The 64,784-nt window shown below is 51.6% G+C and overlaps 4 protein-coding genes across 5 annotated transcripts; 1 reads left to right on the top strand and 3 right to left on the bottom strand.

Moving 5' to 3' along the window:
• Positions 1-7,427: 7,427 nt before the first annotated feature.
• PLD6 (phospholipase D family member 6) lies at positions 7,428-8,619 on the bottom strand (the record flags this gene model as incomplete). Its single annotated transcript, XM_084270932.1, has 2 exons — positions 7,428-7,666; positions 8,211-8,619. 2 exons carry the CDS (start codon positions 8,617-8,619, stop codon positions 7,428-7,430), a joined length of 648 nt encoding a protein of 215 aa, XP_084127058.1.
• Positions 8,620-10,183: 1,564 nt separating this feature from the next.
• Positions 10,184-20,922, bottom strand: FLCN (folliculin; the record flags this gene model as incomplete). Its single annotated transcript, XM_084271182.1, has 11 exons — positions 10,184-11,630; positions 12,413-12,518; positions 14,125-14,256; positions 14,608-14,731; positions 15,101-15,214; positions 16,498-16,688; positions 17,448-17,539; positions 18,198-18,358; positions 18,836-19,057; positions 19,729-19,875; positions 20,674-20,922. 11 exons carry the CDS (start codon positions 20,920-20,922, stop codon positions 11,429-11,431), a joined length of 1,740 nt encoding a protein of 579 aa, XP_084127308.1. The 3' UTR covers positions 10,184-11,428.
• A 4,922-nt stretch (positions 20,923-25,844) lies between these two features.
• Positions 25,845-37,515, bottom strand: COPS3 (COP9 signalosome subunit 3; the record flags this gene model as incomplete). Of its 2 annotated transcripts, XM_084270884.1 has the most annotated exons (12): positions 25,845-26,316; positions 26,577-26,657; positions 27,264-27,377; positions 27,674-27,760; positions 28,468-28,641; positions 29,777-29,917; positions 31,134-31,313; positions 32,031-32,123; positions 32,993-33,042; positions 33,145-33,257; positions 34,846-34,975; positions 37,461-37,515. In XM_084270884.1, the coding sequence occupies 12 exons, from the start codon at positions 37,513-37,515 to the stop codon at positions 26,263-26,265; spliced, it is 1,272 nt and encodes a 423-aa protein (XP_084127010.1). In that variant the 3' UTR covers positions 25,845-26,262. The 2 variants fall into 2 exon arrangements, with proteins under 2 accessions (XP_084127010.1, XP_084127011.1); XM_084270885.1 differs by lacking the exon at positions 37,461-37,515 and having other exon boundaries at positions 33,145-33,202; positions 34,846-34,901.
• A 2,009-nt stretch (positions 37,516-39,524) lies between these two features.
• Positions 39,525-44,975, top strand: NT5M (5',3'-nucleotidase, mitochondrial; the record flags this gene model as incomplete). The annotated part of the gene is made up of 5 exons (XM_084270823.1): positions 39,525-39,788; positions 43,082-43,182; positions 43,659-43,719; positions 44,123-44,237; positions 44,446-44,975. 5 exons carry the CDS (start codon positions 39,525-39,527, stop codon positions 44,601-44,603), a joined length of 699 nt encoding a protein of 232 aa, XP_084126949.1. The 3' UTR covers positions 44,604-44,975.
• Positions 44,976-64,784: the final 19,809 nt, after the last annotated feature.

Genomic DNA, 64,784 nt, shown 5'->3' with positions numbered 1-64,784 from the left:
TCCCAGGAGCCCCACTTGTGCCGAGCCAGGATGCCAGCGCTGTGCAGCAGGCAGAGCACACGGAGGGAAGCTGTCCTGCTGCGTTGCTCTCTGATGTGTGCCTGGGTGTACATGGAAAGCCTGGAGATAGGAGCAGGGTAGGAAAGATGCCCAACCACTGGATACAAAGGCTTTTCCCTTGTCAACAGGCACGTGCTTGCTGAGATATTTTGGATGTGCAGCTGCTCACCCTAACCTGAATTTATCACAGTGCTTTCCATCATCTGAACACTGGAGGACCCAGGAGCCTTCCCAGCCATGACCCACCTGGATCACCTCTCTGATCAGCCATCAGCCACTCCCAGAAGTCTCAGTCCTGCTACTTGGATTGTGTTTGCTCTCAGCCATCAGTCAGCAGCCACCTTAGTCCTCCTGCCATCCCACTGTGGAGGACCATGGCCTGTGCACCCGAAGCTGCTCAACATCAGCTTCTCACCGGTATGATGGGACTCCAAACTGGGGAGCCCCAAAGTGGAAACGGGCACCTCAGTGCTGTCCTGGGGCTGTGGAAATAACTGGTCTGACCGTGCTGAGCCAGTTAATGGCGATCTAAAGCAGACTGTTGTTGATAAACCCATGTATGTCAGTGATGCTTAGCAGTGGCTTTTTATAGCTTATGTATGGCATGGGGTCCTGCTTCCCTTCCAGCTGAGGAGATCCAGATGCAGCTCTCCCTGCTTGTAGCCCTTCCCAGATTCATCCTTATCCAAGTGCACTTCGTGCTGTGCTTAGAAATCTGCTTCTGGAAGAAGAGGGCCCTTTGTCACTAGTTGTGCACATGGTTTCTCTCTCTCTCTCCCTGGAGGCATCTTGTCCTTGACTGAAGTGAGAGGTGTCTTGCATAACCTCACAGTTGGGTGAAGGGTGTGTGTTTGGGTCCCCATGCTCACAGCAGCGGGGAACATGACACTTTGGTGGCACTTACAAGGAGCTAAAGGCAATCTTTGAGTTAAAGCAGGGACACAGACACCAGCCAAGCAGAGTAGAATGCAGGACCAGCAGAGATGCTGGTGCTGGGGCCCAGGTTCATCTAAATGTGGGCTATTACCTGGGTGGGAAGGTGGCTGTTTATTGTATGTGCCTTTCTGACCATGGCAGGACATTGTCACCTGGCCCAGGTGCCTGGCTTGGTCCCATCCAAAGTCATCTCAGCAGGGATAACTTTTAGATTTCATCCCTAGCTGCTCTAGGTTCATGCATGGTGAGCTCTGCTCTCCAGCAGCTTCATGTCCTGTGATCTGGCAGAAGCCTTGGGATGCAGAATCAGGGTGGCATGTTGCTCTTCTCTGTGTCAATGCTCTTTCCTTACAAGACATTTCTGGCTCCAGGGTGATGGTCTCCTCCTCCTCCTCTTCTCCAAACACTTGGTGGGACTTTGTCCTTCTACCCAACCGAGCAGAACATGTGCTGGTCTCCATCTGACCTTTCCTACAGCAAATCCTGCTGTATCTTTGCATACTTTGTCTGGCTTGGGACGCTTGATTTAAGCATGAAGACTTCAAGTTATGTACTTTGCTATTTGCCTTGGCATGGTGGTGATGCAGAGGACACAAGCTGGACCCTTCCTGGTATAGGAACATGCCACTGAGCATCTTGAGGTGCCCCATGGAGGGCTATAGTCTGCTCTGTGCTGGCTCATACCAAGAAGTCCTCTCTGGCAGCTTAGTGTCCTGTCTGGGACTCGGGGTGAATAAGAGCACTTGGTTTCTTTGTTGGGGCTCCTGTTTGGAGCTTTATTTCCTCATGTAGAGCACAGCTGGGTAAGGAGAGGGCACGTGCGGCGTGATGATGTGCAGTCATCCCAAACCTTGGACTGGGCACATGCAGAGACACACAGTTTTTAAAAAAAGGGGTGAGGGTGGGTGGGCAGAGAGGCTCTGCAGTGTGTTGGCAAAGGTGGCAGCGCTTGGGTGGTGGATAGTGCAGGAAGGCAGAAGAAGGTGCAGTGAAACAGGGCACAGGGAGCTGTGTGAGGCAGGCGGGTGCTGAGGATGGGGAGGGGGCCTGGAGATGCACTTTCTGTGGCTGCTTGGGCCCTCAATTGCCCTGTGGAGAGGGGGTGGAGGAAGGAGATGTTCTTGCTTGTAGGCATATAAAAATGCACCGGTGGTTGGCAGGGGGAAATGTCACCCAGGAACACTTGTACAGCTCTTCCTTCCCTGTACATGTGTCCATAGGCCACGCAAGGGATCATACGTGACTTCTGGGCTGCTCGTGTGAATTCTTAACACACGTAATGTTTTGCATCTCTCCAGTGCCAGCAGATTTGGCATCAGCAGGAACAAAGTTGGGATTTCTCTTCTCTCTTCCTCTTCTCTTCCTCTAGTTTGTGTTTGCCATATTGTGCAGAGACATCAGTCCCTGCATCACACCCACCCTTAATGAGCTGGAATGTCTGAGAGAGGATTTGCACTGAGGTTTGTGTGGGCAGGCTGAGACCCAGGCTCAGAGGTTTGCTGTCAGGGAACATCCATTCCATACACATTGCCCAGCTCCTGCAGACCCTCACGTAGCAGATGATAAAACCAAACCAGGTTTGCTGGGAAGAACTGGTGCCAACTTACAGGCACAGCTGGAAGGCAGCGTGTTCGCTGGTGGGACAGCCCCAGGGAACACGGGGTGTGGAGGGACGGGCACAACTGGCCACTGTCCTGCTGAACTTGGGGCTGAAGCATTTACTGCTAAGTGAAGGGCCTTTGTGACCGTGGTGGTCTCATGCTGTAGCTTTTAGGTGCAGAGGTCTTCCCCTGGGGAGAGTGAAAGCTGAGGCTGCTCAGAAGGTGCATCAGGGGCTGAGCCAGGGCCTCAGCATCGTCAGGGTGGGCTCCAGCCTTTGGGACAGCCTGTCAGGTGGGAATGCTGCTTGTGAGTTCATAGGGCCATAGCTCAGAGCTACGGAGGTCACAAGGAAAAGGAGAGGAGGAGGAGGGGAGGAGGAGGAGGGAAGGTGCAGCAGCATGAGACAGCTGTTCGGAACTACTGCTGCAGGCTGTGCTCCAGGCTCTGGGCTCTGCTCTGCCTGCAGTCTGGCAACTATCTCAGCATCACACAAGAGGTGGTATGTTACCTGTCAGTGCAGCACCGATAAACAGCCAAACACAGAACCACTTCTGCAGAGAGCCATGCATTAAAGCAAAAAGGAAGGGGGAAAAAAAAGCCCCCAGACATCTGGAAAGCTTTTTCTGGATCACAGTGGGCCTTTGCTACCCTGTTGCTTCTTCCTGCTCCAGGTTTCGTCTTTTGCAATAGATCTGTAGATGTTTAAACTAGAAAGTGGGGGGGGGGGGGCAGGGGAGGTATGAGGAGGTGGGGTGAGTGAGAGGGCAAGCTCCCCGCTTGCATTGGAGGCTCCCAAAGTCCATCTGCCCAGTGTGGCAGCGTGGCACAGCTCTGGCTGTGCTCCGGGTGCTGGAGGCTGTGCACACTGGGGTGAGGCCCCTCATGCACCCTGCTCCAGGGCTCTGTATATCCATGGCATAACCCATGCCATGCCAGCTGTTGCATCGTGCGCAGCTGTACGCTATGGACAGTACCGGAATGTGAGGTGTAGGACAAGTCAGGTGCACCAAGGGGGCAGGCACAGGCACCTTCTAATTGGCTCCAAGTATTTTTTTTTCCCTGTGTAAAGTTTTCCTGTTGTTTCCACCATCTCCCTGGACTCAGACTGAATCCCTCTTTCAATAGCACCTTTTCTTCCCCCCCATATTAAAAAGAAACCCCAGCAAATTGTGTCACTTTTTGCTTCAAAAACCAGAACCATGTGCCTGCTGGCAACCCAGGGAAGCACCTTCTTTTCTTCCCTCCCCTCTGACAGAGGACAGGACTGCACGACCTGTACCGGTAACCTGGGTCTCTGCGGCACCAGCCCGGCACACGGTTGAACTTCCACTAGGCCTTGGTGTCTCCCTGTGGTTCGGCTGCAGCAGTGGGTTTGGTGGGACACCCCAGCACACGCGTGCTCCCTCTACTTCCCTTTCTGCTGGAGTTGTTTTCTTTTTAAGGGGAGGGGGAACCCCCCAAGCTTTGTTACTCTCCTCTTTTAAAAACATAATTTAAAACCTGTATAGTATTGGTAGTGCAATGTAAATATTTGTTACCTGGAGCTGAGCAGAGGGGCCTCTTGTGTCACTAACTTGCAGTTTTGGTTTTTAAATCCTGGTCTAACGCAGCCATCCCACCCAGGGCTGGGAGAGGAGCACCAAGCATAACGTGCCCACCCCACCCCGGCTGCCCTGCCAAACTCTTTGGTTGGGTTTGATGACTGGTACCAACACCTTTTCAAGCCTTTTCTGCTGACCTACACCCTTAGGTTTGATGTTACCTGTCCAAAGACTGCGTACAGTCTGTCTGAGAGCCGTACCCTTCCTGCACGATGAACTTGGGGGTGGGTTGGGATGGGTTGTTTTGGTGGGCTCAGTCAGTGTGTATGTACCGTGCGCCTGGCGTGACACGGAGCAGCAGCACCTCCTCGGTGCCACAGCGCACACAGCTGCGGGAGGCAGCGGCGTGACGCCACAACGCGCTGCCGCAGCGCGTCCAAGATGCTCACGGACTTTCCAAGGGACCGACAGACCCCGCTGTACAGACACACGTCCTGCAGCAGCGTGGCCATGAGCTGTCAGGACAGTCCCTAACTGTTTGTAGCTACTACCAAGTTGCACTTGGGTGCAAAGCATTCCCTGTGAGAGGAGCCGACGTGCAGGAGCGCCAGGCTGGGAACAACGCTGGGGTTCGCCCAGGCTCAGCTCGGGATGGCTGGAGAAACAGAGGACGTGGGATTCCCCAGCAGAAACCTGATGAGCCAGACGAGTTGGTACCACCTGAGCCAAGCCAGCGGGCTGTGAGCTCCTAAATAACGCCTGCAAGTACCATGAGCTCCTCTGTGCTTTCCTCCCACGCTGCCCGTGTGCAGGGCTGAGAAGACCACTCACTCTGTTGGGAACTGGAGACTGCTGAAGGCTGTGGTAAGTAGAACACAGACACAGTGTGGAGCCTTTGTCCACCCTCCTGGGACCTGGAGTTCTGGCTGCCTTGAGATGTTCCAGAATCGTTTATTTGAAAGGATGAAGTTGTTGGGGAGAGAGGAGGAAGCTCAGCGGGTCTGTGGGTGGTGTCTGAAGTGGCGCTGGCCACGGTGGCACTCAGGGCCAGCCTCCCTCCGCCACCCTAGTGAGAACAGGCAGCTTGTCTTCGCTCCCAGTGCAGCTGTAACCGACGACTGACCTGTCACCAAAGGGGACTTGTTCTGGATTAAACCCCCACACACACCCCCCACGCTGCACCACTTGTACTCCAGAAACAACCTGAAGGAATCGTGAGTAATGAGAAGAGAATCTCCCCAGTTTCTGTGACGATGCCACACGGCCGCCAGCCCTTCACTTCCAACCTGCGACGTGGCTGAGCAGCAGAGCAGCAGCAGAGCAGGGCTGGTGGTACCTGGGCAGCACCAGGATGCTGCAGCCTCACAGCTATTGGGAATCCCTGCAAATCCCTCGAACCCAGGGCTGTCACCAAGTTCAGTGGGGTCGTGGAGAGAGGAGGAAGCCCGGGTGGCCCCGAGCCCTGCCCATCCACAAGGCAGAACAGCCTCTTTTTCCACAGGCTGGTCGGGAAATAACGTCTCAGATGGGGTATTTTCCCTGTGCGAAGGGAAATGGGTGTTGGAGGCTCCTGTTTCTTGGTTTCTCCGTGCTCACAAGTTCCTCTCTCCTTCCCTTCTCCCTTCCACTCCAGTTTATTTCAGTGCTGTTTTTAAGAGCCACCGTTCCCCCTCAGCCGCTCACTGTAACAGAAACACCACTTTTTCTCACAGTGTTTATTCCTTAGGAAATCTTGTGTGACATGCTAGGTTCCCATGGATGTAGCTGATCATTTTTATTTTGTAAATATAATTACCTAACTTTGCATTAATTATATCGTAATAAACTATTTTTGCACCACCCTTGGCAGGCTGTGCAGTGAGAGGTTTCTTTCAAGGGGGGAGGAAGAGGCCAGAGCCTGGAAACGAGTGAACTGTTTGCCTTTAGTCACACTTCACAACAAAGATGCAACAGGTAGCATTTTAATGGCAGTAGCACACTCAGGGTAGTGTAAATCTAATGCTGCTGAGTGGGATTTACTGGAGAATGACCTTCTTGCCTAGTTGCTGCACCACAGGTGGCAACTTTTTCCCCTCAGTCCCACACCAACTTCCCCAAACTGAACAGAACAGAGCTCCCACCTGTTGATGTTACTCCGTGTATCCCAAATAACACCTGGGGAGCTACAGGGATTTTTAATGCTTTGGATTTGTGGAACAACCCACCCACAAGGTCCAGAGTGCAGAAACGAGAAGACAACGCTGAGCTTTTCTGTGCAAACTGTTTATTTAGCAGTGCTGATCACAGCACTGCCCTGGCAAGCAAAGCTGGTAACAAAATGTTAAGACATTTAGAGTGAATAAAAGTGCTACAAAATGATAAAGGAATTTGCATGCAGAGGCTATTCAGAGTTTCAAACTTCCTGAGTTTACACCCACCACTGTGCCACCCTGAACCATGGGGACAGAGCTCTCCCTGCTTTCTTATTCTCTGGAGCTCGCTGCGTGTCCCCCACGCTGCTGCTGCCCACATGGGCGGCCGGTCACTGAACCAGAGCGGGATGGGATGTCCCCACACCAATGAACTGGGGCTTCCTCCCACTGCTCTACTCTGGAGTGGGTGACCCAACTCCAGCCATCTCTTCCCTCAAGACCAACTGATCCCAAAGAACAGTTTCTCTTGTTTTTCCCGGAGTTCCCAACACTTGCTGTCACTGTATTTGTTCTCGTGCCTTCACATTGAACTCTGCTCATCTTAAACCATGGGAAACGTGCAAACCATCAAAACCTACTTCTTATGTCAAGTATTTCCTAAAACTTTCCCCTTACAAATTTTCAACAGTTAATGCCAACAAAAAAAAGTAACCAAGGTACTTTATCTCCCCAGCTTCACTGTAGCCTCTCAACTCTTCTTTAGAGTTGCCACTGGGCTACAACTCCATTCTGGAGTATCACAAATTGGAAGATGCCCCTTTCACCACTGAAACACCTGCTCACCACGGTATGAGAACACCTCAGCCACACCAGGGCATGGCAAAAGCCAGCCTGTAGTGTTAATTATGCTCAAGGAGTCACTTCTATCCCAGCTACTTACCCAACAGCTGGGTTATTCTCTCTAGCAGGGGAACAACCCACAGTAAAGGACCTGTGACACCTCAGGGTGGACAGCACTGTGCTTCTCCAGAGGAACTTACTTAAATTACACCCAGCCAGACCATAGGATGCTGGCTATACGTACTAATTAACCAAGTCAATGAACAGGAGCTGTTACTAACAGCACTCTGCAAGCCCTGAGAGGCACTTCGAGCGCTTAATTCTTTTTGGGAAAAAATCTGTAGTGGATGGGATTGTACTCTTCCCAAATCCTTTCAAACTCATCCAGAAAAGGCTTCACATACTCAGCGTCTTCCATGACCAGCACGTTCTCCCGGTTGTTCTGGATAGCCTCGGCGGTCCAGTTGAGGGAGCCGGTGATGAGCATCCTCTGGTCCACGATAGCGAACTTGTGGTGCATGTAACCGTTCTCCTGGTCGTGGCGCACCTGGATCCCTGCGAAGGCACAACCAGCTCTTCAGCCGTGACCCACGGCCCCGGCTGCGGCCGGCCCCATGCCCCGCACAGCCCCCGCCCCGCACAGCCCCCGCCCCGCACAGCCCCATGCCCCGCACAGCCCCTGCCCCGCACAGCCCCATGCCCCGCACACCCACACAGCCCCATGCCCCGCAAAGCCCCATGCCCCGCACAGCCCCCGCCCCGCACAGCCCCCTGCCCCGCACAGCCCCCTGCCCCGCACAGCCCCCGCCCCGCACAGCCCCATGCCCCGCACAGCCCCTGCCCCGCACAGCCCCATGCCCCGCACAGCCCCATGCCCCGCACAGCCCCTGCCCCGCACAGCCACACAGCCCCCGCCCTGCACAGCCCCATGCCCCGCACAGCCCCCGCCCCGCACAGCCCCCGCCCCGCACAGCCCCCTGCCCCGCACAGCCCTCACCCCGCACAGCCCTATGCCCTGCACGGCCCCCGCCCCGCACAGTCCCCTGCCCCGCACAGCCCTCACCCCGCACGGCCCCCGCCCCAGAGGCGGCCGCCGCACCCGCGTGCCGGAGGAGGCCGATCTGGGAGCCCTGGAGCCCCATGTACTGCGCGTCGGTGACGACACGGACGCGGACGCCGCGGCGGTGGAGCAGCTGGACGGCGCGTCCCAGCTGCGGGCTGGAGAAGGCGAAGAGGCAGAGCTCCAGCGAGCGGCGGGCGGACAGGAGGCGCCGCAGGAGGCGGCTGAAGGAGCAGTCCCCCCGCGGCAACGGGCAGCTGCAGGGTCGGGCCGCCGTCCCGAGCCCAGCCGCCTCGGCCAGCAGCTCCTCGGTGCAGCTGGGCGCCGAGGGGAAGAAGAGCACCTCCCGCACGGGCCGGGGCCGCCGCCGCCATGCCGCCAGCGCCAGGGCCAAGGCCGCCGCCGCAAGCGCCAGGCCCGCCCGCCGCTGCGCGCCCACTGCCCACATGCCCCCGCCGCTTCTCCCGCTCCCTCCCGGCGCATGCGCGGTGGCGCCGAGCAGGCGACCGCGGTCAGGGCGGGAAAGCGTCTCCGAGGAGCGTCCCGTCGGCCCCGGGCCGCAGCTGCCTCCCGGAGCCCCGACCCGGCCGCCTTCTCGGCCCGCGGTGGCTGCTCTGGGGAGGGGCGGGGGGGCGGGCTCTGGCGAATAGCCGCTCCAGTCCCCTGGGCGATCCCCGTCTGAAAACGGTCCACGCCTCACGGAGCGGCAGCCCCACCGCTCCCCTCAAACGGCCGCCTGCCCAGCCGGGGGTCAGGGGGCGGCGGTAACCGCAGCCCAAGCAGCCGGTCTCTCGGGCTCCCTCCCGCTCAGCCACGCAGGAGAGGAAATCAGGCTGGAATAAAGAGACGCCCGGCTTTGATCAGCCTGTCTTTAAGGCGCATCGTTCAGAGGGGTGGAGGGCGGTGAAAGATGGCCGCAGCCGTGATGTTTCGGTCATCAAGTCGTGCCCAGAGGAACGCGGGCATTCCGGCTGTCGCTGCCGGCAACGCCAGCAGCCGCGGCCCGAACTGTGGGAACTTGCCCCGGCCACGGCTCGGGAATCCTGCGAACGGCAGGCAGGCAAGCACAGCAGGCTTTGTGTTAAGCCAGAGCCCCAGGTTCACAGACTTCGGGGACTCTTCCCCTTCTTTGCTGTGGTTACTTTATACAGGTTAAGTTAGTGATTTCCTTGCCCTAGCTCAGAAATGATACGTTATCCAGTCTGGATGTCCCTGCTTCTGGTGAGGATGGAGACCCATCTATGTGTTATCAACAAGCACAAGGATGCAGCAGCATCACACCTGACTTGGTGATCACCTCTGTGCCCTTTCCAAAGAAACCACACCTGTGCTCAGAACCTTTGCTAACCATGGGGTACACAGAAGAGGTTTTAACATGGGATCACTCAGGAAAGCTGCTCTTTAAAAGAGAAAACCAGCTTGGCAGTCGAGAAGGTCTAACAGCCAAATGATGTCTGAGTGGTTGTGTTACACTCAGCTCTGAACTGGAGCAGAACAGCTTTCAAGTAGAAAACAGTACTGCATCACTGAGAAGGCAGTGAGGAGAGTGAGCACCCAGCCAGTCCCAGTGACTCTGACTCACTAGTGCACATTTTTCTAATTACTTCTGGCCCTTGTATCCCACTACCAGCTGGCTTTGTTCCTCCCTCATGAGTAGCACCTCGCACAGAGGAAGCAAGACACATACACCATGCAAAGCTCCCTTTCCTGTGGATGGAGCTTGATCACCTCTTTTGTGGTCTGTTTCCTTCCTGACCACGGGCAAACACAAGCCCTTCTGCAACCCCTGCAATTAAATAAGCAGTTAGTTTTTGAAGTGACAGAATAATGCCTCTCTTTTTAAGCATCTGTTTGCTGTTTGGATATCCTGCAGCTGTTTTATGTCCAGTCAAGCAGTTTTAATAATATACCTGAGCACGTCTTGCTCTGTATGTAGAAGGAGCTGATAATCCACACAAAGTTAAGGGGAAAGGACACACACAGAGCGAATCAGCACAAAACTGGGCTTTGCCTTTTTATAAAAATAGCTCTTAATGAGATTTAATGCCTGTCTCCATTTTACAGATGTTCCAGACAAAAATCAACCTGCATATTTTATACATAAGAACAGAACTCGTGACAAGTTGGAACATCCCCTCTGAGCTTGAATCTCATTTGAATGAGTGTAGAAGGTCACCTGGGTAAAACCTGCCTCTGGATTGTTAAAAATGTCGGCGGTAATGTCAAGTTTTCCCAACAATGATCCAGAAAAACAACCCCCAAACAAACAAACAAAAGACTTCACAACAGAAACAGCAATTCCTTACAATACAGATAAGGAATATCTGTTTAGGTAATTAAAAAATGCACCACTGTTTCCATGAACTATTAAGCATTCAAAATGGCTACTATAGAGTGATATAAGAAGGGAGCACCTACGAGTTAGATCTTTTCTGCTTAACTTAATCAGGAAGTTAGAAAACTCTTTCTGAAGACAGAAGAACATGAGCAACCTCACCCTTGTGAGGTTATCTTCAATACCTGGAAGTTTTGCAACCACCGGCAAAACAAGGCGAGTAGTTTACCCTGGAGAGAGGCGAGCAGGCTGCATTCTCAGCTGCTTCTGTTACAATTCTCCCTCCCAGACAAGATTTACAAAGCAAATGCTGAAACTGTCTCAAGTTAAGATATAAATAAATAAAGTGGAGTGACAGGACTCCCAACAGGATATCCCGACTTATGCTACAGCAGAAAATAGTCTCTCCTTAAATCCGAGCATGAAGTGGTTTGAAATCATTTACACGTGATCCATACCCTGTGACGTGTCACTTATTTTTGGTTCTGGTTCTCCCAGGAATTTAGGGGATTTCTGTGGGATTCAGAGAGATTAACTGTATCCACTCCCAGGAGTCCTCAGGGTTGTCACAGGCATCCAAGTCTCGCCAATGTAATCTAAAACTGAGGTCTGGCACCGCACCGTAACGCTTAATGAGGGTAGGACAGGATTTTAATTACTTCACACTGAGTGTTGCTGTATTTTTAGGCTTGAGTGTGGAGGTCTAGATGTAGAGCTGAGTTTCAGGACAGACAGCAGCACTATTTATCAGCACTTATTAGTCCAGTCTCCCAGCAATTAGAAAAGACTCAAGTCACTCTTCAAGTTAGCTTGAGGACCAGAAGAACAGCGGTGGAGTCTCACCATCCGCCTAACGCACATGCTGCGGGCTCAGCGGTTCCACATCATTATCTTGAAGGCAGCAAGTGAGGTTGGGCACCCTTTAGTTGCGGGACTCTGAGGATGTTGGGCTGCGAACCGTTGACATCAGGTGGGACTTGTACGTCTTGCTCAGGCCAGTCATCCAGAACTTGAGGAGCTTGACGTTGTCCTCCTCTGCAGCTCCCAGAATGCTCAGCAGTTTTTGGGTATCTTCCTTGGGTCTGCTGTCCACTTTAGTGAATTTAAAGAGGACCTTCACTTTACTGCCAAAACAAGAAACTCCTGTCACTACAACACTGAAATCACACACATTGAATGGGGAGCAAGCAGTAAGTGTAGCCTCTCTCATTACCTACTGCAACTAAATGTTAATAAAAGCTTCAAGCAATATCCCATGGAAACTATTCTCGTGCTTGGAACAAAGAAGAGCACAAGAAAAGGGGGTATTACTTAAAGGGATTATTCATTTTCAGTGGTAATATGCATAAATCTGGTTTGTTTATTCATTCTAGCGGAAAGTAAAACAATTAATTGTGACAACTGGGAGTCTCCCTGGCAGACACATCCAGTGCCTGCCTGGCCTTCAGGTAAATTCACAAAATCACAGCGTTCCATGAATGATTTCACATGACTGTCTGGTCTTCCTTTGTAACTGGTTGCACCTTTGAGATGTAGTTGCCCCAAGGCGCAGTCATGACATCTGTTTGGCATGTTACCTGCACTGGAATATAGTGCACACTGACAGGTACCTGTGTGTTTGCATACCGAGGCCTCGTAATGTACGTAAGGCAGACAAGTATTGTCATGTAGGTAATCCACAGACAATGTGAGCTGAAGCATAAAGGTTAAGAACTGCTGTAAGCCAAAAAGGGAGTTAGGGCTAGAGTAGAACAGCTCTGGTATTCGTAGCTCCCAACAATGAAGCCAATCACTCTCAAGACTAAAGCTAAAGTTACCTGACTACCAGTCTGTCCTGTACTCTGCTGTAACCGTTCCAGGATTAGTGCTGAAGCTGCTTCTCTGGAAGCAATGTAGTCATACTTACTTCATCCACTCCTCCTTCAGGCAAACAAGGCACTGATCCACAACATCTACAGAAAGGTTCTGGTTGGTCAGGGCAGCTTCGATCTTGTTCAGGATTGTAGGGCCAACTGCAGAATCAGGAAGAGGGGGAAGAGGGTGAAAAGAAAGAGGACACACAAGCTCTAGGTTACCCACTTATACCTTTGCTAGGAATTGTTAGCAAGTACCAGTCTGTTACTTCCATGACCTGGGCCTGAACAGCTGCTGGGATTACAGACACGACTATGCATTTCTTCCACCTCTTGCTGTGCTGCAGAGCACTGGCCTTTAAGGTACTGTTCACCAGCTCTTCGGTCTGGTGCACTACTGCAGTGCTCTCTGTATGTAGAAAGCTACACCATTAGTAACAGCACAGCCAACCCCAACATAGAACTTGGCTCGATTAGCTTGCAGAGAACAACCTTCCCCCAGTTAGGAGGAAACCGACTTACTCTGCAGGGTGGCAAGCTATACACCCAGTGGCCTGCCTTGATTTCACTCCCACAGAGAAGGAGCTACCAATCACCCCACTGGGAAAACATCTGATCCAAGTAGCAACATGGAATTTGGTGAAGGATCCTGGGATGTGCACACAGGTTCAGGGACCTTTCTTTTCTTCAGACCCAGTTCCAAACCAAAGTGGTTTAAATTTCATTTCTAGTCCAATATCAAAAGCTCATTAAAAATTAAAAGTTATAAATAATTTTCATGCTTTGTTCAACACACATACCTATATAAACATATAAACTCTCAATTTTGAAGTCTCCACTTACTCTTGATTTAACATTCCTCTTGTTAGGGGCAGCTGCAGAATACTTAGTTAAAAAAACAATTGGACAACCAACCCAAGACATTCCCTTCCCAGACCACCTTTTGGAATTCCCTAGGAAGCTATTTTCCCAGCCGCCTGTGGCCTCATTAAGTTTGATGCTGTGGCAGAGAAAAGACCTTTGAGTGGCTATTTTTGTGCAGATTCTGGACCTGCCACTGGTAGGATGGAAAGCAGGCTACTGTGACTGTACATGTGGGACCTACAACAGCTGCTGGAGCACAGGAAAAATACTAAAGAGAGTAAGTCTCTGCTTTGTATTGCACCTGTACCTTCAGGGGATGGAGGAGGAAGGATTAGCAATCTGTCAAGTCTTCTGAGACATTCAGTGAGGCAAATTAATCTAAATTAAGACTTCCTAGAAAACACAAGGCTGATGGACCTGACTCAAATCACATGTAGGTGCCAGTGTTCAAGCCCTTGAACAAGAGGGAGGCAGAAAAAAAAGTCTGGGGGTTTCTGTATCAGTCATACTTGTTTAGCAAGTGGAACATGGGGGATGAGTAATGTCATGGTCCTTGTAAGCCAGACTTACTCAAAATACACACACAAGCATTCCAGGGTAGAAAACGTTCGTTGTGGGTTACAGAAGAATTTCCCTGTAATACTGTACTCATGCACAGAATTTCGTTTCTCCTTTCTGAAAACTAACAAGCAGAATGCTGATCAGGTAAAGCCAACCCTCTGGAATTAATCATTGACTGTGGGAAATCTCACCTGAAATAGCAGCACCCCTGTTGAATATTGCCCTGCCTTTCTACTCAGGCAGGCTGCCTTAAGAGTCAGTACACTTAAAAGCCAGATGAAGATCAAGATGCTCTTTTAACCTCAGTGATACAAGTTCTTTCTCCTTTCAAATCACCCACCTCGATCTGCAGCGACAGGGCTGCCGCTGGTGACAACAAACTCGTACTTGTTGAGGGACTGATCATCATCAAACAGCGTTGGGTAGAGGCTGGACCGAGTAGCAGCGCGAACTTCCACAAGGACTGCAAACTCTAGAGCAACAAGACCCCAGAAGAACGTTAACTGTACTAGCCCAGATTAAAAAAATACAGCTCCATACTCTGCTCCAAGAAGGCACAGCTCTCTCAGCTTATAATATTTGGCCCAGCATTAACTTTTATCCTCAGTAGCAAGCAGGACTGCCAGCTATAGCAAGATCAGTGCTTAAAGCAGGTGCCCAGATCAAGCAGGGGTATGGGGAAGACAAACTGCTGTAGTAGGGTGTTCAGTTCATGCAGCACTGATCATCTGCTGGTAGTTATTAAAAAAAAAAAGTTAAAAAATAAAATCTTGTGTCCTTTAACATGACAGGGAAAAGAGATGGTTCTGCACCAGGTTCTTACCAGATGACAGTATGTGGGATGGGATTTGGACATGTGGGCTAAGCCCTAGGAAGTTGCACCGATACGCCTCCTCGTACTGGTCACTGTAGGGGATGATCCGCACACAACCGACAGGCAACATGGTCTAAAGAAGGAAGGAAACATGTCAAGAGAAACACTGGAGATAAACCAGTGAAATACAATTTTCTCCCTGACTCCCGGGGTCAGCCAAGACTCAGAGCACTGCTCATGCAGATGCTCCTGCTTTCGGGGATCAGAAGCATCTTCCTCTGCTTGAGAGGCTATGCAGCTGCTGAGGACAGCCAAGATACCTGAATGAAGGGGGTGTGTTTTTTCCTTGGTGGGTATTTGGGGGCCCCCCCGTTTTTTCAAAACCATGCAGAACACATCTTCTACAAGCTGACGTGTCAGAGACAGGTCATTCTGAAAGCTGGACTACTAAAGAAATACATGGAAAAATACACAGCCAGGAAACACAGGAAAAAGTTTCTACCCGTAGCACGTCAAAAGCAGACTGGACAAGGTCCGAATCTCGGGCTTTCCAGATGACCTGGTTCCCCATCAGAACATGCCAAGCCAGCATGCGGAATGCTGACGCTCCAAGGACCTGAAAGAAACCCCAAACCGTTATGCTTTGGTCATTTCATTCATTTTCATAACCAGTTTGCTCTGTCAAACACAACCATCAAATAAAGAAGTGGTTAGAGCAGAAACAAACATGAAAATTTAGTGGGTCTCCTGCAGAGAGCAACAGCTCTAAACCACAGCACCAACGGGCCCTGGCACAGGGTGCCCAGAGAGCATGTGGAAGCCCCACCCCTGGCAGGGTTCAAGGCCAGGTTGGATGGTGCTTTGGGCACCCTGGGCTAGTGAAGGTGTCCCTGTCCATGGCAGGGGGTGGAACTAGATGGGCTTTGAGGTCCTGTCGCACCCAAAGCACCCTGTGATTCTGTGATCTGACACGTGCTAAAGGCATCGACTGTCATACAAAACAATATTCGCCTCATCTATGGTTTCAAGAACAAACAGCAGCAAAGTACCACTTTGCCAACACACCTCATCAATGATCTGATTCAGTATGGAGCACATGAACAAGTTTCATTTCTAAGTTGCTCCAAATTCTTCAGTGCTCTGGCTACAAAGCATCAGCCAGCCCACTCGTTGGCCAAATGAGCAGTTGTAAGATGGACACAGGCCCATCTGGAATTGGACTGAACAACTTCTATAACACAATAACAACTTTCAGGCATTTCTCTGCTCTGGGTTATGTTCCCAACAGCAATTCAGGCATGAAAAGTGAAACACTATTCCTGGACAAGCCTCTGAAGGCTTGCAGTGCAGTGCAGCTTCAAGCATTCTAAATTAGGAGACTGTAGAACAAAAGGAAGTTAGACACAAAGCAGGTTATTTGTCAGGAGTGTCCAAGAAAAGCAGCTGGTATGAAAGAGGCTGCAGGTCAAGTGCACTGAACCCTCCCCTTCAGCCAGGTAACCAGCAGCACTGGATAAAAGCTCCATCTGTCCAGAACCATTTGTTTGATTCCCCCCCCCCCCTCTGAAACACTTTTGTTTTAAGCAAATAAAGCTTGGCTTTGAAGATGCTGCGTGACCTCTGCATCAAATTACTGTCACTGCTCTTGGGAAGAAGAAAAGCGCAGAATTTATGAGAAATCATATGATCCTGTCCCACATGACTGATGATCACCAGAGGCCCACGTGATCTCAGAGGTCCCCAGAGGTGGAGTTAACACTGTGCTACCAGCTGCACAGGCACCAGGAAAGAAGTACAGACTGCAGGAAATAAATATATCTTTAAAAAAAAAACATATCAGGAGAAAAGAAGTTATTAGCTTGTGAATCCAGCCTCAGAGTAACTGTGCTCCTCTCCTACCTGTCTCATGTGCCTGAGGGAGCGGAAGATCGACAACCTTCTGTGAGCTACATTCCAGCTGTTGCAGTCTGGCATCAGGGATGTTTCAGGTGAGCATTTAGATAGCTCCTGCCCTTCCACAACATCTGGCTGGGAAGAAGGCTTCTCCTCTTCCTCAGAGCCATCCCAGCCCTCCGACTCTTCCTTCAGGTCTAGCAAAAAAAAATGGTAGAGCAGTCAGAAAAAGCACTGCTGTCTGGGCATGGGAACTGCCTTGGAAGTGGCTGCACACACTGTGGGCAGCTGATTTGGGCTGTATGTGGGAAGAGTGAGTTCTGAACACACTGACTGAAAGTACCAGAGTCACAGACACACCTGAGGTGTTAAGAGAATGTCATTCGGATACACAATAACCACTGCAGGGTCAGGAAGGAATTTTCATCTTCTCTGGGACACAAAGTCACATCTTTTGACCAGCTATTATGTTCTCTATTCTTTTTTTAAAGGTTACAGCCAAGGCTTTGAGGCAAATTTTGTGGATTCTAGCCTAAATGGATTAATAAAACTAATTCAGTGCAAGAAAAAAAAAATTATGATCCTTCCACTTCAGAAATTTTGTAGAAAAAAGAGCATGAAACCCATATGCTGTGACTGAAAATTCTTCTGGCTGTAGCAATTCATTGGAAGGGCCAACCCAGCCAGTGAGAACAATTATCATGATGATGCAACGCTCCCACACAGTTCACAAACCCCACATGTGCATGCAGAGCGCCTACGAGGCCAAGGGCCTTGATGTCACATCCCTGTCACAGCCATCTCCATACAGGAGAGCACATCAGCTACCACACAGGCTACCACCAAGGTAAACTTGATGAGAGATGGCTGCACTACGGTGCTGACAAAAAGACTTGGTGCTTCACCATCCAAAGTCTTCTCTGAAGGCCGCCTGGCTCTGGAAACTCTGATCTCACCTGCAAGTTTTTCCATCTGAACAAGAGTGTCTTCTGTTGGGGCTCCCTCCAGCAGCTTCTCTGTCAGTCGGCTGCCACAAGCTTTCAAAAGCCTGGAGACATTGAAAGGAACAGAAGCAGTGTTCACTGAAGCCTGCTTGCTGGTTGCAAAGAAGAAATAAACTTGCTGTAGTGAGCTGAACATCTCTGTGCTTCCCTCAGCGCAGTTACTATCAACACATCTTACAACTGCTGCCCCTCAGAGTCACTGAAAGGCTGACCATTTTGCAATTACTCTGTGCAACACACTTATCCCCCACCCAAGTCACATGCCAGTGTTGCAACCCTCTCTGTGGCACCTTTCCAGGGAAGCCTGACCAGCCTGTCAGGCGCTGGAGCAACTGGACTCCCACAGACATGCTACTGTGGTGTGAAGGCACAACAAGCTGGGGGTAGGAGTATCTTTTCTTGCTTTCTTCCATACTTGCTTCTATACTTCAAGGCCTTTCCATCTAGAGACATGGCCTTCATTATCAGCCACATCAGTAAGTTGACTTCACAGCAACAGGCCACTTTTTTGTCCTAAAGGCATCAGGAGCTGCTGTCTTTCTGTGCCTGGCTCCTTCCAACTGAGAGACTACTTAGCAAAGTCCAACTTACTACATCAAGAAGCTAAATACCCAAACACTCAAACCACATTTGCAGCCTTTCAGAATATGGCAATATTCTCCTCCTGGAGGACTTGTAGAAGCTAGAGACAAGTGGCATTACCAAGCAAAGGATGTATGCAAACACGCCCAGAGGTTGTCGTCGTTGGTCAGGGACGTTAGGGAGCGGGCTGCGTTGCCGTTGCGCTGGTGCAGGAAGGGGGTGAAGGCCGTGTTCATCCGCTGGGCGCGCTGAGGGCACCCGTACTGCTCCGCTTCGAACACCTACACCACAGAGGAAGGGCAGAGTAAGAGGCTGATGAAGAGAAAAGGCTTACGTGAAGCTGAGCCAAAAAACCCCAAGGAAAATGCAGAGTGAAAAGGGAGCGTCACACACAGTCATCTAGAACACTAAGTTATGGAAAAAGAGAGGAAAGGGAGATCTTATGCTGAGATTGACTGAAATTATCATTAACATTTGTGCTCCAAAACCACTGTCCTTCACAACTTTTGTTACTTAAATTCCTAACAGAGCCCCTGTCTGCCTAGCAGTTCAGTTTCTGACAAGTGTTACAACTGGCTTAAAGGAAGAGACACCCCGTTCCTTCCCTCCTGCATCCTCACATACATACACACCATCCTCTTGTCCCTCGTGTCAACCTTAATGACCACTCTGCCACAATGAGCTGGATCAGCTTTTTGACTCAGCTATAAATCAACTGTCATAATCTTAAGTCAAATGGGCTCTCAGCACTGACCTACCTTAAGTGCTTTGCCCTGAAGCTCATCAATGATGCCTCTGATTTTTCCCAACAAGAAAGGCCAGGAGTTGATGAGGTAAATCCGGTCCATCATGATAGTGATGATGCTGTACCAGCGCTGGAAACCTCGGGCCAGGCTGTCTTTGATAAAGAAGGTGTGGCTGAACACAAAACCATGCTGTTCATCTCCAAAAAAAATAGGGCCTTCACGTCCTGGGCAGACCTGAAGAGGAGGGACACATACATCAAAGCAGCTAAGCACACTGCACTGCTGCAACAGTAATAAACTGAACAAAGTGTCCTGCTCTCTAACAGTGAATAAAACACGCCTTTTTTTAGGCATGTCCTAAACCCAGGGTCAGAGATATGTCCAGAGGTATCCAACAAACACTATGAAACCTTCAACTTAAGTGTATGTTAAGAATTCTGATCTATTCAAATATGACACATTTGAGAATCCACAAGGGATTTTGCTGATCCTGACACACACATGCTCATTAAGGTTCTCCCTTCATGTCTATGAGATACTGAAAGTTAATGGTTTACCCAGATCAAATATTTCCTGACACTAAACAACAGATGCCAACTTTTTAAAAAAAAAAATCCCACATTTATCTTACATATGAAACAAATAAACATGTAGGAGCAAAAACAAGAAAGGGAGGCTTCTGGTCTCACAATGTGACTGGAAGGAACCCTCAAGGTTATCACAGATCAACCTTAAAAATTCCCACCAGTCCTGGAAGGAGCAGGATGTGTGTCTATCTTCCCACTTCCCTTCTTCTTCTTCAGGCTGCACAGAGCAGCCAGGATCAGCAAATCACAATCTTGGACTCAAAACAATACCTAAGGCCACAAATGGGTTTTCTCCCTGTACTCCAAGGAGACAGTTACCTCGCAGCTCAGACTGCGAACGCAGGCCTGGCGCACGATGCTGAACAGCTGGGGGTGGTTGGGGTGCTGGTGACTGACATACTTGATTGACGTTTCTTTGTCGTGGCTGACATATCCAGGATGTCCTCCTGCAAGAGAGCGGCAACCCTGAAGACAGAAAAGCAAATCCAGCCATAAATGAGCATGCAGTTCTCTAAGGTTTCCAAAGGGCTCTGCAGGTTCCCTTCAAATTCATTGTAGGGAAATGCTACACGTACAGATAAGAACACAAATACTTATAAGACAAGGAATGTGAGTCAGGGTCAGGATTTAAACCCAGCTCCTCAGAGGACTCTGTGTGATACACCTCCCCTGCTCTTATGCTCATTTTCCACTATTTATTTGACTGTGAAATTGGTGCTGGCTCTACAAGTGGTAAAAAATCAGTTAACAGCAGCTGTGAAACCAACAAAGCCAAACAAAACTGACCATAACCTAACAGACAGCACACAAAAAATACCTCAGAACAACTCCTAACAGTAGGCAAGTATCACAACAACTAGGAACATACATTTTTTCCATTGTCTTAATTGATTTTGCCTTTTATTTTCTATTTCCTAATCAATATTGTTCTTAAAATTGCTATTTATAAATGACCAGACCTAACCTAATAAAGCGAATGCTCCCCAAGGATGAGCTAAGCGTTTCTCAGTCACAAGAGAATCACATATCACCACCTTTCCAAGGTCAACGTACTCAATAGCAGTTCCTTCAGCACCTTGTCATAGATCGTTACAGTTTATCAGGACTTAAGAGATCTTCTGGTACTAGCAGCCACATACAAAACAAACGCTGCTCACTTCCCCTCACCCGTTTTTCCCTTCTCTTGAACAATGTAGTTTGCACTTGAGAACCCAAGAGCCCTTTAGTTAAGCCACTGATGTCTGCGTGCAGATCTTCACTTGCCTCACACATGTCTGACTTCTTTGGCCCTGGGCTGCTGGAGTCAGCACTGGCACCTTCTGCTGGGCTGTGCGAGCGGATCCGACTGCTCATCTGAATGCCACCTTCTTCCTCTTCTGCCTGCTCATTCTGCCCAGAGATGTCCCCGCTGCTTGCGCCTTGGGGGAGCGGCGAATGCAGAACCTCAGTGCAAAAGAGGGTGCGAGGGCCGTGGAGCTCACAAAAATGGCAGAGAGCAACAATAGCGTTCATGGTGAGGGCTCAGCACATTCGTCAGGCCTCCTGCAGACAAGGAGGGAAACACACAATGTCAGCAAACAGATGTTAAGGCATTTCTCGGGCCTGACTGGTGCAAGCCCTGCTCTGCTTCCCCCTAGGAGCAGCTGGCCTTAAGCTCGGCCCTAGGGGACCAGCACAACTCCACCTGGCCACGAACCAACCCTCGGTGCCCGGACGGGACTAGAGCAGGCCGATCCCTCCGTGCCCGGGTCCCTGACCCCGAGCCAGGACACGTCAGGTCCCGCGGGGGTGGAATGGGGCACGACCGGACCGCTGGAGCCCAGATACCTCCGGTCTAATGGCGACAGGCTGGGGTGCGACAAAGCAGACCTCCGTGCCCCGGCTCCTCGGGCCGCGCCGGGCCCGGCGCTGCCTCCCGGAGGCCTCAGGCCGTAACGGGCCGGGCCCGGCCCTGCTCAGCGCCCCCGGACCCGAACGCCTCAGGCTCAGCCGGACCCGGGCCGGCCTACCCTTCCGGCCCCCGGCCTTCCCGCTCCGAGACTGGCCCAGCACAGGCTCCCCGTGCCCAGACACCGCGACCCGGCCCCCGCTCACCGCGGCTCCAGGCTCCCCCGTCCCGTCCCGTCCCGTGTCAGCGGGCGCCTGACACAGCCTGACCCACCGGCCTGTACCATCCCTACCGGCGGCTAGGGGGGAAGAGAGGCAGACAGCGACCCGGCTGCCCGCCCGCCGCCGCCGTCTCGGAGCGGCGAGGAGAAGGAGAAGAAGGCGGGAGAGAGAGAGAGAGAGGAGGCCGTTCGCCCCGCGGTACCGAGCCGGTCCTTCCCGCCGCTCCGCCGAGGATCCCCCCGCCGTGCGGCAGTGACTCGGCCCACGGCCGCCCTGTCCGCAGGGGCTGGGCAGAGCCATTACCTCACCACGAGAGGGGGGAAGTTGAGAAGATCAGAAGACGCCGATCTCGCTTTCCTCGCTATCCCCTGCCCCGCTGTCAGGCACCAGAGACCAGACAATGCTGCTCGATTCTCCGAGTGCCCAGGAGGAACCAGCCGCCGCCCGCGTCCCCGCAGACGCCGGGGTGCGGCCGCGCCGCCCCCCCATTCCCCGCGAGGTGGTGCGGTCCGCACGGCGGGTCACGTGAGCGGCGGCCTCCTGACGGGGACACGGGGGAAGCGGGGTCCCCGCGCCCGCCTCGGGCGGTCGGTCACAGCCCCGTGGCGGCGGCCGGGGCCTCGCCCTCGGCTCCTGCAGGGCCGCTCCCCGCCTCCCCCCACAGAGCGGTGCCCCGCTCACCGGTAAAGACAACAGCTCCAGCTCCTTAAACCGCGCAGGGCGGCGGGGCGGGGGAGGTTTCCGTGGGTGCCGCCCCTCTCATGCGCCCTGTAACGCGGCTCCAGCGCGGGGTTAGAACGCTGAAGGGAAGGGGCAGGCACGGGAGCCGAGCCCGTTCTGGGCACCCCTCGCCATTAAACGCCCCCAGTTTCACGTCAGGGGAGCGAGATTAATCGTAGTCCAGGACAGCAGGACGGAAAGACAAACCCTGCGAGCTATGAATCAGCTCAGGCTTCAAGTACCGGGCTCCCCTGCTCCCCTCCTTCAGGGCTGACTCCCCGATACTCTCGGTACCCACCTGGTCAGAGGTCAGTGCGGCTTCCACAGCCGCAGCACAGCTCACCCGCTGAGCACAGCTCGTACTTCAGCCCCATGGAAGAGCAGCTACAACCGGTAACACTACAACGTAACACCTCTGCTCCAAGCAGCCACTAACAGTTCCACCTCCAAGGCAAACGGCACTCAGACAGGGAGAGTGATGGTTACCGTAACACAACGATCAGAGAGGAAGAGAAGTGTTTGATCCACCTAACCCTGCAGCCCAGCTCAGGCAAGGACCTGGAGGAGCACACCCCAAGGAAGACACATTCTTTGCACAAAACCCTACTATTGCTACTTGGGAGAGTCCAGGTTGTTCCCAGAAGCCACCAGCAGAGCTTGAACAACTCCCGAGCAGAGGGCACTGCCCAACACAGCAGACAACCAGCATCCTCCAGCCAGTCAGCCAGAATCAGGTGTCCTGAATGGCAACCAGGACAAAAGACACACCCCCCCCCCAAATAACACCACTAAGGAAAAGCCAAATAGAACCAACCCTACTATCTCATTTAAGACAAACTGAGAATGGCTCGTTTGTTATCTTTATTTTCCAATAGTACATTTAAACAACTTCTCAGGACTTGCCTCCTCAGCCAGTGTGGCCATGCAGAGAACAGTTCCTAGGTTATACAGGTCACCTATGACAACACATACAACAGGTCACGGTTGTACTGTAGAACAGAGAAGTTGCAGAGGAGGCAGATGGGGTTATGCAAAAGCACGGGGTGCAGTGGCAGCGCTACAGGCGCATTGGCAGAGGTCACTAACGGGCTCCTCAGTGGCATGAAGAGAGAGGGGTGGTTGTACACAAGCAGCTTCTAACCATTTTTTAGAAACATTTTACTACCTGCTAAGCAGAACTGAACTAGAGACCCCTCCTGTGGCTAAGAAGTGTAGTTGCAAGCCTAATGCTACCTTCAGAGCTGCATTTTCACTTAAAATGCATGAAAATACGAGTTGATATCTTCCAGCATGCTCTCACTATTTTCCGAGCACATCTTGTGGCCATGCCCAGCAGGAAGAACCAGCCCCAGGACCTCCCAGAACCTCAGTCTGGAGGAGCACAGCACGCAGTGTTCTTTCATTTGAGCTGAAGTCCTTCCCAGCAATAGATACAAATTAAAACCAGAAAGCTCAAGTGCCCTCAAAGCGTCTCAGCTGACCACAGCCCATGCAATTAGTTCCAAGACTTGAAGGAGGAACTTCATTAAAAAATCTGACTTCATTTCAACAGTATCTCAAGACACACAGATGCCAGACCCTATGTGTTTGTCAAACTATTACTTAAAAGCCCTTCCCCAAAGCACTTTCAGTGAATGCTTTATCGCTACTGACTCTACAGGTGGGACCTGACTCTGAACTTGCAGCAGCATTGGGAGTTCAACAGCACAACTACACACATCAGAAAAGGAGCTCCAGCAGTTCTTTAAAAGCATTTGCCTTCTTAGAAACCAGATTAAGAAAAATAGTGTAATCTATCATTCAAAACTAGTATGCAGCTACTTCTACCATCCTTTTGACGCGTAGTATGGATTTATTTTATCTACTTTAGGCAAGAAAGAAAAGAAAATGTATCTGCTATTTGCCAATGCATGTATTATTAGTTTGCTTGCAATTCTGCAGCTACAAAGCCATAAGTCCACGCTCACTAACAGGATCCAGTGGTGCAAAAGCTCAGCTGCCAAGTGGATGGTTTCTGGTTCTCCTCCACCTTCAGCAAAGCTTCCTGCATACATTCTTCCCCGTGAAGTGAGCCCTTGGCAACAAAAGGCGAGCCATCCGCATGTTTTTTATAGGTGGCAGTTTGGAGTTAGTCATTTGCAGAGCTTTTCTATGACTACCACACATGGTTGTAAACACTTTGACAACCCAGCGTTGTGCTTGAGCCCACAGCATTACTCATCTACTAATTTAATACTTCTACAGTACCAGAAAATTGTATAAGCACGTTCAGTATTGAAATCACTGCAGGATTAACTAGGGAAGATACTTCAAAAATCATAAATAACTTTAATTACAAGACTGGTAAGGCAAGTTATGGAAAAAGAAAAAAAAAAACACCCACAAAATTTTGCTTTAAGATCAGGTGTAAAAGTCGCCTCCAAACATGGAAGTGTCTGTGATAGGAAGCACAAGTATTCTGTGGTGAGCTACTAACACTATGGACCTGTGCTGTATCCAACACTAAACTGCTACTTTATGCTTTTAAAAACATCGCTCACTGCCTAGAGAACAACCTGGGGACACGTCTCCTGCTAGAGAGCATACTGCTGGCACAGAGGCTCTGCTGGAATCCAGACACCAATTTTAAGTGGAAACCCCAGCAGTTCTGTGGCAGAAGCACAGATGGAGTGTTCTCAACCATGGGTGACCTCAAGACGTATGAGCTTCACACGGCACGAGGCAGAAACGCTTAGCTCCCACTTAGGCTCCTGAAAAGAAGCTGGTAGGTTAGCAGCAGCAAAGCAGCTCTTAGTCAGGTGTTTAAAATAGGAAGCACTGGATGCTGAGCTTCCCACATTCTGCCTTGATGGCAGGTTTATTGATGGCCAATAGTAGATCTGCACTGACAAGAACTGTTTCCAAAGGTGTTTTAACAGTGAGAATCCTCAGATACATGAGCTACAGAAAATTAAAGAGACTGTTGATTTAAGGGGAGAAGCACTTAATCCAACAACAAAGTTTTTATGTTTAAAATAGTGAATTAAAAACCAGACAGCATTCCAGCATGTTATCTCCACATAAAATGCAGGATTTTGAGAACTGTATAGAATTCTGTGTTCCATATAGAATTATTTTCTTTGGGAACAAAGACCTGTAGTGTGGCCTTCACTTATTTCCACCACCACAGAAAAGAATCAACCTGTTGAATACCTTCGTGCCAATTGTATAAGAATAAAAATTCACATTTTTTCAATGTGAATAACTTCATATCTAGAATCCTGCAGAACACCAAGGTCTTCCAAACATCTTTCTGTTTAGGTCTACTAAGTTTGATCTAAGAGCTAATGTTACTAAGAGATATTTTGTACCAGAAACTTAAAACCATAAATAGCTGTCATGCATGGATTCCCTTATAGTGATTTCTGCTTCTCAGCACAACTGCCTTACAGGCACCCGTTAATACGCTTGCACTGTTGGGAAGAACACAGTTCTTGTTTAATCAATGGCAGCCAGCTATACCAGCCATATGCAAGTTAGAATGTGGAGAATTTATTTAAACTCCACTCTTCCCCCACCCCCCCCCCCCACCCCCCATATGATAAATCTGCACTTTGAGCCAACTTTAAATACAGAATAACAAACCGGTAATTATCTTGTAAGTGAACCAACACTAGCTTGTATTCCTCCCTGAATAACACTTTTTCTTTGCAGAAGAGAGAAAAGGACTGCTACAGAAACACAGCAACATTCAAACCCTTTAAAACAAAAGGTAGATTATTTAATGCATTAACGATGTTAATCTGAAGATAAATAAATCCACAACAGACTTTTAAGTTTCTTTTGAGATTTCCTTTTTCTTTGCAGAGAATATTTCTGATATTATACAGTACTGAGAGGGTGTTCTTTTATTTTCTTAATGTCCAGGTGAAAAGCAAAGCTCAGTTCTCTCTGCTCTCTTCATAGAACTCCTCAATGCCCTATTCCAGGCGTGATTCTTTCATAAGCTTTTACTTGAAAGCGGAGTGGTGAGCGACATGAATTTCAGGAATAACTGGATGGTTTGGTCCCTGAGTCATCTTCTTGAGAGCCCATACTCTGGAAGGGAGAGAATTTCTTTTCAAAAACAGGTCTGAAGGTTTACCTCTGAGACACACAGTTCTTTGAAGTTAACAGGCAGGAAAATAAAGCACACACAAAATAACATGCACTTCCTTTTTGTTTTAAAGCATGATGTTTATGCAGATATCATTACTAATAGTTAGGTAATTCTCAACACTGTATGTACTGGCATTCAGTGCAACACAGACACTGCACTGAATCTCTGATACACTCTTAGAAAACACTGAACCAGTTACCTTCTGCACAAACTGAGGGTTCACAGTGATCTCTTGATCCATGGCTTTCAGTCGTTCATCAAGCTCTATACATTTCAGCATCTTAAAAATATGTAGAGTTGATTACTTTGTGCAGCTTGTACATGATCTTCAAGTCATTTCTGAGCTGTGCTATGTAGCACCAACGACTTTTGTCACCAAAAATGCTCCATGTCAAAAATGTCCTCATCCCTCCCCCCCCAAACAAGTGTCAGACCTCTTTTTTTTTAATCATTCCCTTATTTTGATCCATGTCTTCCTAACCATTCTTTTTAAGGCCGCTGACAGACAGTCCCACGTGGGTCAACCACCTCAGTTTACAGGCAGGTTATCGACAGCCAGTGGAAGTGATCCCTGATGTTTAGAACTCTAAAAATAACCTTTCTAATCTAGTCAATACAAGGAACTTCCCACCATCAAATCAAGCAGTCAGTCAAACAAGACATCTCAAGCTGTACAGAAGATTCAACAGGGAATGCACTGGCAGTAACTGACTATTAATCTAAAACCTTAATACTGGTACTGTGAAATAGTAAAAACAAATACTGTTTCTAGTCCTCAATCTCTACATGTAAGTTACCTACACTGGTTTATCCCAGCAGCCCTCTGATTATAAACTGAGGTTCTTCTGTAGGAATTCCAAAAGCTGTTAAGATATTAAAGATTTACCTCCTGATCAATGTTATGAAGCATAGCTGGATTGTTGTATTTTTCAGGATTATCATGGAAACAGACCATACCATCTTTCTGATTAATACTTGCAAAGATTTCACCATCTTCTATCTGAAATGAGAGAGGGTTTAATGTAAGCTACCACTAAGAACAGAATTTCAGGTAAATACAACACTCAGACTTTTTGTGGAATCATCTTTAACTTGTTTGCTTTTTATTTCTTAACAGCTTTAACTTCATCAGAGAGCATCTGTAAGATTTTTTGACAGCCTAAACTCCCACAGCAGACCGACAGGGCTTCCCTCACCCTGAAAAAGAGCCATTCCTGAGCGGTTCAGAACATGCACTGCCAATCCAAAGGCTTCAGTTTTGACATGAGGATAGCTGAGGCAAGTCCTGACTCTTACCATGTGGAGGACGTATTTTTCTGCTTCTTGGGGCCCCGACAACTGCACCCGACTTGCCATGTCTTGTAACGACAACGTTAAAAAAGTCTGAAATTCACAGAGTGTTAAACAGTTAACCACTGATGCTAACAGCATTCCCTATCAATCCTGCATGGCCTATACAGTCTTATTTTGAAGTCTGACAGGAAGAAACAAGTGGATCACACAGTTATTAATCAGAAAAGCACCATGAGAGTGGAGTCGGTTCTTCCTCTAAAGATACCCACTCGTTACACTGCACATGTATGAGGAGCAAACTAATGGAGTCATTACTGAGTTCTGCAATTCCTGTTCACCCCAGACACAGACCTAACCACATCCAACTTCTCCCACCACCTTTCTACATGAATAAGGTGACTTCCATCCCTTGAATTTCCTCCTAGAGATGTATTACTGCATTACTTCTGAGGTTATATAGCAAGACATTGTTCCTATTTTTCAAATAGAGATGAGGGTCATTTAGTAGCAGCGCTCACAGCTTTTTTGATTATCTATGAAACTCTCATGGGCAAAGCCCTCCAACAGACAGACATACTGAACTACCTTTTAAATGATGCATAAGCAGCCAACTGAATTGTTTTCTATATAGAGCATTTTAGTCTCATTTGTTCCAGAGACACAAACCTCAGTTTCAGACATTTCTCTGTGACATTACTACATTATCAGTTTACTCTCAATCAAATACATTTCAGAGATTCACTCTGTGAGAAAAGCTGATCACAATTTCTCAGCAAAACAAAACCTCTACATCTTACCTTGGTTAGCCTCTGAATATTCTTTTTGTAGAGAGATGACAAGCATTGCTTAACCAGCCCCATATTGTTATCCCTTGTGAACGTTTCACTGTGTTTGTTCACCAGATTTCGAAGCTCCGAGGGTTTATTGGTTGAATAAACTTGCGCTAATTCATGGTAAGCATTGCTAAGGGGCTGCAATTAGAAAAACAAGAACCCTTCTTAAAGAACACTGTTCAACCAGCCTCACAAAATCTATTCACTATTTCAACATCAGAAGCTATGAGGGCATAAAAATAAACTTAAGTAATTCAAGCATCTCAAAAAATACATGATGCCTATATGTGGCTTTGCGGTCCCCATACACTCAATCTCTATTACTGCAATATAAACATCTTTCAACAACCTCTCTATGACAGTTCTAGTTACAGGGGAGAGGAAGAAAAAGTCCAATAGCCAACCAGCACATGAAATGAACCCAATTTAAGGTAAGTAGCATACTGCTTAGTCACTACCCATCCTTCATACCTGTTCCGCCCTTTAAGACACGTCATCTTTGACCACAACGAATCACAGCACGGACAACAGAGAATCAGAGTTTAATTATACTATCTTAATATAGCAATTGCTTAAGCTCCTTTGTTGGTGTCTGAAGTTAGAAGAAGATTTTTGGAACCTTTTAAGATGTTGGTCACAAATCAACAGATTCAGCTTTGATTAAAAACTTTTAACACTGTGGTGCTTGCCTAGAATCAGAACTCTTACTGACAGTTTTGTCTTCCACTCTGTACCTCCTAATCACAATGCTCATGGACTCCAAACCTACAATTTTTTTCAGAGGTTTTTATTCTTTACAAAGCTGGAGTTTTGGAATAAACTATTCAGCATTTCCAACTTCAACTAGAGAAAATTATGGGGTGGTTTGGGGTTTTTTTTAACAAGGAGGATAGTGCACGTTGATAACCAAGCGAAACCCGAGTCACCTTTGATTTCTATGGAAAACACTATCAAGAAATGTGCAGCATCAATGACAAGAATATTGCAAAGTGCTATTTAACCCTAATGTTTTTTCCAAATTTAAAGCTAAAAGCCTGTACTGATAATATGAACTATACAGTTTGTAACAGAAATAGAAGTTGCCAATCTTCAGCTATTGTACACTAGAGAGGAAGCAGGAGGTTGTACTCTGGCATGCTGTGTATTATTTCCCATCACCTCCAATGTTAAACAGTATGATCAAATAAAGGTAGAAAAAAAATTAAGTGTTTCCAACATGGTTTATAAATTCAGATTCATCTTTCTATGATTTAGCTGCATTTGCAAGACTTACCTTAATGAATCTACCAACTATCTGGGAAGTGTATTTTGGTAGCTGCTGAACTTTGCCAAGTAGTATCAAAGAAACTAAAATATACTTTTTATATGATTCCAACATAATGTGACTGACTGCCATGGCTGGAGTAGTTATTGCCTAAGAAAGAAATGGAATAGAAGTTTAGCATACTTACTGGTAGGTCCTGGCAGTTATTGCATTAACAGTTTAAAGCTGCACACAGAAAGGGTATAGCAACATATGGAATTTGCCTTTGAGCATTAAATTTAACTAACTTCTGTGAAAATACATTATCCAAAAATGTCCTAAAAAGTAAATCCTAAACAGACTACTCAAAACATATCCCCTTACAGTGATGCCTGCCTTAAAATAATCCTGTTAAGATCAAATCAAAACTACTTTCCATGGTATGCATTTAAAGCTGTACTAGAAATCCCCTCTAGCTACTTGTTACCAGGAACAATTATAAGATTCCTGTAGAACCTGGATTTCCATGGATCCTTAAAGAGATTTTACAAAGCTATTACATCACCAGATCTCACATTTAAGTGTGCTGCAAGAGGTCTGTTGACTAGGGAAAAGGGATTCTAGTTTACCTATCAAGAGCTGCCCGTTGTTTACAGAAAAGAAAAATGCTGCACCAGTTTATTTTGCTCACTGGACAGCACTCCCCCCTCACATACACACAAAGTTTTCCCAATTTTGTGATTTTCTCTTCTTTCACAGAGAAAGTAAAAGAAGCAAATATTTAAATAGCCTTGAAGAAGTCTAACTCCCCTTGTAAAAATCACCAAAGGTCTCTGCAAAACCACAGAACTAGTTTTTCTTTAAGAATACACAATTCTGAGTGGCAGCCTGGGGACTGTTTCTATGCAAGCAGTAATAAGCAGGCATCTGAAAAATATTTATAGTGCGATAAATTTAACACCAACCTTTGAGTTGCATAGTTTTATGGTGCAATAGTTACTTGGCTGTAAGAGACCTTCTTAAAGGAGAACACCTCTAAATGACAGTTTGCTTGTTACTTCTCTTTACACCATTCAGGCTACACCTTTCATAAAAGGGCTAATAGCAAACATTGACCCAAATCAGTTTTTATTGATTACTATGATAAACACGAGCTAAACCAAAACATAAGTGAATGATGAGCTGCAGTATAGAGCTGTCAATAAACTTACATCCTTAAGAATAAAAATAATGGGAGACTGCTTGTAGTTTATATTACATTTGTGGCTTTTTACTGCTCTCCTTGGTGGCAGTTCTAAGGTGCTACCTTCTCTCGGTGCTATTACACATCCTACTGTTGCCTTTCAACTAATCACACTTTACACTTACCAGTTTATTTAAAAGTTACCTGTTCATAAAAGTAGAGTGCTCTTTCAAAGTTCTTTAGCCCAGTGTAAATCATCCCACCATAGTAGTAGTAACATAAAAAGTGCTTCGCATCATATGCCCCATTCTCTTTACAAATATCCATCATGTCCACATCTAGATACGGGAGGGCAGGTTTAAAGCATTTTGCTAACAAACAGAGCTAAAAGAAAATAAATCAAGTTTGCATAAATTAGCCATTTTTATTCAGTTTTCCACAAGGAAGAAACTTAAACTCAATTTCTCTAGCACTATTTAGTAAGTCTCACTGCTCCAAGAGTGAAAAAACAGTGCACATCAGCAGTGCTGTAACACAGATTATTCATTGGATCACGATATTTGGGAAATTCTTAAAATTGATTATGAATGGTTTGAAGTTTCTTGAATCCTAAAGAAATTTAGACTCTGACAAGGCTGCTTGAAACTCCAGGCCTTCCAGACTACCGTGCTGGCAGCGCTAAATACTGCGCTGAACATTCCGGTCCAAGGCTAAATCCCAGGAGCCAAGAGAGAGACAGAAATGCAAATCCAGGCCAAAGACACGGAGGCAAACGTGGCTTCTGTTGGAGTTGAGCAAACTGTATCTGGGTATTACACTCGTACCACCAGAGAGAAGCTGCATCTGACATTCAGACCAGAGAGAAGGGATGTCAAAGGACTTTCAGAAGCCATCAACAAAACCAAAGATCTGGGGACACTCACTGAACATTTAAAATGAAGGAAAGGGTATTTTATGCCAGAATATCATATTCTTTCTTACTGGAAAAGAAAACCAGTTATAAGCCATTTTTACATTACAACATGAGAGCATACACGTCCTTAGAGGGTTTTATGTATTTTATAAGCTTTTACTCTCCAAGAGCCCTTATACTCCCCTTACCTGGCAGAGATCTGCGTGTATTGAGGTCAGCTGGTTTGTGTTCATCTGCATCTTGTCTATGGCTTGTCTGAGAATGCTAATTCCTCGCAGGGGCTGTCAGAAATTACATCTCTTTCAGATAATTTCTCATAGATGGCAGCACATTGGATCTTATGTTGACACTTACAAATGAAAAATAACACTAATTGACAGGATCCATTAAGTAAACGTTAACTTGAGGTTCCCTTTCTGCAGGATACTGCAGTCTCTCAGAAAATAAAATTAACCTTGGCTATACAACTGCATCTCATAAATGAAAAAAAAAAGTCATCAATTCTGCTCCACAAAGCCAACCTCATCAGAAATACAGTAATTTGTATCAGTAACAAAAACTTTGTGGTCTCCATGGTACCATCTAAACTCCCACCAAATAACAAAGGTGAGGCTCTCACTTTACTCCACTTAGACCTGACTTGATTTTGACTTCTACACCAAGCTAGATTTCTCTAAGATGACCTGAAAACAGTCAGCATCCTTCAAAAAAAACATTGGTCAAATATTTCCTAATAGAGTTGCCTGTATTTAAGGTATTTCATTAGGAACATTATAGAACACCAGTGAGAATAAAACTAAAACTACTATCACTGACTCACCAGTGCTAGTAATTTTTGCAGCTCTCTCCTATTCAGGTGCACACTGTCTGATGAACAGTCTTGGTAATACAGATTTCAGTTTGCGTGAGAGCATGTTTGTAGGTGACTCTCCCCCCCAAAAAATCACTAACTTAACGTTTTCATTGAGGAAATCTAAAAGTTGGGTTAGGTTCATTACTCCTCAGTAAACTTAACAACTAAGGAGCTGCACAGAAATACTTAACGTGAAGTTAGTGGTAAATCTTTAAGTAGTAAGAGCTGGAAACATTCCCTTTAAGAGCCTGGATATGTAGGTAGCTTACTTTGTACTAGATGATAATACTTGCTCACCTGTTTTCTCTCCACAAGGGCATTTGTTAACTGGTGGCACAGGCCAGCAACTAAATATAGTAAAAAAACAAACAAAAAACCCGACACAGTGAAAAGTCAGTAATATCAAACTATCAAAAGATATTCAAGTTCTGAGAGTAAGCTTAACTTACAAGTGTCTGTTGCATATCTAATGTGTTCCCCGTTACAAGTGCTGATAAAAAGCTGCACCTGTGAGAATAACGTTTCGAAGTCAGGGATGCTGGGCATAGAAAACTTCACAAACCTAAAGCAAGAAGAAAAGAAAAAGTTTAACACCTAACATTTGGAGATTAGTATAAAAAGCTTCATCTTCATCACTAAGTCTCTGCAGATGCATGTGGATGCTTGCAAACAAATCCAAAGTGTTTATGACAGATGGCATATGATTCCCCCAGGAGTCACAGAACACATGAAAACACACTCTCTATGCACACCCCCATTCTCAATCTAGTGCAAACAACAACTTAGAACAAACTATGGCAAACAAAGATCACAGTGCTTGGTACAACATCTATAATCATAATAGAAACACTGGCTAGCAATGATAAATTTTAATACTCAGCCACACAACTTCTCTGGATACTGCACCTATCCTGCAGCTGTCTCCTGCTTGAGTGTGCTCAAGGTTTCTCAACTATTAAACTGGTATCTCTCCAGAGGAGCTCTTTATCTTCCAGTTTCCACCTCCAGTGGTTCCTTAGCTCCCTATAGGCTGCACACTATATGTAGATACATTGTTGCTTCTGTAAAGTGAACTATGATTACGTTTATCTGAGGGCAACAAAAACTCTAGCCATGCATGCTCCAAACATCACAAAACCATACAGGAGAAACCCTGTCTAATGCTGTTGGGTGGTACCCCACCCTGCCTGTACTTCAGTTGCTATGCTCAAACCAAGCAAGTTCACTAAAGCACAGTTCAAACCCAGCAAGTTCACAAGCTGTCCTTCCCCACAAAGCTCCTGACTGCCCAGGCTACATGCTGCCAGCCCTTCCCTGTCCCTTTGGAGAGCCTTATCCTACCAGTGTAGGAGCTTACCATGCCACAGTTTCAGCCAGGAGAGCTCTCCTACCCACTGCACCGATACCCCCTCTTCAAATAAGACAGTTAACTTACTTCTTCCACCTGTTTTGCTGACTATATCCAAATACCCCATGATACAATTCTTCTGCTAACTTGGTACCAATGCCCTGCTTTCTGTAAATGCCATAATACACTTCATACTCCCCTTTAGAAAAAAACCTTCAAAATAACAGGGGAACCTGCAGAGGCTTTACTTGCAGTTAGGTACAGCTAGAAGCAGTTTGGGCCAAGCTTCCCTACCTTACCTCAGCATCACCAAGGCAATTCAAGTATCATCTTGGACTACTGACAGCAGCAAGACCCTCAATGCTTGTCCAAAGACAAAAACTATGACAAAACCCCATGCTCCAAAGAAGCATGTTGCTTCATGCCTACCATTCAGTGTGCTAATGCCCTGCCAATCAAGCTTTAAGAGCCAGTTTTATTCCTTTTTGTTGAACACAAATGGAAAAATACAGGCAGAAACCAGAGCCGCAGATACAGCCTTAAGGAAAACAAACCCCCAATATTACATTTGGACAGTAAAGGCATTTACAAACTCCAGAAGTTTTTCTGTTCAAAAATACAAATTTGCCTTGGCATTTTTATTAATAGACTGTGCATCACTGATGGAAACTAAGCATCACACTAAGAAATGTTGATTGAAAACATTTATGCTTAAAGTAAAAACATTTGGTTGACATTTCAGCACGTTGCCTGAAGTTTTATAATACTAAAACATTTAATTTTTTAAAAAAGCAACACTTACAAGACAGCAAGAACACCTAGTGAGTGTTCCTGCACATCCAGGGCACCAAGCACTGTATCCAGGTGGGAAAGATTTTTTGCTAGCAGTTCTCCGCTTTTATTGATCAGTTCACAAAGCTGGGTCATTTGCCCTGAAATACAAAACATCCTTGTCAAGCTCTAATTGAAGAACATTTGTGCATTCCCATACTTCATTACACCTTGCTGATGTATATAAACCAGAGGAAAAAACAGTATCACCCAGAGAATTCACTTTTCTGGAACGTGACAGGCATTTGTTTTCAACAATCAAGACACCTGCAGTAGGCTGGGTTTGTTTTATGAGATGACAGCTCAGATCCTGGCCTCTGGGATCACAAAGGCGACCCTCAGAACACAAACACATCATGAAAAGCAGCAGCATCTCGCCTCACTACAGAGGGGGCTTCAAGGTCTCATCTCAACACCAAGTTCACCCAAGTCAAATCTTCCAACACCTCGACTAGTTCTTCGTGATGAAGAATTCTGCCTCATGTGGGTAGATTTATCTATGTTCGTGTCTTCTGAGGTTATAAGGGAGAAACCAAACCAAAACAGTACCAAAAATAGCTTCCACCACTTTCTAAAATATCCTAAAACCAGAGCTTGTTCTTCTCTGACTCTCAAGTGCCTTATCCACTTTTCAGGTCTGCTCCTAAGCATTTATTTTTTTAAGTCAGAGACTAAAATGACAAGCAAGTATCAACAATAGTGGAATTTTAAAATCTGGTTGTAAATTTACTTCTTGTAATTAGAACCATAACGTTACTCTTCTCATTGTGAGCTATGAACATAGCATGAAAGGCAACTACTTTGAATTACTGAAGGTACAGTAAGCAAAAAAAACCCCTTACAAAGCAGGGCAATTATCATGATCTGCTTTCAAACTGCCCCCCTTCAATTAAAATTACACCTCTCAAGCAGATTATTGTTGCAATGTTCAATCCTTGTAGATTAGAGAGAAAAAACAGAGGTTCTCTTACAAAAGTCTTCATAATACAAGGAATAGTGCCTCCATTCATGGAGGTTTACACTCTTCTCAGCGCTGGCCTTTTGCTTTGAAAGAGAAAACCCTTCTAGTTTCTGGGAAGCCCCAGCAATGAAACATTAGTGTTGAAGTTACAGCAGGATCAGAAGCTCCAAATGGGGGACCAGAGCCCAGGAACTCCAGAAATCCACTGCTAAACCCACTACCTCCATATGGAATTAAAACTCCAGGCATAAGCATGGAAAGGAATAGGGCTTGTAAAACGCTCCTGAGGTTTAGTAACATTACTCAAGCATCGGGGAGCCTGAGTTCTGGTATTCTTCCTAGTAAAGGATTCCACCCATTTTGCACCCATCACCCAGCATTCCCCTAAAAAAAGCAAGTAAAACCCCCCCAACTCACACAATGCAGGTAGAAACACCCACATGAAGCCTGACTAAATGACCATTTACATCCTTTCCCTTCAGTCTGGGCTGATAACCAAAGCCCACCACCACCACCCCAAGTACACAGACTTCCCCCGTGTGCTCTCACAGCTGCCAGCAGCCTCTCTGGTGTCTGGATTTTCTCTCTCAGCAAGCATCTACTTGGCTCATCCCTAACCCATAAATTCTGCCTGTTCTCCCTTGAACCTTTTGCATCCACAAAACTTTGTAATAAAAAGAATCATCCACAGAGAGTCACCTTTCATCCTGTCTGTACCTGCACTTTACAGGTAGGGGGTTTGGTTTGTCCCTTATATCTGATATCCTCAGTAAAAACCTGTACATTTAACAAATTAAACTAGAATAAGAGAAAAATTGAGCCCCACCAAAAACCAATTGCCAGGAATAAAGCCTGAGGTCATAGCAGAAGGCATCAATTCTCAATCTCTTCCAGGGAGCAAACACTTCACACAGAGAAACACCCTGAGCTCATTCTAGGGAACATCAACGCAGAAAGCTCAAGAGCTCCCGCGTCCAGACGCCAGAGAATGAGGAGCTTGGCAGCAACACTGCGAAAGTCAAAGTGTGGTTATTAAAATACTTTCTGAACGCTCCATTATGGCAGCTCTGAGGTGCCTTCTCTGGCCTCCCAGCTCATGCTTCACAGTGTTCCTGGGCTCCTCTGCCCGCGCTCGCCACCGCTTGCATGCTCATCACGTCGGTGACAGGCCGGGGTGCAGGATCACAGGTGAGGCCCCTGCGATGCCCGCTCCTCAGGCTTCAGTACGACCCCCGGAGCCCGCCTCACCCCGCTCACCCGAGAGGTCCGGCTACCCAAAACCACGACCCCGCCGCCGCCCTGGGCGACGGAGGGCGCCGCTGGCCCCTCGTGCGGGCAAACCCGCGGCGGCTAAACCCCGCCGGGGTCTCCCCGAAGGCCGCCTCGGCGTGCGGCGAGCCGGCCCCAAGCGATCACCCGGCACGGGCCCCGCCGGACCCCTCGGCCGAACGGAAGCGCCGGACCCGCGCCTGAGGGAGAACGCGAGGGGGGGGACCAGGCCCCGGCCCGCCCTCCTCAGCCACGCGGGGCCCGGCGAACCCCGCCGGCCGCCGCCCCCTCCTCAGGCCCCGCTGGCTCCGCGCGGCCGGCCGGGCCCACACGCGGTTCCGCCCTCCCACGGTCACCTTGGGCCGAGAGCTGCCGGACGCTGTTGACGAACTGCTCCAAGGCCGACGCCATCTTGGCGGCTGGCGGCGCGGCCGCGCGCGCTGCGGGCGGGGCGAGGAGAGGAGGGGGCGGCGCGGGCCGGGAGCGGCGGGGGGCGGGGGGAAACGGGCAGGAGCCACCGCTACGGCCGTCGCCGCCGCCGGCCAATCGGCTGCCGCTGCGGGGACCGCGCGACGCCCGCCGGCGGACGCCACTTCCGCCGCCTCGCCAGTTCTCGCGAGAGCGCGCGTCGTTATGGTAACCGCCGCCTCCCTCCGCCCGCCCGGAAGCGTCGATCCCGCGTCAAGAGGGAGGGAGGCCCGTCCAGCGCGCGAGAAGCCGTGACTCAGCACGGCCCAGGGGGGTGGGTGTGGACGTCACGATGGCGTCACGCCCCACCGGGCCTTCAGCAGGGGCCCGTGGCCGCCTGCTCCGCACTGTACGAGTAGCTTTAACCCCCTCTCTGCCCTCTGACCGGGGTAACGCGTGGGGAACGGCTGAACGGTGGTGGTCGCTGTCCACTCCTGCGCCGCGCAGGCCACAACGCCTGCCAGCCAGCAGGGCTGGACTCCTTCCTTCAGTGGGGCTGCGTTTATATCAATGGAAGCACTTTGCCCATCCCTACGGGAGCCAAGGCAGTGAAGTGCTTGCAGCAGGTTAGGGCTTGCGGGCCACGATGGAGAGGAAAGCTTTCCTGCCTGTCAGAGAGTTAAAGTCCCGTGCCCCATGCTAAGCAAAATGCCTCTGGCGAGAGGAAAGAACAGAGCCCAGCCTTGAAACATAAACAGTTCTCCCTCCTGATCTCGCCTTTAGTGTGCCCTCAGTGCAGCCTGGCTGCTGGCTCTGCTCCTGCCTTCCCTTGAGCTGCAACCTTCCCTGGATCACCTGACCTCCACAACTCACTTGCCCTTCCTGTGAAACAAGGACAATATATTCCACTGGAAAACATGCCAGACTACAAAGATTAAATGTTTTGGAACTGCTAAGCTGTGTTATTGTTGTGAACCAAACTTTTTCTTTCCCAGCTCAGCAGTTGCCTAATCCTGTTAGTGGCACTCGGAGCAACCCTCTCACCCACCTTCTTTAGCAGCTTTCATTCTCTCCATGTTTTTTTGACCACAGCGATCTTTTATCCCACATCAGAATATATGGTGTGCTGCCAGTGCTTCTTTTGGGTCCAGCTATCATCTTTTAAGGGTTCCCATCCCCTATGAGGATGCGTCACCCCGAGTGAGATCGTGGACAGGCTGTGCCCCCTCCCCGTGAATTTGTGGAAAGGGGTATATTTTATGTCACACCTTAGCTGCAAAAATCACACCATTACATATACCACCATGCCACACACCTGTCCCCCATGTCATACCCACCACCTGCTCCAGGCAGGGCAGGCAGGCAGAGGTGGTCTCGGCTGGGGATGGGGGAGAGAGAAGGTCCGCAGCAGGCAAGGGTTGACAGAGCAGCGTCGTGGGGTGCCCCACGGCTGCCAGCTGGGAAACTGAGGCAGGGTCTCGGCGCCCCGCAGAGCCCCCGCGCCGGGGAAGGGGAGGGAGCGGGGCTGGGACAGGCTTAAAGCGGGCGGGAGGCGCGGTACAGCCGCGCCGTCGTAGGGCGCTTGTGCCGCTTTAAGGCGGCGCCGCCGCTCCGGGCTCGGCCAGGCACCGGGAAGAGGAACTGGGCTTTGCACTGCCGGGTCGCCCGCCGTGCTCCGGGCCGTCCCGGCCGCCGCTGCTGCTGCCGCCGCCGCCGCTGCCGCTGCTGCCTGCACCACGCTCGCTGCAAGGGAGGGATGGGGCGGGGAGGGGGAGGAGGCGCTGGGGGCGAGGACGGGCCTTTGCATCCCCACCGCACCCCGCCTGCAGCCCCTCTGCTCCCCGTCGCATCTCTCTTGCGGCCCCCCCGCTCCTTGTTTCTGCTGCAGGGGGACGTGCTTGCCAGGGCCGCTTGCTTGCAGGGTGCTTGCTTGAAATAAAAGCCCACGTCCCCCCCTTCTGCTCGGAGATCCCCCCTATTCCCTGCTCTGAGACACCCCCACCCCCACCACCATGATTTTGCTGAGCAGCTTCTTGCACCTGCGGCCTCGGCGCTGCAGCCCCTTCGCAAGGCTGGGCAGGGGGAGCAGCCCCGGAGCGGGACCCCGCAGGGCTCTGCGGGTGCTGGTGGATATGGACGGGGTGCTGGCTGACTTCGAGGGAGGCTTCCTCAAGAAGTTCAGGGCCAGGTACCCCGACAAGCCCTACATTGCCCTGGAGGACCGGAGGGGCTTCTGGGTGTCGGAGCAATACGGGCGCCTGGGACCTGAGCTGAGTGTGAGTCTATGCATCCCCCCGCTACGCGCGTGGCTCTTGTGCGCTGTGCAGCTGGAGCTCTGTGGGACCCGCTGGCCACCGGCTTGTGGGTGCTGTGCTGGGGAGGGCAGCGGGTGCTGGCCAGAGGTCCCACCAAAACACAGGTACAGGTTTGCACATGGGGGCTTCCAGCTGTGCCTTTCCCCTCCCCTCCCCAGAAATCCAGCATTTTTCGTGCATACATGTCTCATTTTCCCTGCATGCATAGATGGAGGTAGATGCAAGGAAAGGAGATCTTCCAGAGCATCTGCTTTAAAATACCCCAAACTGCATAGCTGGGTTTTCCTAGCTCTGATTTGGCTGAGCTGCATGGATTCCTACTGTTCCTAGACTGATCACATACTTCCCCAACAGCAGCGTGATGGGTGGGACACAGCAGAGAAGTTGAGAGCAAACCATTCAGTTGATGCTTTAAGTGAGGGCTTACTTAGAATTAAAACAACCCCAAGCCCTCCCATGCCTGAAAATTACTGTAATTTTAATAATTAAAGCCTAAAAAGTAGAAGCTCTCTCAATGTCGTACATGATCATTCAGTGAAGGGCTGAGTGCTGCAGAAAGCTGATTTTCACCTCTACAAGTAGTTTCCCATCTTGATGGGATGTCTGCGGTCTCCTCTGTGGATTGCAGTTGCACTAGTTGAAAGGTGTTACAACAAATGAAAGAACTCTTGTCATTAGTGATATGATGGCTACAAGGAAGGGAGCATGAGTAAGGTCCAGGGCTCTCCCACTGACAAAGTCCTCAGCTTACTGAGCTAAAGGAATGACGTGTCCTCTCTAGCTGGGATTGATGGAAAGGGAACAGAGGATGTCATTCATGCAGCAAGGCAGATGCTGTAAGTTTGGTGGGATAATGTATGATACATCATGATTTTTCTTGATCTTAACTACTTTGGATGTGTTAAATGAAGTGAGCTCATCTTGTGTCTGCTGTGATCACATAAAACCACAAAAACCTTGGGCTGAACTTTCACAGACCAACCTCAGGGCAGCCCTGACTTCGCCCATGGTTTCAGACCAGGGATAGAGTTGGGAGCTGCGCTGTGGCCACAGGCAAGTGGGTTGTTCCACTCCCCCTTCATCAGAGGGCACCGTGGACCTGGTGGAGGAGAGCCAAAGAGTCCGAGGAGCTGAAGGTCCCAGCTGTAAAAGTGAGAATGACAGCTCAGCAAAACAGCGAGCACCTGGAAGGATGGGAAGCCCTGGACAGGCAGGGCAATCACTTCTGAGGAGAGATAAGGAGAAGGGAATGAAGGGTCTGGCCTGCCTGGCACAGGGTGGGGTTCCCAGCCTGGGTGGGTGTTTCTCTCTGCCAGGGAAGTGTGCTGGCTTCGGTGCCGCAGGCTGTGGGAGCTGAGCAGGTCTCCTCCTCAAGAGGAGCTCAGTTCTTCCCCCGTCGGGCTTAATTACAAAATGCTTTTTGACATAAGTGGAAGCAGAATCGCTGCGGAAGTCCTTGCTGTAGGAAAAACACTTCAGGGTGGTTTGAAGTGCTTTGCCGCGTCAGGCCGCGTTTCTCAGTTGTCTCTTGTGCAGCTACAGTCAGGATCTTAAAACATCATTGCCCACCAGTCTAAGGTGGAGGAACATGGCAGCTCTTGCCATGGTGCTAGGGGGCATTTCTGCCAGCTCTCTGGCACCAAATCAGAGCATGTTGCTTTGAACATGCATGAAAAAGGCTTTTCTTCCCTCCTCTGAACCACTGACATTTGCCTCTGCTCGGGCAAGAGGGAAGCATGCAACAGGCAATCTGTGTGGTCTCTCCTTTAGAGCTGAGTACCTGGTCTCACATTACCTGGGATTTTTTGAGAGACACGGGCTTTGGTTCTGGCTCGTCATGTTAAACACCCGGTGCCCGAGTGTGTAGTGGGTTCGTGTGTTCATCTGAGAGCAGGCAAGGTCTGCATCTGAGAGCAGGCAGCCAGTGGGACGAAGCTCTAGAACACGAGTCCCCAAGTGAGTGCTGTGTTTGCTCTAGGCTGTTGCTGCCCTGAGCCTGGAGCCCACAGCAAAGCTGCAGCTGCTTGTGGTGCCTCCTCTCTTCTCTCAGTGCAGGTGTAGTGAAGGCAAAATGTGGTGGGACAGACTAGATTCCCACTCATCAGACCAGAGGGAGCTGCAAATCTACCTGCCATGTCCAACCCTTCTAGTTTTTGCTACAAGCTTTAAGAACCAGCACATAACATCATGGAGGCTGCTCTCCCCACCCTGATGCTCTGCTGGCTCCTCCATACTGTGCAATACAGGATGGGCTTAAAGTTCCTTTTGTCTCTATTCCCCCACCTCAAATACAGAAGCAGAGGTGCTCAAAGTCAAGATCCATGCTTCAGGACAGGGCTCCCTTTGATACTTCTCCCCGCTGCAGCTGCTGAGCTGCATTGCAACACCAGGACCGGCCTGCTTCTGCGGCCCGCAGCGGCACTGCAGCACTCCCAGGCTCTGCTCCCCGAGGACCCAGTGTCTGTGCAAAGTAATTACTCTCCATGGCGGCTGACGAGCCATTACCTGTTTGAGGGAGCACGGGAGATGTTCCTTAGAGCAGCAGGCAGCTGTTGCAGGCAGCCTCTGGATTCTGCCCTCATCCCAAGGTTTTGCTCCCTGGGGTCTCTCTCTGCTCCCTGGGGTCTCTCTCTGCTCCGCATCCATTCCCATGCCCCACACTAGTGTACCCCAGCTGCTGACCTCGGTGATACGTGTTTCAGACCCAAGCCTGGAGATGCTCCATTTCCCTGATTGAAATTGCCCAGGCAGCCCTGAGGAAGAGCATCTGCATTCATCCTGACGTGGAGTTCATCCTATAATATGCTTTCTCCTACGAGAGCAACCCAGCTGCTATTTTAAGTGATTTGATCGAGAGGAATAGGCCAGACAGCATCCATAGCTGAACAGCATTGCATTACAGCAGGGCTATCAGGCTACCAGAGTGTCTCTGGAGGCAGCCCCAGGGTTTGGTTTTGTTCTGGACAGCCCCCCCACTTTTCACCTTGAAGGACTGTGCTGCTTCCTCTGCCTGGGGCTGCACAGGCAAACACAAACCTGCTCCAGAGCATCTCCAGCCCAATTGTATGGGACGAGTGCTGGTTGGCAGGCAGGGAACAGAAGAACCCACAGAACCAAAGTGGGTTAGCAGGGGGGACCAGAGCCAGCATTCTCACCGTCACTGTGCTTTGTCCAAGCAAAGGGTGGGGAAGAGGCATGTGCAGGGTGAAGGGTGGCAAGAAGCCCTGTGCAGTAACTGCTCTTTCATCTCACAGGAGAAAGCCATCAGCATCTGGGAATCCAAGAACTTCTTCATTGAGCTGGACCCACTCCCTGGAGCTGTGGAAGCTGTGAAGCAAATGGCAAATATGGCAGAGTGAGTAGGAACCTGGCTGTGGTATTTGGGGATAGATGGGGGAGCAGCAGTGGCTTTGCAGGCTCATCCTTTTCTCAGCAGAAGTGCTGGAGACAACATCAGTGTTAAAAATGCCTACCAGCCTTCTGGGCATGGGTAGAAAGAGAGGGCCTTGACTCCTAGAGCAGTGACTGGGAAAATCAGCCATGTGCATCCCCTTCCCTTCTGCTCTCTGCCCCCAGCGAGGGTGGTGAAAAGGGAAACATGCCTGTGCTGTGGGTGTGGGTACACGTCCTGGGGTTGGGACCCTGTGAGCTGGGAGATTAAGGCTTTAAATCAGCCCTGGTTGGGGAGGGGGCAGATCAGGAGGGCAGTTCTGGTTTGGGTGCCTGCCTGCTCAGCCTGTGAGCAGGGGTCCTGCGTACGCGGCTGGGTGCCTTTCAGGCAGGAGCGCTTGGCCACCAAGTGACACTCTGCTGTTTCTCTCCTCATGGCAGCACCGATGTGTTCATCTGCACAAGCCCAATCAAGAAGTACCGCTACTGCCCTTACGAGAAGGTGAGCAGGTCCAACTCCCAGCTCTTGTTCCATGTCATGCTGCTGGGCGAACGCTGTCTGACCCCTGCGTGCTGTAAAATGGCTGTGACATGTCCCTGCTCCCCCAGTTTTGTTCTTAAGCATCTTCACGGAGCAGCAGCTCCACCACCAGCCAAGCTTTGCTACTTGCATGCACTGCAGTGCTTGCTCTGAGTATTTCATCATGATGTCAAGAGCTGCTTGGCTTTGAAAGAACTTGTGCTTCGGCAGCACGCGAAGCTTCGCCACTAATGAACTTGTTAAGAGGAATGTCCTCCTGGTGCGGGGCTGAGGCTCATGCTGAGCACTGCTGCTGCTCTCCTGAGCAGCCCCAGCACCATCCATCAGCCTTCCCTGTGCTCACAACTCATCCCTCACCTTCCAGTACGCCTGGGTGGAGAAGCACTTTGGCCCCGAGTTCCTCGAGCAGATCGTTTTGACACGAGATAAGACGGTGGTTTCTGCTGACCTGCTCATAGATGACAGACCTGATATAACAGGTAAAGGAGGTGTGGGGTGGAAGGAGGGACCAGAGGCAACCCTGATGGGCAGATGGCATCCAGGGGCGATGGGCACCGGTCCCTCCATGCTTGTGTAGTCTCTTGTTTAGGGGGTTGTGTGCACGGGCTCCTCATGATGGAGTAAGATCAACCTCTGCCTCTCACAGACAATTTGTCCAGAGAGCTGAGCTCTCTCCTTGCTTTGCAGGGGCCGAGCTGAACCCCAGCTGGGAGCACGTGCTCTTCACAGCCTGCCACAACAAGCACCTACAGCTAAAGCCACCCAGCCGCAGGCTGCAGTCCTGGACCGACGACTGGAAGGCCATCCTGGACAGCAAACGCCGGCCGCCCGGCCAGACCAACTAAACACCAGCCTCCCACAGCCACCCAGGGCTGTGGCCACCTACTCGTGTCCCTGTGGAATCCTGCTGAAGGCTCAAACCACTGATGGACAGACAGACATGCTGTCTGAGCTGTGGGGAGGAGGATGAGCTGAAGCACATGGCCACCCAGACAGTGGATCTCAGCCCAGCTGTGCCACAAGGGACCAGCAGCAATATTGGCCCATGGACCCAGCAGCCCAGCTGGGGGACATGTCCCACTGGTTCCTGGGGTGCCTGTGCTGCATTTGCACCCCCTGCAAGGCCAGCCTGGTGTTTCTGATGGATGATGTCACCCTCAGTGCGTCACTGCCCTTGTCTGTGCACCATGTAGCACAGACTGGCTCTCCAGCATCCTCCCTGCATTACGGTCAGGGATCACTAGGGGGTTTCTTTCGTCCTTGCCGGGCATCATACCAGGGCTGCCTCGGGGGACACTTACTCCTGGCTGGTGCCTGGTCGGGGGAAAGGCATGGCTGGAACGGCAGGGGGAGCGTGTGGATGCTGCCCAGGCTCCCTGCACCGCAGGAAAAGTCCCTGCAGCAGGATATGGGGACAGTACCACTCCTGCCGTGGATCTGGCCATGGGGAAGAGAGCCCTGAGACACTGCTAGACCCCAGATGTGTAGCTGCCCTCCAGCTGGTGGGAGGGATCCCCACTTGCCCTCATCCCTGAAGAGCTGCCGCAGCTTTCGAGCTGGGTCTTTAGAGCTGATTTGGGATGAAGAGAGGGGCTCTTCTCCCACCTGCTCATCACTTGTGTGCCACTCACCCGGGACATCTCCAGGCCAGCAAGCAGGTAGCAGCAGTGCCAGCACCAGTCCTTCCTGGGAGCTGGGCAGTTCCTGCAGGAGCTCATGGCTCACCCTGCCAGCCAGGGATGGGACAGAAGGTCCCTGGATTTCAAAGCCAGGAAGGTCTGCACACGCAGGCTGCATGACCAAGCACCCCATCTCCCTCCTCTTGGTAGTGTCCAACATCAGCTCTGGGTGTGCATCCTCTGGGCACCCTGCTACCACGTAGGAGGTCCTGGGTGCTGCATCCCACCAGGGTCAGGCACCAGGACAGTCCATGACGCCGAGCATCCTAAAGCCTTTGGTGGGGAGCTGGCCAAGAAGACACTGCTGGGTGGAGGAGCAGGGTTGGTGGAGGAGCCACAACATTGCTGAGAAGTGGGTAAAGCAGAGGCAGCGGGGGTGTCCGAAGGGCAGGGTGAGGGGTGTGTTGGTGGAGGATTTTGTGGCTGCATCCATGGATGCTGTTTCCAGTCCTCACACACCGTGAGGGAAGAAGTTTGGGGGATGTTACTGTTAAAGGCTGGGCAGCCCATCAGCAGTGCTCACGGGACTCTGTCATGGGGTTAGTGTGTCCTGGCTCTGGATGTCTGAGGACAGAACGTGCTGCTGGCTCTGATCACCTTGTGCTGGGACCCCTGTGGCATCCTGGTGTTCAGCCACACAGATGGTGTGAAGGGGCTGTGGCATCTGCAGCTGCCTGTGCCAGACACTGCTGCCAGATGACTGTGCCAAGGCTGCTGGGAAGCTGCACCCAGGCACTGAAAAGGGAGTGTTTGGAGCAAGGGGCAGCTTCACGAGGGATGCTTTTTGCATAGCTGCACCCACAGCCTCTTCCTCTCTAGCCTGGCTCATTCCTGCCTCCCAGAGCCCAGACCAGCCTGGCCTTGAACTGCAGCAACCCAGCAAGGCACTGGCAGCACCAGAAAGCAGCCACTGCTGCTTCTCCTCCGCCTGGCCCCAGAGAAGACACATCCCAGCTGCTGGGGAGAGCCAGGCGTCCCCTCCCTGCCTATGGTGGGAGCTGGTGCTGGGCTGCCCCAGGCAAAGCCCCGGGGATGTGCTGGGTGCGTCAGGGCCGACATGCGAGTGCGTCACTGCTGACACTGCGGAGATGATGTGGCCTCTGCTCCTGCCTGCCCCTCACGCCGTCTGGGATCCCACCACGCACTCCTGGTGTCCTGAGGACTTGCTGGCTGCCCCCACTGGGACATGCAGCCCCATGGGCCAGGGTGGTGGCTTGGCTGGGGTCAGCCAGCCTGCACTGCTTGCTCACCACGCCTTGGCTTGCCTCTCATCTCTCTATGGGCCCCCTCCATGAGCTCAAAGCTACATAGCCAAGAAAGAACTTATTTCAGCAGCAGCAGCCAGCCCCCTGCCATGTGCAGGACCTGGAGGCACTACTGAAGTCGGTGCTTCCAAACCTGTGCCTTCCCCAGCTGCTGTGGGGCCAGGGACAAAGCCCACATTGTCTCGGGTCTTTCTGGAAGCTGCTCCATCTCTTGGGATGGGGTGATTGCGTAAAGGCAGCGTGCTTTGGCCCATGGCAGTGGGAGTTACATACCACAAGGATTTTTTTTTTCTGTTTTTTTTTTTTCTTTATTTTTTCTTCTGTTTAAACCACTGTGTGCTCCTCTGGGCCGTGGGTTTGGTTTGAGGGGTGTATTGGCCGGGGGGGGGAGGTTGCAATGTGCAGCCACCTGAGATGCAGCCCCCTGGCTAAGAGCTGCCTTGGCTGGGGTTTGCAGGCAAGGTGAGCACCATGGGCAGCCACTACAACTGCAGAGCATCTCCTACCCCTTGGCCCTGCCAAAGCCCTGCCAGCTGCTGGCCCCATCATGCAGTCAGGGTGGCCTCGTGGGGTCTGAGCTGCTTTTTTTCCCAGTGGCACCATTTAATCCTGACTTACCCAAGCTCTTCAGAGCTTACCCATCCTCGAGCCAAAACTAGATCTGGCATGTTGTTACGGCAGCACATAAACCAGACATTTACCCTGAGGCTGGGGTGGACCCAAGGGACATGGCTTTCCACACATCAGGAGGTCTTTCCTCCCTTCATGGGACATGTGATACTGAAAAGACCACGTCAGTTCACACCAAACATACTTGAAAGCAGAGCTGGAGTTTCTCATGCACGAGGCTCCGACTCAGTGCACAGCAATCCTGAGCAGGTAGCTGCTCTGTTTGCTCCTGCTGAGCTTGGGGCCAGGAGGTGGCTCTCCATCACCAGATGGATCAGCCCTTTCCATGTTCAAGCCCTTCTGTGGCCAGCTGAGACGCACAGAGCTTTTATTTTTAAATGCACATCTATACAAGCGAGGCCAGTGAGGAGCACTGCAATAAACACTGGGTTTTATTGGCATCCAGCTTCCTAGAAATTAAGTTTGGGTTTTGCAGCTTCCCACTCAGCCTCTGCTGTCTGTGGGGAGGAGTGTGTGTGTGTGTGTGTGTGTGTGTTCACCTGCAGGCTTGGACAAGTCCCCATGTCCTAAAAGCCTGTAGCCAGCCCCAGCAGTGCCATTACCCCATTAAACAGTCCCTGTGGGCAGAATTAGGGGTGGGTTTAGGTAGCTATCAGCTTCCTAAATATAATTTATAATAAATAAAGCTGGAAAGTGTGTCTCCTGTTGGACCACAGAGCAGAAGCAATAAAAGGGGCTGGAGCTGTCACGGGCTGGCTCTCCCTGGGATTTTGTACCTTGTCCATCGCTGTGGGGTCATCCACCTCCAGGCACACAGGCTGCAAGGTGTCCATGGAGGTCTCTTGCCTGCTGTGGGCTATGTCACAAGGACTCCGCTGTGCTCCACCAGTGTTTGCATGCTGTGAGCAATGCCATAGCCCTGCCAGACACACAGAATCAAAGGCAGGGGGGCTCACAGGACAAACCCAGTGGACTGGGGAAATCCCCATTTCTGGATGGGGCTCCAGGGCATGATGCTCCAGTGGCCTTTCCCGGGCTCTCCTTGTAGAAAGGGATCAGTCCAGCCTGGAGGAAGCAAGCACTAATGCTGGGACAAAACATGGAAGTGGGTTTTTTCCCTGGTATTCACTAACATTCAGCTTTACAAACTGCTTGATCTGTCCCTTCCAGCCCAGAACACTGCACTGGGTGGTTACAAGCACCCCAAGTGAGCTGGAGGTGCAGCCAGGAGCCAGGACACCCAGGCCAGCATGGGGACTGGGGCAGCACAGCCCAGACTGGGTGTGGGTCCCCCCATAAGGCTGCCCCAGGGCTGGTTTGGCCAACCCGCACCTCTCTGCCCCTGCTCTTTACCCACCACCCTTACCCTGTGCCAGAGGTGCCAGCTCCCCAGAGCAGTGGCTGTCCTTTCCCTGGCATGGGGACAGAGGCAGTGGGTTTGACACCAGCCCTGTCCTGCCCTGGGACTGCAATGGCAGCGGCACTGGGGATGGTGCCGTGTGTTTCCCAGCAAGGTGGAGCAACCACAACCCCACCGGCCCGGTGAGGGCTGGCAGAGCATCATGAACCACTGGCACACAGCTGACCTGTGGGCCCACAGCCATGTCAGCTCATCCACGCTCTCCTGCATGCCTTTTCTTCCCTTGAAAAGCCTCAGGTTGCAGGTATCGTGTATCTTCCAGGTGACAGGCAGAGTTTCCATGGCAGGTGGAGGCGGAGGAGGAAGGAGGTGATGGTGACCTGAACCTGGCCCTGAGCTCAGGGGCACGTGCTGGGCCAGGGCCAAAGGGAGCCTTTGCACCCTTCCCATGGTCAGGGCTGCTGGCTAGGGCAGCCTTGGGCAGAGCAGCACTGCTGGCCAGAAGGAAGGATGCTGAAGGCAAAGACGCCGTGTCTAACGTGTACGCACTGCCCTCGGCTGGGGGCTGCATTTGGGCATTGCCCAAACTCACCAAGGAGTACCAGAGAAGGGTTTGGGGGTGCCCTCCTGGCAGCCAGTGCAGCCACCTCAGCTGCTGGGAGCGGGGTGGGGGTTTCAGCACCTAAATCCCATAGGGAATTCAAATCCCATAGGGAATTCACCCTGAGCACCTCCTGCTTCACCCCCGTCCAAGCTGAAACAAGGCTGTGGGACCCGGCAGGACGGGAGCAAGTGATGCTCCCGCCTGGATCCCTCGGGGGCTGGTGCCGGCCGGGTAAGTGTATTTATTCCTCAGCTCTCCGTCCGCCGGCTGGTGCACGGACACCTCCAGGCCGGTGGGAAGCCGGGCAGAGCCAGGGCTGCGGGGCCATCCCTGACGCAAGGGCAGCGGGCGGCGTGACGGGGCCCGGGCAGGGGACGGCGGGAGGGTGAGTCACCCAAATGCGCAAGAGGAGAAGGAGCGGAGGCAGCGGCGGCTCAGCCCAGGGCGGCCGCGGGCCGGGGCTTTGCCTGTGCGGGGCCGAGTGCCGGGAGAGGAGCGAGATGGTGCCCTGGGTCCCCGCCCGGCTCCGGCGCTCCGCCGGCAGCGCAGCCGCCTCGGTACGGGAGAAACATCCGCTAGAGGGGACTGTGCGACCGCGTGTGGCACCGGGAGGCCCGGGGAAGGCTCCGGCTCGCCGGGACGCGGGGCTGGTCCTCGCTCCAGCCTCCCGCGTATCCCAGCCCGGGATGCCGGTGCCGCCCGCATCCCTCCGGCTGGGCACTGCAGCCCGGCCGGCACAGCTTCCCCGGGGCCGACCGGGGCACCGGCGGTACCGACGGAGCTGAAGGCACTGGGGAAATGTGCTGGGCTTGCCCTGGCCGGCAGCTAACCCCCGCCCGAAGCCCCTACTTAAACACCCTTTCTAAGCCCCCTCCCTAAACCCCCTCCCTAAACCCCCTCCCTAACCCCCCTCCTAGCCGCTCGCCCACCCTCCCCAGCGGGATGGGGCAAAGAATTAGATGGGCAAAAGCATGAAAACTTTGTCGGTCGGAAGAGGAACTGGGTGTCCATAGGATCCATATAGAAAATACTCCTGGAAAAAAAATCCCCCCCTTTTCCTCCCTACTTCGGCTCAGCCCACTCACTTCCCCCTGGGACCCCACAGCTCTCCCAGCGCTGAGACTGTTCATCCTGTCCCTGCAAGCCCCAAACTCCCCAGGGACCCTATTACTTTGTTTTTACCTCCATCTCACTCAGAAGCCCATTGTTGGCGGGCAATGGGGGGGATTGGGGGGGGCAAAGCCACAAGCGTTGAGGGTGGGAGGAACTGGGAAGGTGTCTGGCAGTTTCCACTCACTTTCCCCTTCTCCCCCAGCACTATGGTATCGTTTCCCTCCTGGGAGGATTAATGGGCTTTGCTTCTCTATTTGTACACAAGGACTTAAGTAATGCACTCCCCAGGGAGGAATAAAGCTTCTCTTGCCCCAGTACTGCTGGGGAGGACAGATCAGAGCCCATGGTGACAGGCTGCATCAGCTTTCCTGTGTCCTTCGAGGCTCCACAAACGCTGAGCCCATCCTCCTGGCAATGATCCTGCAAAGTGTTTGTTTGTGACAGTGTCAACAAACACGCTTGTGGAAAATATTGTGTTTAAACGAGCATGCCACCCTCTCCTTGCTCCCCAGGGCCAGGCCCATGGACAACACAGGGCCACAGCTCCTGGCTGCCAGAAAACGGCTGCTGGTGCTGCTGACACTGCACTCGCAAGCACCACTGGGATCTGCAGCCCCGGGAGCATGAGGCTGCTTTGTCTGCTGTTCCCCTCAACCACCAAACCTGCCAGCACTGTCCCAAACAGCAGCTCCTTCCTGGAGGCTCCCAGCTTACAGTCCCGGAGTGGGGATGCAGCCAGGGGAAGGGTCTGACCACAACCTTGTAGAGTCCTTGTGTCTCGCAGCCACAGAGGTACAGTCACAAAGGCTCCAGGGATCCTGCCCAGCTCCATAAATATCCATCACAGAAGACACTGGTCTCAGCTCACCCCATGAGCAGACACCCACAGAGCTGAGCTTGCATATCCACTCCTACAACCACCCTTGACAGGTCTGAGCCTGTCCCTAGCCCCAGCTCCCTTGCCCACCCGCTCCCCCTCAGCTGTCAGGTACCAACAGTGCCCCTGGGATGGACAGGGTGCCTTGGGAAAATCATGCTGCTCCCCTCCCAGAACAGACTCACCCTGAAAAATTACTATTTTAAACTCTAACATGCCAGATTTTGGGGAAACTTGCCTTTGCTAGGTCTAGGTCCAATCCACCAGGTCCCAGAGTATGCGTTCAGCATCTCCAGGTTGCTGGGACTGGAGCCATGTCCCATCTCTCTAGATCCAGGGAAGGAGATTAACAGCAGCAGCTGGAAGGCTACAGTGAGATACTGGGTGAGAGCACCCAAAGGAAACATGGGTAGCTGTCCCCAAGCCCTACGGGTCCCTGTGACCTGCTCAGTGCCCGGGGTGCATTTCCATCATGCCAGCCCGGCTGGGCAGCACCAGCACTGCTCTCAATGCTTGCCAGGGATGGGGATGTTGGTGAGTCATTCAACGGCTCCCAGGGATGCTCCAAAATGCCAGTGGGGTCTGGGAAACTCCTGAAGGTGCAGCAGGGGCAGCTGGGGATGCCAGGGATCAGCCTGTTTAGTAATGGGGAGTTGAGAGGGCTCACCATGGGTTTTGGGGGATGTGCAGGGGCAGCTTGTGCTGCAAGGGGTGAGTCCTTCCCAAGAAAAGGCATGGGAATGGCAGGGACCTGCTGCTCTTGCTGCTGCAAAGGTGCCTGCACACAGGGCCGATGCCACCCAAGTGAAGCTCAGTGCCACCACTGCCATATCGCTGCTGAAGGCACCACCCAGGAGCAGGCAGGCAGCAGCCAGTGCCCGCTCTCCTCCAGCTCTCCACCCTGGCAGGGCTGGGATCTCTGGCACCCCATTACCCTTTACAGCTCCATTCTCACCTGCACGAGGCTTTTGGCTGGGCTCAGTCTGGGAACCACCTGGCTCATCACCCTCACCCGGCGGGGGCTGCTGGGCCAAGCCATGTCCTGTCCTGTCCTGCCCAAGGGCCCAGCTTCCTTCCCCTCCCAGTTACAGCCATGCCAGCTAATGACTCCATCAGCCCTGAGGAAGCATCGCAGGGAGCGGGTGCCCGAAGCTTTTCAGGTGTTACCGCTCCCTCCTCTTGCAGGCATCACCTTTGCTCTCAGTCCCACAACACCCCAGGCTCCTCACAGCCTCTGGAAAAGCAAGCTCATGCCTTGGATGCCCATTTTATAACAGATTTTTCCTTTTCCAACCCAGCAGTGTGATCTCACGGCTGTGCTTCCTGCTCATGCATCTTGCACACGTCCTTTTTATCATGGGGAAAGCGATCCCAGGCTGGTTCCTGGGGATAGGCACTGGTGCAGGTGGCAGTCGCAGCCCAGCCAGGCACAGGACCTTGCTGCAGCTCGGGACACAAGTGCTGCTGTGTTGGATCTGCTTCCCTCTTGCAGTGGGGCATAAGCTTGTTTATTCTCTGCAAAACATAGCAGCCTGTGAGAAAACATGCCTGACTCAAAACCTCACTGGTCTGGCACCTCCTTGGTCCAAAATCAAGCTCTGGGTCACCCATGAGATTTCAGCTCATGGAAACAGAGGCATAAAACGTGTTTTAATATAGTGGTTGTGGGTGCCTGCATTTATGGGTGATAGGAAAAATAGGGAGGTGATTGTCCACCCTGATCAGCGTGGGTCAGGACCCACTGTCAGGGTCCCTGTGTTTGGGTGCTTGCAAATAGAGACCACAAAGAGCTGGTGAAAAAGGGCAAAGCTTCATTTCTGCTCTGCCTAGCACAGCCTCAGGGCATGATGTTGGGCTCCAGCATTCCCCTCTCATCGGACCACCACCTTTTGCATCTCTCTCCCCCCAGATTTGCAGCTTTGCAGCCCCGGTGACAATCCAGCACCCCGTTTTCTGCACCACCCAGCTTTGCTGTGTGTCTGCTGAACACCTCGGACGTGCCAGGAGGAGCGTTTCGGGTACCTCACCTGCTTTCACTGTGCAGTCCTGTTTCCCCAAACTCCAAGGGAAACAGCAGCAGCTCAACAAGGGCTGACCCCCGTCAGACCCAACCGGCTCCATCCTGCTCAGAGGTGGTTGCTTCATCCCAAACTAGCTAATTCTTGCTGCTTTTTCTATTCTTGCTTTTGAACGAGGGAGGGGAGAACAAAACAGCCCTGGGGGTGAAGTTACCTTCTTAATTAACAAGGCTGAGAGCTTTGCAGATACTGTGCAAAAGGAGGAGAAAAAAAAAATAAGGAAAACTGGGCAAAACCGGAAAGGATTGGGTTCAATTGTCAGACCAATTAACCTAGATCTGTGCTCTCCCTCTGGATGAATAGCTCATTATTATGTAATTGCTTGGGCCCAGCTCCTGATTGAGAGAAATTAAAATCAGACACTTAACAAGGCAACCTGGTGTGGAGATGGGATGCAGGAGCTGCCCGGGGAAGCCATCTGCAAGGCAAAACCCAGCGAGAGCCCGAGCTGTGCAGGGGGCAAACCTGAGCCTCAGCTTAGAGGCTCTTGCTGGAGTGGGTGTTATCTGGAGCATCTGCAGCATCTCGGACCCAAAATGCCACCAGGCTGGCGGATAATTTGGAAAGGCTCTGGAGATGATCAGCAGGTGGGAGGCCCTGATTTAGGGAGAACTTAAGTGTCTGTATAATTCCAAGGTAGCTGCAAGTCCAGCTTAGCTCAGCGAGGGATTTCAGTGAGATACGTGGTGTGCTCAGCCAGGGACAAAGTGACTCAGGAGCTCTCTGGTCTGGAATAAAAATAAAATTCATTGTAAGCCCTACTTGGCCCTTTCCTCCACGCTCTGTGTTAGGACCAATCTGCCCAGAGAGGAGGAAAAATTCCACCATTACAGACTTTTAACTCAGTACCTAATAAAAAAGCCACTAATCCTAATAAATCAGCCCAAGAAGACTAGCCAATGCCGTGGCTCCTCACCCTGTTCCATCTGCAGGGGGGATGAGTCCATATGCAGTGGGAAATTCAAATCCAATGTTTGGGAAAGGGCTGCAAGTTTCAATATTAGCTTAAGAGTAGGCAAACATGTTTTGCTGCTGCTGAAGTGGAAGGCATCTTCACGCAGGAGGGGTGGCTTTTCCCATCCCCCATGTTTTCATCTACCTCTTTCCCTGCCTGCAAATTATTAGTGGAGAGGGAGTGGAAGCTGCAGAAAAGCACCATGCACACCCCACACACCACTTGAGCTTCCAACCGAGCCGTGCCAGCCACTCGCCCTCCTGGCTTGGCACCCTGCAATACCTTAATATCCTCCAGGACTTTTTGGGGTGCAGGTCCCGTGTTTGGTTTGTGCTGGCTTTAAACTTGTTTCCAGCCCCTTGGCCAAGCCCCCAGCTCTGTGTCCCATCCTTAGCAAAGCCCCACTGCAGCGTGTTGCAGGGACACTGCTTGGTGTGCAAAGCAGGGATCTTGAAATACAAAAAGCACCGGGTACCCTAATTTAAGCAGTTTGAGCTTATCCCAGTACCAAGCATCCTCAGCTGTTGTGTCTGGTGCCTGCAGTGCCAGTCACACGTGTCCCCAGGGCCAGGATGGCCACCTCATGGGGCCAAGCCCCATATACAGCTTTAACTGACTCTCTCCACTCATTCTTGGTAGCTGCTTTAATTTTTCCTAACGAGCTGGGTGCCTGAGATACAGTCAAAACTTCCATGGGTCAAGCAGAGACCAGCACAGGGCGAGAGGAGCCCATCAAACCCTCCATCCCTGGCTGACAAAGCCCAAAGGCTTGAGCAACACTACACAATGTGCCTTTAGGGAAACCACTGAAGCTCTGGCTGCACCACGTGTATTTATTGACATGGAAAACAGCCGCCCCGTGTTTTGCAGCTCCGCGCCCCAGGCACAACCCGCAGCCGCCAACACCCTTCAAAACATCCCTCTCTCCTGAGATGCTCACCCATCTGCCACCCTCTGAGAGGCTCTGAAGGGATGGTTGCACACTTGGGCGGTTCCATCCAGTGTTGAAACAGGCTCGGGACTTTCCTGCGGATGCCCCAGGATTAAATCAAAAGGATTTAAGCAGATGGTCAGTTCTCTGCTCTTCATCGTTGGCAAAATGGGAACCGGCTCACTGAGCTGCCTACCAGCACTAATTAATGTTTGCAAAGCGCTCTGCTCTGCACACTGCTGCCTGTGTGCTAAGTGCTATCATTAGTATTATTACTAAGCTATTTATGCCTGTTCCAGTGCTTTCTCCTCCTTGTCCCAAAGGTCTTTTCCTCTCTTTCCTGTGCTACTGGGTTTTGGAAGAGGAACCAGCCATCCCAGGCTCTGGCTGGCTGTAGCTCAGACTCCGATTCCCAGTTTACCAGCAAAACCCTCTGGCTGTGCCAACACTGCTGGGCTGGAGCCATCGGCTCCACGGTGAGGGCAGGAGCGGCTGGGGACTGGGACAATCTGACTGGGGTTGGGGTTTAGCATCATTATCCCCATCCATGGGCAAGTTTGTTGTCTCACTGCCTCTCCTAATTGTAAGATGGACATGATGCTGCTGCCCTGCCTCCCTCATCTTCCCACAGGGAAAAGCTTTCCTGTGCACATAGGTGCTGTTTGCATCCCTCTCTCTCTGTCACTGCACAGCGAAGGCTTTTGTGAGAGACAGGAGGGATCACTCATCCTTCCTAATGACCTAAGAGGAGACCGAGGCGCAGGGGAGGTTCAGTGATGGATGAGCTCAGCTGTGGTCTGTGACAGGCCCTTGTCCCCGTGCAACAACCAGGCAGTGATGTCTGCTGCCGCCGGCAGATGGGACGATGCATTCCCTGTGAGAAACCATCCTTGCAAGGCAGCGGTCTGCAAACCTGCCTTGGGTGAAGCCTTCATCTGAGAAACAGCTCGCTCCAACCTGGGCTGCTGCCTCTGGAAAGCAGTGAGGAGAGCGCAACAGTCTGCTCATGGGTGCATGGAGCAGCCAGTGCTCCCCATGGGTGCTGAAACTTTGGAGCAGAAGATCTTTACCTTGATCAGTGTTCTGAGACACTGCTTGCACGTCCTTTGCTCAATTAACCTAATGAGGCAGGACATTCCTTAACATCCCCACTGACATCTTTTTGATACCAGAGTGCCTTTCAGACTCAACTGGGAAAGAAACTGCCCAAGACATGAAACTAGGGCAGCACCTGAGAGGGACTGATGAAAACAGAGAACGGCGCTGAGCCAGGTACCCGACCTGCTATGGGGTCACAGCAGGCAGCATCCACACCCCTGCGAATTTGGGGTGATGAGGGCATCTTCACTGCAGTCAACTGTAAAAACAGCAAAACAACTGGCCTGGGGACTGATGCTGTGCTTCAGATGGGAGGCTTGGGACATGAATATTTCCTTTTGGTCCCCCACAGCAAGTGCATGAGTTGAAATGAAGCTCAGAAAGCTGGATGCAGGATGCAGGCAGAGCAGGCAGTTCCCAGCGTGGAAGCAGAGCTCGCTCCATCCAGGCAGCAGCCAGCACAGGTACCACTGAGCCACTATAGCCCTGGGCTTTGCAGAGGTTGTTTGGACCAAACAAAGGATAGCAGAAAAAAACAGCTCCAGCAAGCATGCGGTCAACATTTTCTGCGTGGTTTGAATTATCCATGACTTTTGACCCAAGATTAAATCTAGTGTGTAACTGGTGGTTACATATTGAGTCATATGAGCAGGCTAATCGCAGGAACCCCATGTTCTCCAACCAGCCTGCGCCCCGCTGGGGCTGACTGCAAATCGCTCACGTTCTCTAGCCGCAGCACCCTGCGGCTTTTGCATCATCCTTTTAATTCAGTACTTACAAAGCCTTTTCTTTCATCTGACCGGTATCTCAAGCCCAGGACAAGACAAAACTGGTGATGCCACAAGTGACAAGCCCAAGGAAGCCAGGTTTCCCATCATGTTTTGCTGCTCAGTGGCTGCTCCAGTGGCTAGTAAAAGGCTGGGCTCACACTGAAGTGTTTTTCTCAGCAGGAACTGTCTCTTCTCCATCAGCAGTTCTCTTGACATGCATAGAAATAGCCTTTTGACTTCTACCTTTGCCTATAATTTGGGTTAAAATGAGCACTGGAGTCAGCAAATACTAGCAGGGGGTGAGTGGCAGGTAAATGAGTTCTCCCAGGGTGCGATGTTTGCCTCGATAGCCACTGGGAAGGCTGAGGAGCTTGGCACAGCCTGGCCCTGGCCCTCCCTAAACTCATTTTTAGCTCTTTGCACCTCCCTTCCCTCTCCTCAGGGCTGTGGGAGGCTGAACTGATTCCAGCTCCCGGGGAGCCCAGGTAAGTGCCTTAGAAGGCCGTTATCAGCAACAGCAATCGGGTAACACACTCCGGTGAGTGCAATCATGTGGGCTCACCGGGGTGTTTCCCAGCACTGGTGACTGGTATGGGGCTGGCACAGCCTGTGTTCACTGGAGCCCTTTGCCTTCCCTATGCCCAGGTAGGCTGGGCAGCAGGGCCAGCCTGGGGACTAAGGGAGGCCACAAAATGGGTCTGATCTGGGGTCTGTCCAGGTCCCCAAAAGACTCCAGCAAGTTGGAAGAGTGTTGGAAGAAGTTTGTGATGTGCAAGGGGTCCCCATAGGCCTGCACACCCCAGCTCGGCAGCGGGGACCTCACAGGAGCAAGGCAGCAAGGGGTGCAATGATGGGGTTCAGAGGAGAGAAGGGCAAGGATCCCATCGCCCTAGACCCTTGCAGGCTCAGGGCTGTGAGAAGAGACACCTGGCTCTTTGCAGCAGGGTTAGAATAAAGCTAAATAAACAATTTTCCCTCAATAACATACTGGCTGGTAGAAATCCAACAAGAAGAGTGTGATCTCAGTGCAGGCTGGTCGTGTGTCTGACTGTGCTGGTACGGAGCTGCTCCACAAGCCACTGCCCAGGAGGGATGTCAGTGATGCAGGAGGCAGGGGACACATCTACCCTGGGTTCAGAAAGGAGACATCTGTGTCCCAGTGGCCCCAGGACTCTCCTAAAATGCCCTGGAGGGTGGTGGTCCCCAGCAGTCCCCCAGCCAGCACTGGTTTTGGTGTAAGCCCACATGCCCCAGAACCCCAGGTGTCCCCCAGCTCATGGCAGGCCCCAACCCTACACACCTGATCCTGCCTGGGGGACCTTCCCATGTCCCCTTGTGTCCCATCCCACTCCCCGGCAGGATGCCCAGCTCCTTGCTGGTCTGAACTGGTGCAGGCATTGGCACTGGGCTTTCACCTGCTCTCAGCCAAGGTGGTTCTGCATCACTTTGCAGCGAAAATAAAGAACCAGCTGGAGGGGAAAATCCAGGGTTAGTAAACAGGGCTGAGCAACCACAGACCTCTCACCCAGGAGAGGAGGAGGGCAGGGAGAGCCAAGCCTCCTGGGGGCACCCAGGGCTGGATTTCAACACCCTGCAGAAGACAAGATGCTTTTCTTTAATCGTCTGGGTCCCAACCCTGCCCTGTGCTGCCCCATGTGCGGCGGCGGGGAAGGGGGGGTGGCTGTTTGGTCTGGCTGCAGAGTCCCGAGCTGATAAGGAGGAGCCGGGCGGGAAGGGAGCAGCAGGGGCCAAGGGCTGAGGGGAAGCGGTTGGGGTTTGGGCTCTGCTCTCAAGGCTCAGCAAAGAAGGGTGATGGTGCAAGGAGAGGTCCTGGGGTGGGAGGTGCGTCCTCAAACCCCAGTTAGTCAGTATTTCCACAGCCTCTCTGCTTTGCTTTATTGCTCAGCTTATTTCCCCATGTCCAACACCACATCCACCGCTGCTCACCTCGATTTACGTCACCTGGTGTCCCTCCTAGCAGTGCCAGCCCCCACCACATCCCTTCTGAGTAGGGGCAGAGGAGCAGACCCCTGAACTAAAGTTAAAAAGTTGCAGTTTAAACTCTCCCATCTGTTTTTTTCCAGGAGTGGGGTGGGTACCTCTGAACATCTGCACTCCATGACCTGTCCTCGGGATGCCACCGCTGTCCTCAGGGGACGCTTGTCTGTCCCCTGGGCTCTGCCCCGCATGGCCAGGTAAGGTCACGCCAGGCCAATCTTGCTCTTGGGTTCCTTCAGCGCTGGCTGTGACGGCTCCGTCCCACTCCACCTCTGGCATAAATCACAGCAGGCTACAAATCCCTGCCAGCCTTCAGGGACCCGTCCCCAGGGAGGGCAGCGGTTCAGCCCTGAGGCAGCAAAACCAAAGATCGTGTTTTTCCTGGGGATGATGTTACCCACAGGCACGAATAAGAGCCTGGAGCACGGGGGTGTGGGCACCACAGCACCCCGGGGTGACACCAAACCAGCCTGACCCCGTGCAGGGATGACTTGGGGCACGAAGCTTCAGCGGAGCAGATGCTTCCAGGCAGATCCAGTCCCCGGCCTGTCTCCTGCATGAATCCAGCACAGGGCAAAGGGACTCGTCTGGGCAATGGGGGCATGGGGAAGCAATATGCAGCGTTGTGGGGGTTCAAGGCAATACTGGGTGTTGCTGTGCTGAGGAGGCCTGTGGCCAAAGGGGACAGGAATGGAGCTGCCCCAGGGGGTCCCTGCTACTGGCCCTGGGGACCTGTCCTCACCCTCCCCTTGGCTGAGCTCTGCCAGCAGAAGGATTTGGGGAGATTTTGGATCAAACACCACAGGGCACACAAACATACTCACACATTTGGCTTTCTGTGGCACAAGCAATTGAGAACAGGCTTCATTTTTCCTAGTGAACACCTCTGCTCCCTGCTGGGATTACCTGGGAATCCTGATTTTCTTTTAAAAAACCAGTTTTCTGTACCATGACGGCGGCTGCAGAAAGCCAAAGCCTGCAAAGGGTGGCCTGAAGTTGTCACTCCACAAGATTAAATGGGCTCTCAGCACACAAGAGGGGCAGGTGAACACAGTGGGTGCTCCCAGGGAGTTACTGGGAACATCCCAGGGATTTGCCGGAAAGCACTGGAGGAGCCTCCATGCCAGTGGCGATTGCCACGTGCAGCGACGTGGCAGGGCCTGTGTCATTTCTCATCACTGGCCAGCTCCACAATCTCTCCTACGGGAAGCTGGCAGATTATTTCTCCATTTGTGGGTGTGTGAGGTTGATAAGGAGTGGGGCCGGGAAGCAGAGAGACGCTGAGCTTTTTCTCCTTGGGGCTGCTCCAGGGCAGGTGGTGGGTGACACAAAGGTGCCAAGTCCCCATCAAAGGGGGACTGTGATTTGCCTTTTCTTCTAGAAATAGCCCTTTCCATGCTAGGGGGAAAAAAATCCCCTTCTCATCTGCTGCCTGCCTCGTGGACAATATATCAAGCTGCAGTCTGGTGCCAGCCCTGCCTGGGAGCATCTTCCCCATTTTGGTTGTGCAGGGTCACACCGTCCCTAATTTCTGTGACCTGAAGGTCCTCAGGTCCCTAGGTAAGAATCAGCCAACCCTGCTCATGGCCAGATGTGGGGATCAACCCCCCTTTTCCCCACATCATGGGCATGAGGATGGTCTTGCTGCAAGGTATAGCTGTTCCCCTGCAGCATAGACTGGGATTGCTGGCCAGGGACTAGTGGGTGGCCCTGAGATGGGTTTTAGGGGTGAGGTAAGGGGCACCCGCATTCCTCGTACGCTGGTTTTCTAGTTCAGTGCCCTGTGCCACTAAGGGCAGCAGTCACGTTTTGCACCGAGCAGCAGCACAAACTCCCTGACCTCCCCAGGGCTCACCAGGCACCACGTGAGCCATGGCGAGAGCCAGTGGGGTTTCCAGCTGAAGGCTGTCCCTTTGCCAGAGCTGCTCGTCCCCGCTGGTGGCCCTGGGGGGGCACCCCCAGCTAGCCTGGCTGCAGGAGGGGACAGGGAGAGCTTTGGGATCTGCCACCAAAGGACGAAATGGGAACAGAGCAAGGGTGCAGCGAGGCCACTCGCTGCCTTAGGGCTGCTGGGCCATGGTGTCCCCGCCGTGACAGCCGTGATGCCGTAACATCCCAGGAACAGCCTGAAGGTCCCACTGCAGCTCCCAAACTAAAAACAAAAGTGCATCTTGTTCCCATCCTGTTTTCAATGCCAGAAAGGTCGGGGCTGTGAGAGCCCTGCCAGGCTGGGCAGCACTGCCAGCTCCTGCCGCCCATCCCAAGCTCGGCACATGCAGGGACCTGTGTGTGTCACTGCTCCTATCTGGCTGTGCAGCTCCCTGATGGCAGTGCCGGGCTGGTGAGTGCTGGGGGCCTCCTCCAAAGCCCATGTTTGGAGAATCGTGTTCTTGTTCCTGCTCCCTGCACTGCCCAAGCATGTCAGAGGGAAGGGAGATGTGTGGGAATGCTACATCTGGGGGGACCACCTCCCAGACCCCTGCACCCAGCGTGGCCCCGATGCCCTGCTGCAAAATGCCACTAGCTCCCAGGATCTGTCCTGCCACCTCCAAATCCCTCAAGGCCCAGGAAGGCTTCATTCCCCTTAGATGGGGCCATTCCTAGACTGGCTGGTGCTGCCAACATCAAGGCTGCCGTGGGTGGGCAGCCCTTCTCCTGGGATGGCTGGGGGAGGAATGCAAAGGGTGGCTGTGGCAGGAAGCGCAGTGTGGCCCTGTCATCGCCCCTGTCATCGCCACATCGTGCTCCGAACTGCCCCCCCTCCACCATTGCCCCATGCTTGGTGCCTGCATGGGCTGCCACCTGCTCAGTGGAGATTATTAGCAGAGAAAATCGTTAAGCACAGGGCCGGGAACTCGAGGAACACGCGCGCACTGCCACTTGGAAATCAATCCCGGCCGTCTGCCCAGGCTGAGTTTCCTCCTGTCCAGCTCCAAGCGACCGCAGGTCTGACCTGACCCAGCAGGTGTGGGTCCTGCTCCCACCTTGAGCCCTGGGTGGCTGCTGCCAGCCCCGGGCTGTGGCACTCACTGCCAGTCAGACCCCAAAGCCAGGGGCTGTGTTGTGCCCACAGACTGGGACCAACCCCCATGCCCAGGACCCAGCTGAGCCCTGGGAGGAAAATCCTGCCCCAGACCCAAGAAGTGTAGGAAGCTGAGAGGGAGTTGTGGAGGGGCACTGCAACCTGCTCCCCCACTCACTGTCCCTTCTACCCAGGAGTGATGGTGGGAGGTGCTGAGCAGGCAAAGCTGCTGCACACTATGTGTTGTTACTACAAGGGACAGTTGCCCTGCCCAACCCTGCAGCAAGCAGAGTGATTTTGGGGACTCTGTTCCTGTTACACAGGGAGCAGCGTACCCGACAGCCATGACTCTCCCTCTCAGCACCCTGTGTCCCCAAGGCAGCTCTGGCATTCTTGCTGACTCAAGCCACCAGGGTATTGACATTCGCTTTGACCTTTCAGATCACAAGGATGTTCTGTCCTTCCCAGCCAAGTACAGCCTGGATACCCCGTGGGTGGATTATACTGTATATACAGCGCCTGCAAATATGGAGCTGGCAAAAGAGAAGCGTGTTTGTGTGCTGGCTGGGGTGCGGCGATCGTGGGATGGGAGTGAGGAGCTCTTGCCAGAGCCTGGTTTTCCTCCTGGGATGCCTGAGTGGATGCAGCACACCAGCAGAGGAGGATGGGGATGGTGGCAGGAGAAATGTCAGCAGCTGCTTTGATGTGAGGGGAAGAAGGGCTCCTGCAAAGGTAGGAGCTGCAGCCCGGCCCTGGAGCGGCTGTCCCTCGCTGCCAGGTCTGGAGGCTGCTCCCAGCTCCAGCTAATTATGCTTTTTGTTTTCGGAGAAGGTGAACTGGAACTGCAAAGCACCATGCACAAGTCCACCACGAGGGCCTTGGATCAGAGGGATGGTGCCTTCCTTCCCACCCCACAAACCCTCTCCCTGGGCAGTGGCAGAGGCTGCTCCAGTACAAAAGCTACCCCAGCCCCACAAGCTCAAGCCAATACAAAAGGCAGCACGTTGCAGTGCCCAAAGGTGGAACAGGCAGCTGCTGACAGAACCAGCTCATGGTGCTGAATTAGCATCCTCCTCTCTCAAGTATGGCACATACCAAATCCCATGCCCTGGGATGGCACCCTGGCAGCGAGTGGGGCTGGGAGTGAGTTGCATGGTGTTGGGGGGAGCTGTTCCCATCACCCCTTCCCCTCACAGCTCTTGGGAGCCAGTCAGACCCCAGGCAGGTCTGCTTCCTGCTGCCCTCCTCAGCCAAAGGGTTTTGGCAGAGGGCTCCCAGGCAGCCCCCCAGCCCCGCCAGCAGGAAGGCTTTGCCTCATGGCCGGCTCCATCCAAGGCTGTCGTGGCGCAGATCCAGCCGCCCCGCAGCCCCGTGGCGCCAGGGAGGCTGACGGCTTCATGCTCCCAGCCCAGATGTGCTGCTTATCTCTCCCCTCTCTTGCCCTGACACATTTTTTCCTTCCTCTTCCCACCCAGCTTGTAGAACTCTCATCTCAGGCCCCAAATCATCCTTTTTCCGACTGCTTTGCAAACCCATTTCCAGGGGACTGTGCACATTAGGGGCACAAGTGACAGCCTGGCAGCAAAACCCTTCTGCCTTACATCTTTATGCCACATTGATGTCCCCAAATCCCTTCCAGCAGCCAAGGCAAGGTATGGCAAAGGCAGCTGGGATGCAGTCACAGGGCACAGGCAGTGGAGCATGGACGCCAATGCCCAGCATTGCCTCCCTGCTGCTGGGGAGAGGAAAACCTCTGTTTGAAAGCTTCTGCAAGGCCAAGGAGCCTGGAGGGTTAATTTGCTGCTCTGACAAGGTTTACACTTGACAGTCAGCTGCAGGCTCCTGGTGTGTGGAGAATAAATGAATAGCAAGCGAGGTGCAGAGCCCAAGGCTGGGCTGGGAGTTGTGGGATAGGGTGGGATGGGATGGGATGGGATGGGATGGGATGGGATGGACAGCCTTTGCTGATGCTGCTCCAAAAATGCATGTCTGTGAGCAAGGGCAGATTCTGTAGCTGGCTACTCAATACATCCTGCAGCGCTGAACCATTACCAGCAGCCATGCCAGGTGCTGGATGGGGTGCAGGGAGCGAAGCACCACACACTCAGCTTGCTCAAATGCTCGCTTCTGCTGCCATGCAAACCTCGTGCATCAGAGCTGCCACAGCCACAGCCAGCCCTGCCTGGAAGGTGGCAGATTCCTGGGTCTTTCAGAGCGCTTGTTGGTGGAGGAGAAATCAATTCCCAATCAGGGGTTTCTGCTGTGTGGCTGGTTCATCTGCCCCATCACCCTGGGGGAACGGGTGATGTTCACTGTGGTCCCAGCCCAGGCCATGTGTCTGTCCAGCATGGAGTGCATCTGCCCAGTGCAAAAGCGTGGGGAGGCTGTGGCAAGCCCTGCCACCTGCAACAGCAGCACTCAGAATGAGGGGCACCGAGAGCAACACGCTGTGTTTGAGAACACACACAGCTCATTACACCAAGCAGCGGCTGTGCGCTGTGCAGGCGATTCCTTCCATGCCTGGTTTCTAAGGGGAGGAAGTTTCTGACTGCTCATCTGCCAGCTCTCCCCTGCAAGTGCTGGTCCGTGAGCCTGTCAGCTAGTTTAAAACACCATAACATTGAGCAATGAAAGAGACAAGGGACC

This window comes from Gallinula chloropus (genome assembly GCF_964237585.1).
Source record: "Gallinula chloropus genome assembly, chromosome: 15".
Lineage (NCBI taxonomy): Eukaryota > Metazoa > Chordata > Aves > Gruiformes > Rallidae > Gallinula > Gallinula chloropus.
Note: the sequence above shows the minus strand (reverse complement) of the source record. Positions and strands in the feature narration are given on the sequence as shown.